The sequence below is a fragment of the Abramis brama genome (genome assembly GCF_963993115.1).
Source record: "Abramis brama genome assembly, chromosome: 7".
Lineage (NCBI taxonomy): Eukaryota > Metazoa > Chordata > Actinopteri > Cypriniformes > Leuciscidae > Abramis > Abramis brama.
The window spans coordinates 45,948,632-46,009,579 of NC_139969.1; the positions used below are offsets into that span (position 1 = coordinate 45,948,632).

The 60,948-nt window shown below is 39.3% G+C and overlaps 2 protein-coding genes across 4 annotated transcripts in view; both read left to right on the forward strand.

The window, feature by feature from the left end:
• LOC311087180 (H-2 class II histocompatibility antigen, E-S beta chain-like) overlaps positions 1-3,888 on the forward strand; it is a 5,889-nt gene extending 2,001 nt beyond the window's left edge. The window contains exons 2-6 of one of the 3 annotated variants that reach the window (XM_084120452.1): positions 335-610; positions 692-973; positions 1,651-1,783; positions 1,887-1,914; positions 2,786-3,888. In XM_084120452.1, coding sequence (XP_083976578.1) covers positions 335-610; positions 692-973; positions 1,651-1,781 — 689 coding nt within the window. In that variant the 3' untranslated portion in view covers positions 1,782-1,783; positions 1,887-1,914; positions 2,786-3,888. The remainder of the gene's footprint in view (positions 1-334; positions 611-691; positions 974-1,650; positions 1,784-1,886; positions 1,915-2,785) is intronic. The other 2 variants (XM_084120453.1, XM_084120454.1) reach the window with 2 other exon arrangements.
• A 37,160-nt stretch (positions 3,889-41,048) lies between these two features.
• On the forward strand, positions 41,049-59,518 carry LOC311086262 (HEPACAM family member 2-like). The gene is made up of 5 exons (XM_084119055.1): positions 41,049-41,123; positions 53,088-53,417; positions 54,884-55,156; positions 57,313-57,408; positions 59,241-59,518. The coding sequence occupies exons 1-5, from the start codon at positions 41,066-41,068 to the stop codon at positions 59,306-59,308; spliced, it is 825 nt and encodes a 274-aa protein (XP_083975181.1). The 5' UTR covers positions 41,049-41,065; the 3' UTR covers positions 59,309-59,518.
• The last annotated feature ends 1,430 nt before the right edge of the window (positions 59,519-60,948 follow it).

The window sequence follows — 60,948 nt, forward strand, 5'->3', positions numbered from 1 at the left end:
GATGGCATCACCTCCTCTTTTTCCTTTCCTGTAAGCAAACTGGAGTGGATCTAAGAGACTATTAACATTTTCTCTTAACACCGATACTACACACTTCTCAATGCACTTCATCACCAGTGATGTCAGACTTTGGATTTTACACGCAGCTCCTCAACTTTGTTCTGTAGAGATCTTACGTTGCTATAAAAGGGAATATAGGTATAGATGTTTTAATAATATGGATAGGACATGATGTTTCAGAAAGGACATTCCAGTAATAACAGCCTCAGGCTGATGTGTTCAAGTGCTTGTGTTTTTATTGTTAAAATAATCTCATGAAGACATTATTTTTCAGCAGATGGCTATTATAATTACCGGTGGACACAATGCATCTACAGCTCCCCTGATCTCAGTGACATGGTGTTCATTGAAGGCTTCTACTTCAATAAATATCCATTAGTAAAGTTCAACAGCACTGTGGGGAAGTTTGTGGGGTTTACTGAGTTTGGAGTGAGAAATGCAGAGATGTGGAACAAAGATCAGAGCTTTTTACAGCAAATGAAGGCTCAAGTGGACGTGTTCTGCAGACCTAACGCTGAAATTACAGAAGCAGCCGTCTACAACAAAACAGGTACGGGACGCAAGGCTCACACAGAACTCTTCTTTTACACATTTTTAGGTGTAATTCAGTATGTGTATCTTCTGGGTTCAGTGCAGCCGAAGGTGAAGCTCAGTTCAGTGACGCCGGGCGATAAAACACACCCAGCTCTGGTCATGTGCAGTGTGTACGACTTCTACCCTGAGTCGATTAAAGTGTCCTGGTTGCAGGACGGTGTAGTGGTGACGTCTGATGTGACCAACACTGAGAAGCTGCAGAATGGAGACTGGCTCTACCAGATCCACTCTGAGCTGGAATACACTCCTAAAGCTGGGCAGAAGATCTCCTGTGTGGTGGAGCACGCCAGCTTCAGCAAACCCATGATCTACGACTGGGGTAAGAGAGAAGCCCTGCTGGCTCAGACCTCAGGACACACCAATGTAGCGGCAATTACACAATAATAATTTGAGTCCGTAGCAAAAGAAATCAAGAAGTCAGGGAGGTCAGTGATGTTTGCAATGTTCAAAAATGTTCCCATTTAAACTTTGACTATTCTATAGTTACATCGTGTACTAAGATCGACTGAAAATGAAAAGTTGCTATTTTCTAGGCCAATATGGCTAGGAGATAAACTCCAATTCCTGCGTAATAATCAAGGACCTTTGCTGCCGTACCATGGGTGCAGCAGGCACAGGCAAAATTAGCGCCGGTCACGTTGGAAGTTAACTGGCTGGGGACTATTTTCAGGCGCTGCGTAATATCATTGCTGGACTCATGGTACGGCAGCAAAGGTCCTTGATTATTACGCAGGAATGAGAGGAGATCGGCTGAATGGATTCGAAAACGGTAAAACTCAACTGTTTAACTCTAGGGGAGTTGGAAAATGAGCCTATTTCCAAAAAAAGTGGAGTGAACCTTTAATTTAACTCATAGTATCATTGTAGACGCTGAACAGACGCAGGTACGAACTTTCACGCCATGCTTTAAAACTGTTTAATGCACAGCTAGCCATGGATTAACCCTTACTGTATTTAAAGCTATTGTGATAATAGAGCGATGTCTGTCTCTCACAGACCCCCCTGTCCCGGAGTTTGAGTTTAATATCCAACTATTGTTCACCATTGAAACTGCTGGACTGGTGCTGGGAATCCTCATAGCAGCTGCTGGATTCCTTTACTACAAGATGAAATCAGCTGGGCTGTAGAGGTGAGCGCGCACCAGTGCTAGAACTCAGGCCAGCTATGCAACAACTCACTATAAACATCATGGCATTTTATTTTTCAACTAATTACTCTTTTTATTTTGATAGAGAAGATCATAGTACCACGTTAATGATGGTAAGTTTGACATTTCACTCAGTTAATTGCATAACAACATTTCTGGCTACGTCTACATTAATCCGGATACATTTGAAAACGGCGTTTTCGTTTATAAACGCTCTCCGTTTTCAAGCGTTTTCGGACGTTTCAGTGTGGATGAGAAACTTTTGAAAAACGCCTGAAAACGCTAAATTCACCTTTACTGCGCATGTGTAAAACCCCACAAAAGATCACTGATATGATTCAGATGGAAAAATAAATAATGAAGTTATCACGCAATTCTTCTGACAGGATAATTTTATTTAGTAAAACATCTCACCATTCACTGATGTGTCCAGGTCGCACGCAGACACCATATGTTCGGTCTAAAACACGACTGCTCTCATGTATTACCGCAGGACAGCAAATGTGAGTAAATTCTGTCATCTTTGCAGGACTGTGATATGAAGAGTGCAATGTAGAATATTTTTAGCAACAGTGTGAAAGTGAATAGCACATAAAAGGCACAATACTGGTATAAACATGAATATCTATTGGTACAATATGCATCACATGACTAAATTTACGTCATCGTTTTTAAATCCCTCTGGTTTCACAGTCCACACTACAGTCCACACTACAGTCCACACTACAGTCCACACTACAACGCGAAAACGGCGTTTTCAAATGTATACGCTTTGGAGTGCGTTTTCAAAAAGCTTCGTTTTCATTAATAAAAACGCCGTCTCAGTGTTGACGGAAGGCCAAAACGGAGAGAAAAAGATGCGTTTTCAAATGAAAACGTATTAGTGTGGACATGGCCTCTGTGTGATCAAACATTATCTTTACCAATAATGAAATACTGAATAATCAAGCTCAGTAACATGAATATTAATCCCACAAACCGCAGGTCCTCATGACTGAAAGGAGCCTCATCATCTTCAACTATCCCACAGTCTAACTCTTGTTTCATAATAAACATGATGATGAAAACAGAATTAGAGCGTCGCACCTGATTCATGTTTCTGGTTAATATTTCAGCACTATTGACAGTAATGATGTCACTCATGTCATGTCTTCTTGTGGTTTCTCCTGCTGCTTCCTCCACTCGACCCATCTCTCCTCTTTCTACATCTCTCACTCCTTCTCTTTCACCACCTCTTGTTCTTTCTCCACTTCCCACTAAAGTTAGTTTGCTCTGGGAATTCACATCTCCTTTTATAGCTCATTTTTATAGCCGTGTAAAATGCAGTTTAGTACATTGCATGTTCTGTGCATTACTGATCTAGCTGGAGCCAGTTTGCTGGTAATTAAGATTTCATGTCCGACTGAGAAAATGAACAATGATAGAGTATTGTTTGCTGTGTTTGGGGAAATGGTGCATATAGTTTTGTGTAAAACCAATAAAAAGCTGCAATTGTTTTTAGGAAGTGGGGTCACACTTTATATTAGGTGTAATTAACTACTATTTACTTGCATTAATAAATGAGTGCAATGCAGTTATTGTGTCCCTGTAGTGTTGCGAAGCGTTTGTGCTGCTATTGTGGAGGGGTACGGGTACGGTTAGGACAGGTTTGGGTTTAAGAGAGGCTTAAGAGCTCGACATGGAATTCATTTCTGTAATTACATCTTAATTACACAATCCAATTACAGTCTATGCAAGTATTTTATAAATATAAGTATAATGTAAAAACATGTATGTACACAATAAGTGCATTGTAACTTTTTACTAATAAATATTTAAATTATTAGTTTAAATATTAGTATGTAGGAGTTATAGACACAGCAGCAGGAAGAGCTCATGAAGGCCAGTTTATAGTTGTGGTCAAAACCAGATGACAGTACAACACCAGTGTTCTGTGTACTGGGAGAAAACCACTGTGACATTTTCAAATAATAGGTTATATATTCTGTTTTAAATCATTGGATTTATAAAAAGCATGTCATCAGCAACATGAAAGTGATTTTATCAGTAAATAAACTGAGAAATTAAATTTTCTCAATAAAGACTCATTGTAATGGTGTTTGTTATTATTTATGATGCCTGTCTATAATGGCTCCTTATTAAACCGGTTTGCCTGTGTGTAAGTTTTAGCACTTTTCTAAACTGGTTTAACTTGATTGTTGCTTTGACAGGCTGATCATAAAACTGTTGTTTATACATTCCTGTAACACTCCTTAAATCTTCCTGTATTCAGTTTGTTTCCTGTTTTCTTCTTCCCTTTTGAAGTTCTTTATAGTTGTCAGTCTAGTTTGCTCAGTTCTGAAGAGGAGATAGTACATAAAGAATGAATTCATAAAACACATCAACGCCACACAGAATATATGCGTTTCCACCCGTGGATTTGCACAACGCCACTGTCTACTACACATTGTGACACTAACTTGCAGACAGAGATTGTCTTGTTATTGTGAGATAAGGCTTTGTAAGAGACTTACAGAATGGCAACTACCGGGACCCTGCCTGTAGGTGGCAGCATGTCACTGGTGAAAAAAATAATTAAATTTAAAATATATTCCTTTTTCAATAGTACATTGCAAATATACTTACAAAAAATTGTACCATCTTTAAAGCCACACCGTGTAACTTTTCAACCTTCATAATATATTTCCAAGACCCTTGTGATGGTACATCGACTTACAATAGGTTGAATGACACGTCTGCCATAGCCTGACGGGGTCTGTATCGCTTTTACTGGCACTATGTAACTTCGGGGTTCGGGTAGTAACCAGAGCACAAAAAGAACTACAAAATTCGACTGCTTTACGGCATACGTCACTTCCCCCACCACTTCCTCAAATTCGGACGTGAGCGTTTATATACTGTCTATGGACGTGAGATGCCAACCAGCGTTTGTTTTCGGCTTTCGTGCGTATGTTTTTGTCATGGGGGCTGTTGTGTTTAGACCTGGCCACTTCATGCGTTTTCTCAGATGGGATAGCTATCTGATCGTGAAAAGACCAGGTGTAAATGCCCTCCGAAACGCATTCGAGACGGATTTAAATCCGATCGCTCAAACCACTTCAGGAGGTGGTCTGAGACACATTCCAGACGAAACTGGACAAGTGTGCATCTGGTTGTTGAAACCACATATGTAAATTGTACTCCTCACAAAAATGCTAAAAAATAAATAATACAAAAACCGTGTGAGAGCGTGTTATAGGCTATATGTTATATCCAGATATGACGACGCTACTGGATCACCGCAGATGAGCATCTATTCATCAAGCCAACGTGCAAACTATCGCAAATCAAAGTGAAAGTAAGTCGCAGATGCTTAACACACAATCATCATCATCATTAAAAGTAAAGAAACGAAATGATCTTCCAGGGCTGTTACTGCTCTCTCTTATTGCGGTCTTTGATTTTGAAATTTTAGCTGATGATCAATAAAATGCAGCTCATATCTGTTGCTTTCGTGACGTGCACTCCATTAAATCTGCATATAGCGCGGGAATTTGAGATCGGATTTAAATCCGTTTTGCAAAAACACATTTATGTGACCAGGTGTAAATGGAATTGTTGTGATAAAACAGACAGCTATCCGATCTGAGAAAACGCATTAAGTGGCCAGGTGTAGATGGAATAGTTTTGATAAATCAGAGCTATCCGATCTGAGAAAACGCATGAAGTGGCCAGTAAATAAATCTCTTATTTGTAAACTTGTTTGCGTTCTATGTTGTATGTTGTTGCGCTTGCTTGTAGTATGTCATTTTTTTACATGCTGTTCATTCATCCATTGCTGATAATTAGACCAGTCCAATAATTTCCACATATGTCTAGCTAGCTTTCGATTATCAGAGCTGTTGACAGACTTGCTAACAAACACTCGTTCTCTTACGTGTTTTTTGCGTTATGTTTTATTGCCTGGCTTGCCTCACGAACTAGTTTGCCAGCTGGAGGGGTATTTACGACAGTGCAAGTATTCCACAGCGACTCTAGGGGTCGCTGTTTGACAAAAACACAAATTCTCCGCAGTGTCCCTTTAAATATATTAAAAGTATATTGGCCTCATGCTTTTACCTATTTTCACAATTCTACTTTAGCACACTTTAAAATATAAGTATAATAAGTAAATATAAGTATATTTGGTCCCACTTTATATTATATATTAAGTGGCTTTAAGTACTATGTACTTACATCAAAAAATAAGTGCAATGTACTTATTGTGTTCATGTTGTACTGTAAAACACTTTTGCTGCTATTGAGGTGTGATACGGGTAAGGTTAGGGACAGGTGTGGTGGATTGGGTAGGTTTAAGGGTGAGTTAAGGTGTAAGGAAAGGGTCAACTGTGTAATTACAAATATAATTACATAAATTAATTACAGCTGTAATTGCATGCAGGAATTTTTAAAATATGTTCGATGTACAATCACATCACATGCTAACACAGAGGTAGAGTTACACTCACGGGACACTGCAATTCACATGTGCTTTTGCCGGTTAAACATTACATTTGCGCGCTGATGCGCTGTTCTAACATGCGCTTTTCTGAGCAGATACACCCGAAGGTCACACACACTAAACTCCTGTCAAACAGCGCATGGATACTGGTTCTTCTGATTTCCATTGTATAGCTATACATTTCTTTGCTGCAATAAGAGCAATCTTAACAAAACATAAATTCATCCTTTGATCAAGTTGGAGGACCGATTCATCCCCCAGTAACATAAATCTCAGATCATATGAAAGCTTAACCTTAATAATCTTGTCAATAGTTTGCATTATATTTCTCCAAGAGTTTTCAAGTTCGAACAAGTCCAAAACATATGCAATAATGTACCAACCTCTGTTTTACATCTAGGACAACATTCTGAATATGACTCTCTCTTATCTTGTGTAATCTTTCCGGTGTATAATATACCCTGTGTATAATATTAAACTGTATTAATCTATGTCTACTGTTATATGAAAATGTTAAAGCATTTTTACAGATGAATTCTCAGGTATCTTGTTCAAAAGTACATTCTACATCTTTTTCCCATTTAAGTCTAGAAGAGGATGAAATGGAGTATTGTTGTAAACTGGTAATAGCCATTTACATTTTTTTTATCTCAAACCCCAATTTACAAGTGTGTCTAATAAACGGGTTATTAACCACCTCCTTGACACAAGTCAGGGGAATGAATATAGCCTTGTCTAGAGGTATTTCTCCTGCATGATATTCTCCAATGTGCATCCATGCAGGCAGAGATGTGCTGTTCATCTGCCAAGACCATACCGCTCTCATTTGGGCTGCCAGAAATAAAGCAAAAAAATCTGGGAGTTGTAATCCACCTTTTTTAAATGCCATATGTAATTTAAAAATTGCTTCTTTTTTTAAAAAAAATGCTTTTTAAATGCTTATCAAGCTTTTAAGAGTATTAAAAAACTTTATTGGGATAGAAACTGGAAGAGTTTGAAATAAATCTGTAAGACTGAAAATACTGGTTGAGGCCTGGTCTATGAGACTAAAGGGCCCTGCTGGCTAATATATATAGATATTTGAATTGATTGTGGAATTGATCTCTGATATCTGAAATATTAAATTGTTACATGTGATTATTCTAACTCACTTTTAGTGAGGCACAGATATTATTAAAACCTTTCATTTATGGAGTCAGATGAAATAACGAGAGAATACATATTCAAATGTATTGCATTTAATCAAAAAATACTTTGCCTCGAGAAAAGGACAGTAACACGTAAAGACCTTCCGCGCTGGTCGGATGCCTCTATTGGGCCGATTTAGCGCGAGTTTAAAAATAAATAAAATTTAGGAAGAACATTCATTTTTATGCAATTTATTCTGCCAATTAACAATAATGGTAGTGAGTTCCATCTTTCCAGGTCTCTCGTTACCTTTTTAAGTAATGGGGAGTAATTCAAAGAATATGCTTCATCCAACTTCAAAGGAATTCATTCATAAGATAGTTTACTTAGGACTAGGTATTCAGTAAACTATCTTATATGAATTCCATGAAAAAGGGATGTTATTTAAGGGCTTTTTTTTTTCTGCAGCCAAATTCAGTGGCATCATAACACTGTTAGTTAGTTAGTTAGTTAGTTAGTTAGTTAGTTAGTTAGTAAGTATACTATATTGTCCTTTTTCAGGAAATTTGTCTTGGACTCAAAGCTGCAGTAGTACACAACATACATACATACACACACACACACACACACACACACACATACACACACAACCAAAAAGAACACAACATACTGTACATACTCTATAACTGTCCCCGCTATTTCAAGCCAGGCCTGCTACAGAAGAATGAGGGGGGAATCACTCTTGCCCTCTACCCTACCGGATACTGTGTCCAGGGTATGCATGAATCAACAAAAGACAACAAAGAAAATCTTTTCTCAGCAAATACTGAATTTTTACATAAAACAATTTACCATAAACACCAAACAAACAAACTCAAACATTAAATAAATCACACAAAAAGTAATGCTGTGAGTGGATGAGTGAGAAACATCCCATAAAGATGTTGACGAATAATGGGGTTGATAAAGTGAGCAGTCTTTAGAATGAACAGTCTTATCTGCAAATGGTAGGAATTGATGAAAGGAAGTATTTGTCCTTCTGGTTGCAGCCCGGGAGTCTTTGAATACAATCCTTGGGCAGTTGCACTCATGCACCCAAGCAAACTCCCAATCCAGCACTCAATATATATATATATAAACACACACACTTACCAAGTTAATGGTCTCTCACCAATTGCAAAGTGGTTGTATCTTGTGAACCTTGCAGCAGAACATGAACAAAAGCTGATCGGAGCCCTGCAGACGCGGGCCACTGTGCAGAAAGGGATGGCCTAGCATTCCCCCTGCTACTAGGAAGAGATCGCTTTCAATGAGGAATTGTGACGATGAGGGAACCAAGTGGTCTGGCTCTCCCTCAAAGAGGCAAGTAACTCCTGTGTTTCCTGTTGATTTAATTACATATCAGCATTAGGTAAATCCCATCAAAATAATTCTTAAAAATGTACATTTTGCAGTGCAACCAATAAACTGCATACCCAAGGTCAAACTGAAGCCATACTTCAGTTTATCAAGAACTGTTGAAAAAAAGTGCCTGGTGACTCCATCGCCAACTGCAGCATCTCCTAAAAAAGATGAACATACAGTATTTAAAGCTGACAACATGAATACACTATATCAGCTGCATAATTAATTGCATAAATAGTTTCATCTTCTACAGCTGTACATTTTACAGGACATGCCCACTCCACATTTCTTTGCTTGTAGAAGTTGATCAGTTGCCTCTCCTGTTCTTCATTACATGATCTCAAGTCCATACACATAAAAAGAGCTTTCCCTGTCTCGTGCAGTTGGAGAATTTCCTTTTTGTACAAGGTTGCAGCCATTTTTGGATCCGGATGGGTCTTCCAATATATATATATAATAATAATAATAATAATAATACTATTATATTTATATGAAGAGTTCAGATGCAAAAGCCTCTAAATGCCATCTGAAATTTTCTTATAGAATGATCATTTTTATCAAGCTCGTATATTTAAATTCAATAATTTCACTTAAATGGCAATGAAAATTACCTATTAATTGTCATTTAAGTGAAATTACTGAACTTAAATATACAAGCTTGATAAAAATGATCATTCTATAAGAAAATTTCAGATGGCATTTAGAGGCTTTTGCATCTGAACTCTTCATATATATATTGCACATCAACAGAAGTGTAATATTTTTTTCATCTTTACTTGTTTGCCACAAATTCAAGATGGACTACAAAATAAAGACTTCGTTAGAATGTCAGCAATAGAATGATTTAAGCAAACATTCATGTTATTCTGTTTAGCACTGCAAAAAAAGCCAAAGGAGAAACAATTTAATGACCATTATCCATGTATGAAAACTCAGCAGTGTCATTCACTTCGTTATCCATACATGACAACTCCGCTGTGTTTATTTCATCATCCATTGGTCTACAATATAGGAAAGGGGAGAAAACAATTAAAATCCTGTTTCTAGTGTGAGGTAAAGTGTACTTTTATAAATCATATTATGTTTATCACAAAACTAATGTTTTCCAACTTGCACACCTTTCGCCACATTCACTGGCATGAAATTCCAAGATGTCAAGAGGCATAGGACAGCAACCCTATAATATAGATGACCAACCACAAAAAAAATCATAACTATAAAAAAATGCACTTTTTTCCCTTCAGTTTTTTGATCGCATTGGGACCAAATATATTTAGCAAGACATGCATTGTACAGAGAGAAATTACCTGTTCATTGTTCTTTTTCACACTTTCCACATCCTGCCCACATCCAGCCTCATCCTGACTTTCGTTTTCATCTTCGACCAAAGCAACATCAGAACAAGTCCTGATGTGATTTGTAAGGACCTGAAGGGGGAACAATATGTTGCACTTTTTACATAATGCCTTAGGCATATTGCGAAATGCGTCTGATGGAGGTGGCAAGGGAGCAGTGTCCAGTTCCTCTTGAAGTGGAGCAATGTACAGAATAGAATTCTCCCCTATTTCTGTCGTTTTAATAAGCCTGTCTGTGTACCCACTAGGGTGAGCTTCCGACTTCCCCAACCCCCTGAAAGTATAAACAACAAAATTGTGTTTATTATATGTAAACAATAAGATGTAAATTTGAGTAATATATTACTAATACTAATACTAATATATATATATATATATATATTAGGACTGGGGGAATTAACGCGTTAATCTTTGTGATTAATTTGAGATGTTTAACGCGGTATAAAAAAAAAAAACGCAATTAGAGCAGCACTTTTTTTTTGCCTCATTTTAGGAGGAATATTTGCATTTAAAAAGTTGCCTGATGGTGCGTTTGACTAAACAAAGATGCTGTGTACAATTAGCAGAGCTGAATTCAAATACCAACTAGTTGGTTTGAAGCTGGATGCACCGAATTTTCGGCCGCCGAATGGCATTTTCGGTTTTTGGCCGAAAGAGAAAAAAGGCCGAAAATATAAGCCGCATATATGCTGCCCATCCGTGCTCTGCGATCAGGTTTCAGGAGCCGGTCTTTTCCGCCCCACACTCTCCGTTCTGTGTGTGTGTGTGTGTCGGCGCTGCTCAATGTTCTGCTCCGTGTTTGCGCTGCGCGTTCTGCTCTGTCGTTAACGGCCCAAACGCTCCAATCATGAACTGATCACGCACTGGAAAAGCAAAGTCCCTAAAATAACATGAAATTTCTCAGTAGTAGACTTCTGTTTGCTGAGCTGGTATAGTCATGCTGGGCAACAATGCTAAAATGACCTGCTCTGATCACATGCTCTGGTAATAATAGCTTTGTTGGACTATATTTTATTTTGATAATTAGTAAAAATAAAAAAAAATAAAACAATCTGTTAAATTGATTATGTTGATTGATTATTGAAAAATAATAATATATTGATATATTGATGTTTAATATTATTTTAATATAGGGCTATTTTCTGTTCCTTTTTTTTTTTCCTGTGCTGTTTAATTTAATTAGGTGATTCTAAGTTTAAATTTGGATGATTACAAGCTTGGGGGAAATGCAATTAATTGCAATTAATTACAGCAAATTGTGCAATTAATTAGTTCATTTTAATCGATTCCCAGCCCTAATATATATATATATATATATATATGCAGTGCTCAACAAATTTATTACACCACCATCCAATGTAAGGTTTGTGCCACGGCTGCCCTAAACTAACAGTACTGGTGATTATTTTTATGTTTCTCTAATGGTTAATTCACCAGTATGTGTAAGCTCTTTATTCACAGTTGGCTAAGTCAAAGTCCAGACTTGAATCCTATTTAACAAATTTGGGATTTAGAAGATTCAAAGACAGATTACACACAAGTTTCAACAAAGGCAAGTCTTTGGGAACAACCAAAAGGTATTTGGAAGTCAATAATAACAGAGACTGTGGATGTACTGTAGATAAAAACTTTTTTTGTTGTTATTATGCATGTGAATAAAGATTATTTAGTTGTTTCAGTTTGTTGCTTATTATTCTAAAAATGACTTAATATATATTTTTTTAAATTTTAAACAAGTTTCTGGCAGACTCCTTAAATCTGTCACACTATAATCCACACTACAATCCAGAAGGGGGTGCGAGGTAATGCACACTGTTTACTGACTAGAATTAGAACAGACGATCTATGCATAGAATAAATATGTTTACTTTGTAACCTCTCAAGTGTTTTAAATGCAGAAAGGCATCATTAAAACAGCTTGAGAAAAAAAATCTCACGAATCATTACGTTTACCTCAGGCAAGTACCCGAGTGACTCGTCATAGACGTAAACAGAGAGATGTAGCTCCGGCTACAATGTTCTTCTGCAAGACACATGTAGTTTTGTTTATTAACTGCTAGAACACCAAAAGTTACAGACTGCAGCTTAAAAAAGTTCAATTTATTTAAAGAAAGAGACACAATTTGTTCATAAAAAAACACTGTTTAATAAAAAATAAGAAAAAAAAATAAGCAATTTTGTGTTTTACTATAATATTGTTGATTTAAAAACCTTGCTTTCCCCTGTTGTTTGATTTCATGGAAAACAGACACCAGTGATTTTGCATATTTCGTATATTTGCACTAAGTGCCTGTCTTTTTGGCAAAAAGACACCCACCACTAAATATCTACAGTGGCATAGGTCGTAAGACGTGAGATGCTTGAAAGTAGCTTTTGATGCGTTCGACTCGAGTTCGAATCCGCCTTTTGCCGAACTCGCTCTTCTCCCTTTTCCCAACACATGAGATGTAAAATTTATAGCCTAACATAAAGGTCTCTAGCGTTATATTTTGTCAACGAATTAAAATCGAACTCGTTATATGGCTTTGTGCCAAATAGCACAAGACTTTAATTAAGTAGCCTATATAGGCATTCTGTTTGTGCTGCATGATTTAAAAAGAAGTGCGCACTTTGCTCATGCGATCAGCATGGTGATCTGGTGTTTTCTCCAAAATAAAAGCTCAAGGGTTTATTTCTTGCAAGTGAAGAAATTAGGACAAAAGTATTGTAATTTTCCTATACTATAGTGTAATGTAAAATATACTTTTGAAATATTCATTTTAATTTATACAGTACATATTACTGGCTATATGGATTTTACGTCATAGGAATACTTATATAAATCATAAACACCAGTGATAATGTAATGTAGACTGAGACTCTATATCGTAACTAATAAGATGTTTGAGCCCTCTTTAGTGTCCAGGTACAAGTACAGGTACAATGGTTTTTCTTTGTTCAGTGTGCACAGTTCATGGGTTGAAGCTCTTAATTTTTAGCTCTCAAAGTGCACCAGATTGATGCATTAATTTAACCTTAAAATGTACAAAATTTTCTTGCAGGGGAGCATGCCCCCGAAACCCTAGAGGGACTGAGGTCCACCCAACATAGTTTCACAAAATCCTATGGGAGAGAACGATCATTTATTAACTTTACTCCAGCATAGTGCTACAAAGTCCTTTTAAGTGAGTAAAACTGTTAATGCCAAATTACAATGGGGGGGGGGGGGGGGGGGGGGGGGGGGGGCTCAATAGGAATCTTGCCTAGGGTGCCAAAAAGGCTAGAAACGGCCCTGGGTGGGATGCATACACCTCCAGGTGTCAACCAAGTCAGTGGATTCCAAAATTGCAGCCAACTCTCTCGTGGAGGGAGGGTGGGGTTCTGCACTTTTACGATCTTTGTTAAAATCCACAGTACAATTAAAATCACCGCCCATTATTAACATATTTTCATCATTTACAGTTAAAAGAGTGCTTTAAAATCTCTAAAACTAAAATCCTTTCACTCCCAATATTTGGAGCATATTTAAAATATTTTTAAAAATATAGCTAAAATCCTCTATTTTTGCTGTTACTTTTAAAATCCGCCCTTTTATTATCTCTTCTGTCTTTAAAATGTCAACTTCCAAAAGCACAGCTACCCCTGCACTATTATTGGAACCATGGCTCAGAACACACTTCCCCTTCCAATCAGCTCTCCAGTCTGGGTCATTACTGACATCAGAGTGCGTCTCCTGCAAAAGAGCCACCCCACCCTCTTCTGATCTAAACATTCTAAAACTTGCGCTCTTTTAAAACTCTGTCTACAACCATTTAGATTAAAAGAGATCAAATGTATTCTCTTCATGGCGGTAAAATAGTTTCTTCATAACTGACTACATGAATTGTAGCGTGTACTCTCAACAGTGCAAGCTCATGAAGTTTGAGTGTGTGGTGCAAACACCAGCCATTACTCAGACGATGATGAGGGCACACAGTGACAGCACATCCTGAGACCGTCCACCAGTCTATCCTGGAGGCTTCAGTGCCTCTGGATGTGAGATGGTTCCACCATGATGAGGTTTGGGAGCTGATCAGTACCACCTTAACTTCTCCTTGTGACGCCTGTTTCCTCTGCCATGATGATCATTCTTCTGACTATTACCACAATTTTTTTCGTCTGTACCTCCTTGGCTGGTCAATTTCATGCAATGTGGCTTTGTGACTTCTCCACCGCAGCGCCGCCGGCCCAAATCTCGGACCCAGGTCCTCCAGCAGGCTCGATCACCGTACCGCCTGCTCCTTCAGGGCGGGCGGGCGGGCGGGCATAACTAGCCTGTGATCTTTAGGTACCGCCTCTGAGCTCCGCTCCAGCTGCTTTTTCTTGCCATCTTTTTTTTCATTTTTCTTTATTTTCCTTTTATTTTTAGCTTCAGTGAAATCAATATCGTCACCGTTTTCTTCACTGGAGTTTTCTTCTGATTGAGCACTAGGCTTGTTTTTTTCCCGCATCCTGCAGCGGCTCTTCCTCCTGTGCTCCCTGAACCCCGACAGCCTCCTCCTGTTCTGCCTGCCCTGCCTCAGCCTCTCTGATCGGGAAGTTTCTCATTTGATGTCCCTGGACCCTGCACTTGAAACAGCGCATGGTGTCAGTGCTTGCAAACAGCACGCAACTGCTTCCTTCTACTGTAAAGGTCCGGGCGACATTTATTTCACTGTTAGGATCATTAATTAAGTAAAATAAAAGTTTGTCTCCTAATAGACATGACATGTTTTAGCTGAAGGTCTTTACACCCCAGCGGAATGGACTTTATCGGGGGGGGGTGAGTTTCCCCTACTGTACCTACTCAGCTCTCTCTCCAGCAATTCATTTTTTTAAAACGGGGGTACATTTGATAAAATCACCTTTGTAAAAGGTGTAGCAAGGGGAGCTACTTGTACTAAATTCCCCTGCACTACGAAACCCTCCTTCACCAGTTTATCTGCATACTGCGTCTCTTTAAAAAAAATCACCAGCCCTTTATTCATTCGAGACCCTGAACTAATCCTGTCATCCCCAACTACCGTAAGAACATAAGAACATAAGAAAGTTTACAAACGAGAGGAGGCCATTCAGCCCATCTTGCTCGTTTGGTTGTTAGTAGCTTATTGATCCCAGAATCTCATCAAGCAGCTTCTTGAAGGATCCCAGGGTGGCAGCTTCCACAACATTACTGGGGAGCTGGTTCCAGACCCTCACGATTCTCTGCACACCGCAAGCAAACAATCCTTCACTGACACCGCACTGTCCGGGACACAGCGACAGCACTGCGGCGGGTCAGACCCCTCACTCCACCGGAATGAGAACTCATCACTAGGATTCTACTGACCAGCCGTCAGCACAAACCCCCGCACACAAAACACACACGCACAAACAAAACACCAAAACAGAATCAACAATTAAATTAAATAACCAAACTATTTATTTTAAAATAAAAAATAAGCACAAAAGCAAAACAAATATTCCAAACAACCGCTCCTACCCTACGTCTTCCTCAAGCTTCCCACAGGCTCCTCCCACACAGAGAGAGGGAGAAACAGAGAGAAACAAAGAAAGACGGCATTTCCCGGATTAACGTTTCACTTTGATTTGAAATGAAGAAAATTAATTCAAACAAAACTGCATCATATTGAGACCGTTTATGCTTTCAAGCGAACCAACTAAAACATGTCAAAATACGTTCCACTGTTCCATTCAGTTGCTACATCCAACTTCATTGCATACAAAACAGAGTTTTATCTTCAAATTAGTAAAACGCAGAAAGGGTCACTGTAGTCTGCGTAGCAGCATTTACATTTCGAATACAGTGGTAGCCTACTATAACCTCTACTGAAACCATTATACACATTAAACAGCAATACAGCAATTAGAAAAAAAGGTTGATTTTTACTTACATAATCATAGAGGAAGTCCCTTCACTATTTTTATTTTTGCTGCAAAGTTGAAACTGGAAAGATGCTGTATGTGATTTGCTTTTCAGAAACTTCTTGTCACTATTTTAATAATAAAGATGAAGTTTATGTGGGACTTGTACTTGATATTCAAAGGGGTTGCTATCTTCATGTTGGTGGTTTTTCTGCTTGATTAGTTTCTGTTTACTGTATTTGGATTCCTGAACGAAGCACCAGTCTTTTTTTTGTTTGAGCACTTTTGTAGCGCCTGCACAATACTTTAAATTCGTAGATTTGTAGTTGAATTGAAAAACAATTTGGGTAAGAGCAGTAAAACAAAGTATTAAACAAGGCAAACACAAGGCACAAGCCATGGCACACTGTGTAATTTTAACACTATGTCACATGACAGCCATAGATTCCATGATGTAAGTTTATCGAGTACTGTGTTCTCTGTGCACGTAAACGAAGGTTACATATGTAACCGTACAATTTGCTCCACAGCATTTATTTGCATGAAAATTGCCCAATCTGCATTCTCCATCACAGATTTCTGATTACTGCAGAAAGAGGAAGCAGGAAATGTGGGATTGTGCCAGCAGGAGGAGGAGGAGGCCGTGACTCAGACTCCAGGAAAGGAGAGTGAACCTGGACCTGCTCCAGCACAGCACACTGTATGTAAGAGCAGTGGATCACCTGAGCCTGACCCACAGCCAGCCTGACGCCGAGACGACAACCGACACACATCCAACAGAGAACCAGGTGAGCTGTGTTCATTTACGAATATCCAATCCAATCCAATCCACCTTTATTTATAAAGCACCTTAAAAACAACACTGTTGACCAAAGTGCTGAACACAGTCAATAAATAAACAATAACATACAACAAAGACACAATAACAATAAAGATAAAACAATAAATAACAATAAAAATAAATGCAACAGTAATACAAAACTGAAAGTCAACAATCAAACTGAGTTAAAAGCCAAAGAAAATAAATGAGTTTTAAGACGGGATTTAAAAACAGGAAGAGACTCAGTCAGTCTGATGTGCAAAGGCAGCTCATTCCAGAGTCTCGGAGCTGCCACGGCAAACGCTCGGTCACCTCTTAATTTTCGTTTGGTCTTGGGGACAACCAGCAGTGCCTGGTCAGCTGACCGGAGCGAACGAAAGGGGGTGTAGGGCACGAGCAGATCAGACAGGTACTGGGGGGCCAGGCCATGTAGACATTTAAAGGGACTGTAGCAACAATGGGTTGTACATTAATATTAATATTAGCTCAAATGATCTATAGGGAATTTTAATAATTAATCATGAATATGATTAATATTTTGTATGTTACAGTTAAATTAATTTATCGCGGCTGAACTAGATTGATATATGAATGATTACCATAACGGGTTATGGTTCGTCATTAATACATCAAATAGTCTTATTTCAGCTCGAAGTAATGGGATAACTTTAATGGAATTAATTTAGTTATCAAACAATCTGTTTTGAACGTAAGATTAACTTAATTCTCAAGGAAAATTATCCTTCTTACAAACACGAGAAAGAGTATCTTTTCCAGGCCTTGAAAAGACAACTTTCTATGTTTGTAAAATTAGCTTACTTAAATCGTACCAAGATAAAGCATATAGCTAAGATCGAACATTTCAGGGACTAAGTAACATGGGCAATTAAAACAGAGTCAGTCAAGGACATATGGAATTTAATAATTAGACTAATACTACATTGATTCTACGAGTATACACAGAGTAAATACATATTTACAACAGAAACATACGGATGAAAACATTACAAGACCAAACGGATAACAGATGAGAGAGGGAGAGGATGAAAGGGAGAAAGTGAAACTAAAGTTCAGGATGAGAGAGATCACCGAGATGATCTCTGCATGGCAAAATCACAGGCAACCTTTTGAGAGACAGCAAGGAATCAAATCACATTAAAAGTTCAATAAACTTATCTTGCAAAATGGTTCTCTTTGTTGCTGAAGAACGCAGAGTTCATGCGTGTGTCCTAAGACCAGCGTGCGTGTGTTTCTTTAAGAAAGCAGGGCTCGCGCTCTCGTGTCTTCTGGTGAGCGCGGTAGCGGGGTTTTCGAAAGAGTCTTTCTCTTTGAGTTGAAGTTGTCTGCTGCGTTTGCTTCGTGGAGTCCGAAGACGAAAATAAAGAAAAGACTTAAAGAAAATTGAAAACGCTCCCAAAGGGAGCCATAAGGTCTTCTCGCTGACGAGGCGGGTTCGTGAAAATGCAGGAACAAAACAAGACGAAAGGAAATACAGAACAGAACTCAGCGGAACGCGGAGTGTAACCGCTTTTCTAGGGCACAGGAATTTCACTCCTCCCTGGGCTTGAGCCAATTGGAACGCGAAATTCCAGGCGGGAGAAAAGTTCTTTGTCTCACTATGAGTTTGATTTGCATGTTTTATGGCAGTCTTAGGATCATGCCATTTCTACATTAAACAATTATAACTGCAGTAAAATGCATTTTATCATAATTTGGTATCCATATCTTTCCTACGGGTATATGGAGGTTTAATTCAAGACCAAATTTGGTATGTTTAAAAGCTACGGCCTAGAAGTACCTTCTTACTCTGTAAGATAAGTATTAAAAGTTCGATTAACAAACTGGGAATAAGACTAACCTAAAATGTGATGTGCATTTACAAGTGGGAATGAAAATTGGACTTTAAAAAGACCACATGACATATACCTATGAATTCGCAACAGTGTGCACCTCTGAAACATTATTCCTTTAAGGTTTACAAGAATACAAAAACATATCACAGAGAAGAACAATCGTGGAAAAGAGAAATTACATTCAGGTTTGCATATTTCTTCAATGGTTATACATATAAAATAATGTAGGATTTAAGTAGGGTTAAAGATTAACACTAACTCTGCTCTTCTCCTAAAATCTCTGTTGCTGGACATTCCATTAGGCAATAAAACACAGTTCAACACAGGGGGGAAGGGATTGCCAGAGAATGTTAGTGAACCTTCTCTAACTAAAACACTATTGATTAAAGAATACATTTCAAAACCACACCTCTAGAAAATCATAATTATATGATCAAACAAATTAATAAAACATGCATACAGGAAGGTCAAACCCAAATCTGAGTTACATACATTAAAACTATATTTCTATAGGAGGATGTTTGTGTGTGTGTGTGTGTGTGTAGAAAGTTTTAAGTTTCGTTATCTCTCTGTGGTCCAGAGAGGGGAAAGGGGGTTTGGAATTCAGAACTATTCAAAGGTAAGGGAATGTGTTGACTTTTTATCCTCCAAGGTGCAATTTATGTCGTAAAAGTCCATTTGTTGCAGACTAACTGGAGCCAACACAACTGATTTACCTTCGGGGGTTCAGAGTGGGACAGCAAGAAGGAATGTGCGTTTGTGTTCTGATTCAATGAGCCATGATTCATAGCCAATGTGGCTACAGGACTATGTGTAGCTTTTTAGGTATTTTATTATCTAAAATCAATATTTTTATTCATAAATATGCCCTCAATGGAGTACAAATATCTATGCCAATGATAAGACTAATCCTCGTAAACAAAGAATTTATTATCTTTATATACATGGGACGGGTAAGTCCACGGAGGCTTCCATGTAGTTCCGCCATCTTGAAAAACTATAATAGCAGAGAGGGACAAAAAGTACTAGGCCAACGCGTTTCCACAACGCGTTTTCGTTCAGAGCCAGCGTCACGTGACTGAAGCCAGCAGAAGTGGAGGAGCAGAGCAGTGAGAGAGAGAGAGAGAGAGAGAGAGAGAGAGGTTTATATAAATGTATTCATACATTTGTTTACTGATTGATTTATTGAATGTATTGATTATTTGTGTATGTAATGTCCATTTATGTAATGGCCAATGCTTTGGCAATACTGTACAAGTCATGCCAATAAAGCTCATTTGAATTTGAATTTGAGAGGTGCGCGCGCGAGACGCAGAGAGAGAGAGAGAGAGAGAGAGAGAGAGAGAGAGAGAGAGAGAGAGAGAGGTGCGCGCGAGACGCAGAGCAAGAGAGAGAGAGAGACACAGAGAGGTGCGTGCGCGAGATGCAGAGCAAGAGAGAGAGAGAGACACAGAGAGGTGCGTGCGCGAGATGCAGAGCAAGAGAGAGAGAGAGACACAGAGAGGTGCGTGCGCGAGATGCAGAGCAAGAGAGAGAGAGAGAGAAAGGCGCGCACGCGCTGGAAGACAGAGAATGAATTATCACTGCAATTTTCAAATAAAATGATTTTCTGTTAAAACCAGATTTTAAAATCAGATTTAATAGTTAATGTTTTTCACAGTCAGTAATTTTTTTCGTTGTTTCAGTTTGTTTTAAATAACAAACCTGTTCACCCAAAGAAAAACTCGAAGTGCTATTATAAGACATCCTGTCATAGCTTTTTGGTACATAAGGGCTACCGTAGATGCAACGCGCATTTGAAAAAGTGAGGCGCTAGAGAGCATTATATGTTTGAATGCAAAATACAATTTCACCACTAGATGGGAGAAATTCCTACACAGAGTCCCTTTAAAGACAAATAAAAGAATTTTAAAATCAGTGCGAAAGTGCACAGGGAGCCAGTGGAGGGATTGGAGAATGGGTGAGATATGGTCAAATTTTCGAGTTCCAGTTAAAAGACGAGCAGCTGCATTTTGGACTAATTGTAATCGTGCCATAAGTGATTTGCTAAGACCAGTATAAAGTGCATTACAATAATCTAAACGAGTGGTGATAAAAGCATGGATTAAAATTTCAAAATCATGTCGAGATAAAAGCGGTTTTACTTTGACTAGTTGCCTCAGCTGGAAGAAGCTGGTCTTCACCACTGCACTAATCTGGGCATCCAGTTTTAAACGACCGTCCAACTTGACTCCCAGGTTTGTAACCACAGGGCTAATGTCTCGGGTTAGACAACCCAGGTCAACAGGAACCGCAGCAGCTGAGTCACTAGGAGCAAATAACACAATCTCAGTTTTGTTCTCATTTAAATACAAAAAATTCATAGCCATCCATGCTTTCACCTCATTCAGACACTCTAAAAGGGTTTTTGACTGACTTAGCGGCACATATATTTGGCAATCGTCAGCATAAAGATGAAACGAAACATTGTGACTTCTGAGGATTGACCCAAGAGGCAGCAGGTACATTGAAAAAAGTAGCGGCCCAAGGACAGACCCTTGAGGAACTCCACACGACAGAGAAGCCAAAGAGGACACAGCATCACTGACCTGAACTGAAAAACTTCTGCCTTCCAAATAGGACATAATCCAGGCTAAGGCCAACCCCTTAATGCCCACACAGTTCTCCAGTCGAGACAATAAAATTTGGTGGTCAACTGTATCAAACGCAGCCGTAAGGTCTAATAGCAGCAGAGCAACAGTATCACCAGAGTCCGAAGCCAGAAGAATGTCATTGAAAACCCTCAGCAGAGCTGTCTCAGTGCTGTGGGCTGACTTAAACCCAGACTGAAAAATTTCAGTTATACAATTGTCATTCAAAAATGTGCTCAGCTGCAGATAAACAACTTTCTCCATAATTTTGGAAAGCAAAGGGAGCTTAGAAATCGGCCGATAATTAGAGAGCTCAAGACGGTCCAGACCAGGTTTCTTTAACAAGGGTTGAACAACTGCATGCTTAAAACTCATAGGTACGACTCCAGTAATTAAACTGACATTAACAATTTCAAGTATGCAGGGCGCCACTGTAGGAAAAACCTCTTTAAAAAGACGAGGGGGAATCACATCATTGGGGGAGCCATTGATCTTCATTTGACCAATAATCTTTTCTAAAAAAGGCAAGCTAACAGGCTCAAACTGGTTCAAAACAGCAGAACAGGTTACAAAAATGCCAGGGTCATACAAAGGTGGACCAATAAGGGCCCTAATGCTCTCCACCTTGTGAATAAAAAAATGAAGAAACTCCTCACACACTTTTGAAGGGTTCTCAAAGCACTGAAGTTGTGGGACATTAAAAACAGTTTTGAGAGTATTAAAAAGAACTCAAGGATTGTGACCATGAGAAGAAATAATGTTAGAAACATGCTTGGTCTTTTCAGATTTTACAATTTTCTGATAAGAACACCAACTCTCTCTAAGTATCTGAAATGACACTTGGAGTTTATCCCTCTTCCACTTTCTTTCCGCCCTTCTGCACTCGCGTCTGGCAGCGCGGGTGACATCGTTCAGCCAAGGATCAGATCTCGGTTTGGACAGCCTGGTTTTTACGGGGGCTACCGTATCTAATGCTGCTTGACAAGCAGCATTAAAACCAGCGCACAGATCTTCAACAGTTGTGTTAGGACAGAGAGAGACATAATTTAGATTAAAAACAGAGGAAAACTGAACAGCAGTGGAAGGGTTAACTATCCGACCACGGCGCACAGGAGCGCACGGTTTAACTACGACACAAGAGAGGGAAATTTCAAATACAACAGGCATATGATCAGAGAAAAAAGCATCACAGACTTCAAGATTAGAAACAGTTAAGCCATGAGTTAAAACCAGGTCAAGAGTGTGCCCACGTTCCTGCGTGGGGCCAGATACACACTGTACAAGATTAAAACACTCAATGACATTTAAAAAAGCGCTTGCCATTGGCTTTTCAGGACAGCACACGTGAATGTTAAAGTCCCCTACAATAAGGAGGCAGTCATACATTGGCACAAACTCAGCCAAAAAATGAGAAAAGTCAGTGATGAAATCCTTGTTGTATTTGGGTGGCCTATATACGAGTGCGCACAGCACTGGAGATGCACCGCTCAGTTCAAACAAATTCACCTCAAAGGTGGCAAAGGATACAGCGAGTGCGAGCTGTTTACATTTAAAATTTGTTTTATAGACTGTTGCCAGTCCTCCTCCACGACCTGACGTCCTCGGGGAGTTAAAGTACAAACAGTCAGACGGTAAAAGTTCACAAAAAGCACTCGACTCACCCACCGGAATCCACGTTTCCGTTACGCAGAGAAAATCCAGATCACGCGACTCAAAGAAGTCCTTCAAGATGAAAGTTTTGTTTGCTAGCGATCTAGCATTCACCAGGGCAAACCTAACTGGATCCGGGGCTTTTGCAGCCAGTGTAGTCCGAGCAAGCGGCCGGAGATTCTGCTGATTCACCCCGTGCCAACGGAGGTGAGGAGCCTGAACACGGCAAGCAGGGAGCCCCACGTCCAAGCCAGCCACTGGAACCAAACAGGAGTCGATCGGGTCCGCAGAACGCCACGGCGCGAGGCGACGAAATTCCGGACGGATTCCAGGCAAAGTCATAGTAGAAGACGCCAGCCTGGTCCTCAATTTCACCAGCCAACCACCGCGTTTCCCCCGGCGTCTCCGGCGCGCTCTGCGCAAAAGTGGAGCTGACACACGGCGAAGGTGAGCTGGTATTCCCGTAAGAAACGGAGGACAGAAAGTTTTTTGGCCATCATGCTCAAATGGCAGCACGTTTTTAATCAAGGGTCGAAGGTCTAGGAGTATTTGGCGGTCATAGACCAGTAGAGAGTTGACATTTGCAATAATAATTGACAAAAATAACGAAAATACAAACAAAGTGCGCAGAGACAGACGGCAAGCCATAGACACCGGCGCCATCTTTTTCATCTTTTTCATTTGTAAAGCGGTTCACGCTGACAGGCAATCTCCGTGTTCCAGCTGCGTCCACACCTCACATCCACTATAAATTTAATTTCACTTGCACTTTCTTTGCTTGTGTGGTGATGTAATCAGCCATCATAGGGTTAATTCCCAAATATAGTGTTCTGCGGGTATAAAAAGGGATGCGGCAGGCATCTAGACTAGTGTGCTATCCTGAGTCCGGGAGGTGACGTCATTCTGGGGCGCCGGTTTAGGTTTAGGAGGTGAGTGCTTTTGTGGCAAGTGCATGAATGTTTGGGTCAGAAAGGGTAATTTGGGACTCGCTTAACTTGCAGTGTGGTGGAGGAGAACGTGGAGTGAACTCTTATCATGGCGAGCCTTTTATTAGCACGCCTTGAGTGCACTGCGTGGCATGAGTTAATTACCGCAGGTATGTGATGCATTCTTCTTATGCCTAAGCTAACGAGATGATCATCTCCTAAACCTAACGTTATGTTGAATATGGGTGGAGGTGTACTTATATATGCTTTTTGTTAACAACATGCTTTATTTTTTTAATTTAAAGTACAGTGGGCTTGAAGTACAAAACTCAACTAGAAAAGGGAAAAGAAAATACAAATCAAATACACAAATGAAAGCTAAAAAAGTACTTGTAAAACTCAGAAAAAGCAATTCAAATATAATGAAAATTAAAGATATACAAGTAGAAAAACAAATACAAACCGCAAATACAAATTCAAGCAGGGCTTGAAATTAAATAAAAAACCTGAGAGAATCTCCAGGTTCTTCACTGAAGTTACATTCATATTTACACCCTTCCCACTTGTAAACAAGTGTTTTGTGTTTCTGTTAAACAATGCATTTCTTGTCTGTTTTATGCTGTGGTGTATTATGTTTGTGTAGCATGTGTGTTTTCGGACCTCAGATTAGCAATCTCCGTGTTCCAGCTGCGTCCACACCTCACATCCACTATAAATTTAATTTCACTTGCACTTTCTTTGCTTGTGTGGTGATGTAATCAGCCATCATAGGGTTAATTCCCAAATATAGTGTTCTGCGGGTATAAAAAGGGATGCGGCAGGCATCTAGACTAGTGTGCTATCCTGAGTCCGGGAGGTGACGTCATTCTGGGGCGCCGGTTTAGGTTTAGGAGGTAAGTGCTTTTGTGGCAAGTGCATGAATGTTTGGGTCAGAAAGGGTAATTTGGGACTCGCTTAACTTGCAGTGTGGTGGAGAACGTGGGGTGAACTCTTATCATGGCGAGCCTTTTATTAGCACGCCTTGAGTGCACTGCGTGGCATGAGTTAATTACTGCAGGTATGTGATGCATTCTTCTTATGCCTAAGCTAACGAGATGATCATCTCCTAAACCTAACGTTATGTTTTAATAGTGGTATGAGGCGTGGAGGTGTTGCAGCAGGCTTAGCGGGCTTTGCAGATTCTGGGAGCATTGAAGACGCTGCCGGTTCGTACTACTCTCTGTAACTCTTATTTATGTGTGACGCTGAACAACTTCGGACGGATTGTTTCACTCCCAAGTCGCTGTGTTCGCCCGCCCTTCCGTCTCTTATTTGAACTACAGTTTCTGTGAACTTGTATGCGAATTCTAATTCAACAGTGTGACGGTCTCCATCCGGTCAAGGAGGACGCCAGAGCTGATCAAAATACGCGCCGAGCGTACAGCCTGCCAGGATACATCTAAATTGGGGCTGTCACAGTGTTTCTCGACGGCGGACTGAGAACGGGTAACCTTACCGCGACGACGGTCTATGTGTGTCACTCTTATATTTGTACATCATCAGGAATGTTTAGTTTTCTTTTGTATTTTTGTTTTGTTTGTGTTGAATTGATTTTCCGTTTGTGTTGCATTGATTTACTGTTGTGATTTTATTTTGGGTTTGTTTACATATATGGGAATGACCCATTAACGCCCGTTATCGTGCGTCCACGAGCTTCAGCTGGTTGGCTGGTATTGTTACTGAGAAAGATAGGCCTTTACGGCCGGGTGTGACTATATGCTTCATTGACAGAGTTTTATGTGGAAAGAGTATGTGTTTATTGTTATATTTATTGTTCTTGTCTTTTCCCTTCAGAATCTGGGGTACCCGTGGTTCCTGAAGTCTTCTGGGTGTGGTGGTGGTTTGACTGACAGTCTGCAGTGTTCACAGCGAGTGGAGTGTTGTGAGAGAGCACGAGTGGTTGCTGTGTTGATCTAATAGTCAGGACAAATCCCCCAGGTTCTGAAGTGGTGTGTGTGTGTGTGCGTGTGTGCGTGTGTATGTGATTGTTGTTTTATCTGATTCTACGATTTATTATTGAAGATCGTGTTATATTTATTAAATGGTGTCTTTTTGAATAAAAACTGTTTTGTACGATCATCGTTGTCTGCTATCTAACTCAGCCACTACGGATCTGCGTGCTTTGTGTACCTGAACAATCTGTGGGTTCCCGGACTATTTCCGGGTGGCGTAGTCGGACTTAAACATAAAATTGCAAACTGCCACACTTGGATGTAAGTTTTGTTGAGAAGCTGCTGTAAGATTTAAAAAAAAACTGCAGTGTTTGGCATTTCCGTTGTCCTAGCGCCCTTGCTTCTGGCAAACGTGTGAGAAATGTGCTAAATGTTTGCCAAAAATGTACTGAACATTTTCTGCCAACTTTGCTGCACGGTCACTTTTTTCACATGCAAAGAGGTGCTGTGTCGAAGACTTGTGGCAAACAGCTATGGCAACTTTCTCTTGGAAATTTATGACAGTGTTGTTGCAAATAGTTTTTGCAAATGTCCGATGAACGTGGCAGCAAACTTGTGTCAAATAAGTCATTTTCTTGTTTTATGATGCCTATCCTGCTATACCAACTAGTTTAAAAACAGGTGAGTTAAGGAAATTATTCTGGAAAATATTATAGTAAATAGTAATCAGCACTGGCATTTTTGAGGAAAATAGCTAAACAATATTATACATTGGTTTAAAAGTATATATATATATATATGTGTGTATGTATTCTTTATAATCTTTGTTCATTGAAAAAAATAAACATATTAAAACCATTACATGTTTGCACATTTCGCTAGTTCAGTATCGTGTACATAACTGTGTAACACCACTGAAAACTCACAGAAAAACTCAATCATTCATACTTTCTGTCTACGGTACCCGCGTTTGCTCTTATATAGTGTATTATACAGTACATTACTTTTAATGGACATAAATCTTTCATTTAGTGTCTGCTAAATGTCTATAATAATAATAATAATTAATACATGTTAACAGTATGAATGCTTTGCCTTTGCCTTTGTATGCGTTTCACCTAAAACCGGACATTCGGGTTTGTTAATTGGCACCTGGACACAGATGCCGAGAACCGGACTGTCCGGGTGGCAACCCTACCCTAGTGATACGCACTGGTGCTGAAATCAGTATCTGATTGGTCCGATCAACTGCAGGAATTGTTAACAGCTAATTAGTATTCTGGGTTTACATGGCATGGTAATTTAACAACTTTACTTATTTACGCAGAGGTGTAATGGTTCATTCATACGTTCTCCAGACCTTATCCGCAGCATCCCGGGCATTATGGAGTCATCTGGGGTCTCATTTATAAAACTGTGCGTAGGAACCATACTAAAAGTGTACGTGCGCCCAAAAGCCAAAAATGGCGTACGCAAAAAAAAAATCAGATTTATAAAACCGTGCGTACGCCAGAACCTGCGCAGAATTCACTTTATAAATCCCAGTCAGCGGAAGATTGTGCGCACATGCGTCTCCTCCCCGAAATAACCATATATGAGCTTACAACGCCTAGTTTTACTATGCATATCCTCATCTACATATCATTTGCATATGATTATTCATCCACATGATAAAGTTTAACGGTACAAGACACATTAAATGAATAAAAATCAAGTAGTTGTCTATCCTTGCCTTGTTTTTGAATACATAAATCAAATAGTGTAAAATACATTTAAGAGAAAGTTTTTCTCAGTCTTTTCCACTGGCCGAATTGTATTTTTAATTGATTTATATTTTTAATGGAAACAGATCGGCCTTGGGCATTATTTGCACGAAACTATTTTCTCAGACAATCTGGTATTATCATGATAAGCAATTATCTCTGTAGTTAAAACATTAAAACACGCCACAGGAAAAGTGTTCAAACGCATGGCATCCACAACAAATATTTCTATTGACTGAATTTGAATATAAAAAATGTTGTAACTTCTCAGTAATGATTTCATGTTTAAGTGCTGAACTCCATTAATTTGAATGGCATATTTAATCTAAATGTTTATATCAGAAGTAAAACATAGTTTAAATCATTATTTTATTTATTTAAACTGTTGCGTCAGTTTCACTAAACGGCCCAACGGACATTTAAAGGGTTACTTCACCTCTGGGAAGATGAATGTGTATTTAAAATAGGTAATTTAAGTAGAAGAAATGTGAAGAAATTTTTGAATTTGGAGCTTTCTAGACTGAGAAAAGCCAGAAAATGTATTTTTGGCTTATGTGGATGAAAGACAACAACTCCCAGAATGCACTTGCTTCGCTGCCTTAGGAGGCCACGCCTACCGGTAAGAGTGTGCAGTTGAAAACAACAAGGCTAACTTCGCCTACGTGATGAGTTTGCCAGGGATCTCTAGAGATCGCCCAAAATGTCCGGGATTCGGCTTTTGCGTTCTACAGTCGCCATTCATCATGTTTACTGTGGCGAGCAGGACGAGGCTGACGGGAGAACGGTGCGAGGCCGGTGACGTCATTACTGAGACGGGTCTCACATCTCTCACGGAGGAGCGGGAATTTTCTTAGCGAGGGTAAAACGCACATCAACCGATCACTTGTTTAGAGTTCATGTAAACACTACATTCAGATTCACCTATCGGAATGAATTCAGTTAGATTGAAACTAAAGGTGTGCATGTAAACAATGAATGGCGACCGCAGAACGCAAAAGCCGAATCCCGGACATTTTGAACGATCTCGCCCGCCGGACAAGTCCGGGAAAAGGAAGATCATTTTTCTAACGTAACCCCTACTTACTCAGCTTTCTCCTATTATTCAGCAGCAGCTTTCTCCACAGACCACAGAACAAGAGCCTGCTAGCTTAGCTTCCAAAGAAAGACGGCTGACACCATAGATATCATATAAAGGCTAGATGTCTTAAGGCGGAGTCACTTCCGGCATCACCGGCGGCCTTCTTAGGACAGGGCTCTGTGAATTAAGGTGAGTGAGCAGCACGCACACAAATCCTCTTATCTCGCTGAAATCTGGACGGATTTACAAACGGTTTGGTTTCTTACAAACGTTATTAACCTGGCTATAATTCTGAATGCTTAAACATTTTGAACATAATTATTCATATGTATGCAGTATAATAGCTACATCTCTGACGTTTATAACAAACCAAACCGTTTGAAAATCGGTAGAAAATTTAGCAAGTTATGGTTATTTAAAGAGCAACTTGCAGGTAAAAAAAAAATCTAAATGAATATATAACCGTGTATGAAAATACCATATGAAAAGATAATGCAGGATTTAAAATGTTTTAAAACGACATAATGACACCAATTTAGTAGATAAAGTGAGCGTTTCTTTGACTGCTCGTACAAACCGCTTTTTTTTCAACATCGCGTCATTTTACGTCACACGAGGGAGACGTGTGCTGTGCTCTGCCGCAGCTCAGTGCAGAGTGGGTTGGTATTCAGTAAGAGCGGTCGTGAGACAGTGTGTTTTCAGTAGTTTTTGTATTTCAATTTATCATCGTCATGGTAAATTTATGTGTTTGTGGAGCTTGCAAAAACTCCAGCCTGTCAGGACATCGAGTCCACCGGTTTCCTAACAGGAAAAAGAACGGTGCTATCTTTCGTGCCTGGGTGCGGGTTGTGCAGGTGAAGAGACGGGATTTCTCTTCCGCGTCGGCTTCGGAAAACGCGGTCGTGTGTAGCGTTCACTTCAGATCGGAGGATTATCGTCCCGGCGATATGAAGGAGTTCAACATGGGATACCGAAGTAAGAACCGGGTGAGACTCAGAGCTAGTGCGGTTCCTTCAGTGCACGCATCTTCGGGTTCTCCCGCTGGATGTAGGCGCGAGCACAACATCAACTGGCAAACGCAATGTAAGCGGAACGAAACTGAGCTAACAGTTACTCGTTATTGTGTTTGTGTGGACCGTTTATCAGTTTGGACCAGTGCAGCGCGAGCCTGATCAAGCAACACTGTAACTGCGAGATCCAGTAAATAAAGAATTCGCCACTGAAGTAATAACATCGCTGCGAGATCTAGTGAGAAATATTCACATTTCTCCGTTATTAACGGATCAAACAGCGCTGACGTGAAAACCAGGAATAAACATTGTGCAATGAATGAACGAACTATCCAGTGTCCATAGATCAGCAACATTCACCATGTCTTTACTGTAGTAACACTAACTGCAACCATGGAAGTTTGGCATTTTCCACTGAGGCCCAGTATGCATCCACCTCCCTGCAACACTGACTTTCCTCAGCTGTAAACATTGCCTCGCATTTCCCACACAAGCACCTATGGAACAAAAAATGTATCAGGAATAAATATCTCTCTGTCTCTCCATGAGAAACTGCTAAGTTATATCACGTAACGTTAGTCTGGGCGGATATTAATGAGCATGACAAACGCCTGATCAAAGCTTAGTTTCTGTTATTGTAAGTTCCAATATGTTCTGTCTAACATTAATCCTGGCCTGTCCCTGCTCTCTTGGCAGCCTAGCAGGCTCATAATTGTATGGCTGTGGTCCGTAAACAATTTCCTCAGCGTCCGAAATGTCATTGCGATCCATATTTCCCTGTTGTTTGAATCGACCGCTCTCCCTCGTGCTACGTCACGACTCTCGCCCGTCACGCCCATTTTCAGATGCGGAAGTAAAATTTTCTCACAAAAACGACTCCAGAAGCCACTGTAGCATATTTATAATTTTTTTTTAAAGAAAATCTAGTTCCTACATTATTTTTCTATACATTGACTTGTTGGGTCTTCTAACCTGCAAGTTGCTCTTTAAATGTACATGCACCATGTTATGAGTGAGCGAGCACCCTGTCGTAAGATGGCCGCCGTGTGCGGATGTCGAGCTCCATTGGCCAGCAGCGCGGACGAGACATCTAGCCTTTATATGATATCTATGGCTGACACTGTGTGCATTCTGTGGGTGAGATCCCTCCTCTATGGGCGGGCTGAACACATGCGGGACAGCGCCATCTACTGGCTGGAGTCTTTAGCCTCTGGCCAGAAAATCCTCCGATGACGCAAAATGATGATTTTTGCGTCATCGGAGGATTTTTTCCAGACAAAAAAATACATAAATCTCTTGTCTCAGGGGGATATGAGGGTGGAAAGCATGGTAATTCGAAAATATTACAGGTTTTCTACTAATACAAAGCTTAATGCTAAATCCTGAAGTAACCCTTTAAGAAGGGATGGATATTTGCTTCAAGTGTGTGACATTCAGCGCCTAGAGTGCCCGTGTGAGCCACTGGAGGGCGCCCCTTCCTAGTTTATGGTTTCATTTTATATCGTTACCCTGGACTCATTATGCTTTATGTCATGCACCTGTTTATGTCATGCACCTGTTTATGTCATGCACCTGTTTGATGATTATGCTTGTTAGTATCCTTATTTAAACCTGTATGTTTCCTTTGTTCAGTGCTCAGGATTGTACGTGTCACACTGCATGATCTAGCTTTGTTTCTAGTTTCTAGGTTTTCTAGTATTTTAGTCTCCGTGTTTCTGACCTCTTGCCTGCCTGCTTTGATTACCCGACTGCCTGTTCCCTGTTTGTTCTGCTGCTGATTTGGACTGCTTATCTGGACTCTGATTACTGCCTGTTTCCCCGTTTGTGCTCTTTGAATAATGACACAATATGTCCCCCCAACATCTTAAGCCATTCCTTTAACAATATCTACAAAGTATTAAACTGTTTATCTAAGCTTTCAGATAATATTATTTAGAATATTCCAATACTTTAATATGGTCCCAAATTGTGCAGGTGTTAGGTTTTCTATCAAAAATGAGACAAGGCATACTTAGAAATACTTATAACAAGAGAAAATGTTTTTGAAGCGTTAAAAAAAATTATTAGAAGAAACAAGGGATATTGTAGATTTTGTCAGGCATTTGTTCACACCCAATGGGAAAATGCGATTAGACCGGAAGTGACCGGAAGAGACCTGGGGATGTACACTAGTGTTAGGGCGTGGTCAACCAAAATAATAATAATAATAAGCTATGAATAAGAAGCCACACTCGTCACTAAAAGGTATTGTTTCATTCATTATTTATTTATTTATTTTAAGTGATCATCTCAAGATAAAAATTAAAAGACTGATGTTTTGGTCCTAAACGGGACCTTCATCAGATAGATTTGTATTTTATTTTTATTTTCTGCAGTTTTATAATAACTTGATAGCGTATTATTGTACAACCACGGAGGGCCTGCAGCCACACACTCTTCCCTCTATGGGTGGTCACATTTCTGCGCTTCTATGCGAGATTATACGGCAGGACACCGGGATCATCCTAGGTAGGACAGGCTTGTCTTTCGAACAGCTGATTGGTTAAATATTTATAAATACAAAGCTGAAGGCTCCTATGTTCGTTCAAGGAGGAAATGGCTAGAACAAGGTGAACAGAGCTCTGCTTATTTCTTTAGAATGGAAAAACACAACTCTAGGAATCTTTCTATTAGTTCGCCGCAAATTAATGGCGTTTTGACAGATAATTCGAAGGAAATTGCCTCTTTTTGCAGTGATTTTTATTCAAAGCTATATAAATCTAATTACTGTAAGGACTCAGCCTCCCTTTTCTTTCAGTCATTAAATGAGGTTAAATCGATATCTAAAGATGAGCAGCTTGACTGTGATAAAACTATAACTATCTCTGAAGTAATTGGAGGGCCTTAAAAATAATAAATCTCCAGGAACGGCCGAGTTTTATAAAAGCTTTGCTGAAGAATTAGCACCGTTCCTGCTAGAGATGTTTTTGGAGAGTATTCAGTCAGAAACTTTGCCTTCTAGTTTAACACAAGGGCTTTTAACTCTGATACCTAAACCTAAGAAAGATACAACATTGATAGATAATTGGCGGCCTATTTGTCTTCTTAATAACGATTATAAAATATTAGCCTGGGCTTTGGCTAAAAGACTTAAGTGTGTTTTGAGTTCAGTTATTGATGAGACACAATCAGGATTTATGCCAAAAAGACATATAGCAAACAATATCCGACTTGTTCTAGATTTATTAGACTATAGCGAATTAGTTGATGATGACAGTCTTATTCTTTTTGTAGATTTCTACAAAGCTTTTGACACGAGTTAATTTTTCTAGCTCTCCAAAAGCTTGGGTTTGGTGATCCATTCTGCAAGTTTATAAGAACTCTTTATAATAATGCCAACTGTCCTTAAATCGGGTACCTCGCCTAGATTTCACTTGTCAAGAGGAGTTCGTCAGGGCTGCCCTGTATCCCCTTATTTATTTCTCATAGCTGCACAACTTCTCTCCTCCTTTCTTCTGAGTAGTCATCTGCAAGGTATTACTATTGCCAACAAACATATTCTTATTAGTCAGCTAGCTGACGACACTACCCTGTTCTTAAAAGATGAATTACAGATTCCGATTGCAATCCAACACATACAATTTTTCTCTAAAGCTTCCGGTTTAAACTTAAATATTAATAAATGTGAGTTGTTAGCTGTTAAAACCTGTCCTTCTCTCTCTCTTTACGGTGTTCCAGTTAAGTCACAGGTGACCTATCTGGGTATATCCACATATGTAAGGATGATAAAGTTAGATGCAGACTGAACTTTGACCCAGTTGTTGAGAAAACTAAAAGGAAATTCAATTCATGGTTACAGAGAGATTTATCTCTGAGAGGACGAACTCGTATTGCTAAAGCTGAGGGTATCTCAAGAATGCCTTACCCTGCCCTCTCCTTATATGTGGATAAAGTGGCATTAGTGCAGATATTGACAGAATGCTGTTTGATTTTCTGTGGAAGCATAAGAGGCATTATATTAAAAAGTCTGTGGTTATTAATAATTATGAGTATGGTGGTCTAAACTTTCTAGATTTTACTTCTTTAAATAATACTTTCAAGATAAATTGGTTAAAACAGTACTTAACAAACAGTACTGATTCATTCTGGAATACTTTTCCCAATCTAAGGTGGGAGGTCTCCCTTTCCTGTTATTGTGTAACTACAACATCACCAAATCGCCCCTTAAATTATCAAATTTTCATAAACAAGCGCTTTTGGAAATATTGGAAATATTTGTTTTTTCTAGTCGGAACAGAAGAATTAGACAGCTATTTCAAAATGAGATTGTTTCTCTCCCATACATTGTGTCGTACTGGAATGGCCAGTTTGTCAATATTCCATGGAAGAAAGTGTGGACTTTGTCTTCTAAATATTTCATAACCAATAAGGTCAAGGATGTGTCTTACAAATTACTTCATCTTTTTTATCCTGTGAAGCTTTACTTAAAAAAAAAAAGATGTTTCCTGATATTGACACTTTTATGTATATCTTTTTGTGGTGCTGAACAAGAATCCATTTCTCATCTCTTCTGGGAATGCACATATACAAGTCTGTTCTGGAAGGGTTTCTGCATCTTTGTTCATCACAGAGCTTCTCTTTGTTATACAAAGATGTTCTTTTTGGTCAGCACAACTTTGATAAGATGAAAAGGACCAATATTTTTTGATAAACCTATTTATTTTTCTAGCGATTTTTTTTTTTTTTACACAAATGTAAATTTCAGGGTGCTAAGCCCTATTTCTTTATTTTTTGTAAGGAACTTAAATCCTATCTGGACACCCTCAAGAAGTGCAAGAAGCCAGGAAAAAGGGGAAAAGAGCGTTCCTAAAAGAAGGCTATGCACTCATTGATGGACTGAGAGTTGATCCATAGCTGTTGATCACGAAAGGTAACGTCTGGACAAAGTTTTCAAGGTTATCACACTATATCAGATGGAAACGATCTGATAACGCTATCGAAGAAAAGCTAGTTAATTACCAGTCAAATACTAAGGTATCAGGCCTAGTATGGTTTTGTTTATAAAGTTATTAAGGACAACATGTTCACTCCTGCATATTAGAATGTTAAAGTTCGTACTGTACAATTAATATATGTCTATTTATTTTCTATCTTTGAATGTCAGGGGGTTAAAAAATAGTATTAAGCGTAAAGTATTTTGCAAGGAACAAAAAGCAAATTGCGTATTCTTACAAGAGACTCATTCTGTTTTGAATGATAAAAAATTTTGGAAGACACAATAGCCGCGTTTCCACTGTCGGGCCAGTGCGAGCCAGGGCTTTAAACGGGCCGTGCCGGGCTAATAGCCTCAGGCCAATAGCACCGGGCCTGCGTTTCCACTGTCGGGCCAGAAGCTCCACAGCGCTTCACTAAAACACGCCCGTAACACGCCTCTCTGGAACAACGTCACACTAACCCATCATTTCACCAACAAATGGACGTTTTATCAGAAAACTAATCAGAAATCACTGGAAACAGCGTTGAAAACAAACATGATAAAAGCGGCCGTTTGCTGGATTTTTTTTTGTTTTGTTTACTTGAATATTTAAAACCCAAGCATCGATGTTTTACCACAGGTTTACAATAAAAAGTGATACATTGATCATAATGAATTAATTTATGTCAGAATTGCACATTAGTCACTCAGAAATAAATTACCGTTAGGTCTATTTCACAAAAGAAAGAGGACACACTTCTTCAGGCGCATCTGTTTCTTTATCTGGTAGTTACAGGACACATAGATACATCACATTTAGAAAGAATGATAATTTCTACAAATATATGCCATACGACCTGAGGAGCTTTAGCACTCTCTCGACTCCCATACAGATATTTTCAGTCAGAGAAACAGAGGAAGCTCCCGAAAAAAAAGTTGCTTTATTTTATGATAGTCCGGTATAAAGAGACGAGACGTAGGCTACTGACAGATAAAAACATGACTGTGATAGCCTTTAAGATTGGTCTGATTTCTTCAAGCGTTCACTATGTTTTTTTTTTACTACGCGTTTCTTCAAGCGTTTACTATGTTTACTATGGTAATGGTTAGCGCGCATAGTCTTTTGCATCACAAACAGAAGGCATTCAAACATGAACGCGAGTTAAATTATTTTAAAAGTCTTTAATGCTGACAGAATCATTCGGCGCTGCCGTCTCCCGACTCAGGTGAACTCCGCCTCTGTTCGTAACCACTCCTCTAGCCCGAGCTGGCCCGCTTTGGCCCAAGGTATTCGACGGGCCAGAAATCCTGGCCGTTGGCCCCGAGTAAGCCCCGATCAAGCCCCGGAAGTGACAGTGGAAACGCGACTGGCCCTGGCACGCACTAGCACGGCCCGACCCTGGCCCGACAGTGGAAACGCAGCTAATGGGGTGATTTAGCCCTGTTTGCACATGGATCTTGTCATTCAGCTGGAGTGATGTTATTATTTAATAGATTTGAAGGCTCAGTAATTGTTCACAAAGAGGATACAGAAGGTCACTGGATAATGGTAGCTGTGGAAATAAATGACTTATGTTATATTATTATGAGTTTATGGTTATAATAACAAAGTGGCTAATAGAGAATTGTTTGAGACACTTGCTAATATGGTTAATGAATGGAAAATAACTTATAAATCAGTAAATGTGATAATGGGTGGAGACTTTAATATAGCACCTGATTCATGGTTAGATCGAAACCCCCAAAGAAGTACACAGTCTGTGTATAATGATACGATATTGAATCTGTGTACAACAACAAATGTGGTTGACTACTGGAGAATAACTAACCCGAACAGCATTCAATATACATGGTTTAACCCCTCAGGTAATGGACAATGCTCGAGACTAGATTATTGGCTTATTACTAGTGAATTATGTAAGGATGTTTCAGACTGCTTCATTTCAGCTTCCCCACTTACGGATCATTGTATGGTCACTATGGCTTTATCCATTTCTAAGAAACCTCAGTTCTCTCCTAATATTTGGAAATTCAATAATGATTTGTTAAATAATGATAGTTTTTGTCAACAGGTGATGACTCTTATTGAGGAGATTGAAAAGCTTGACATGTCTTACATGAATAAATGGGAATGGCTTAAATTTAAGGTCAAAATATTAGCCGTTGATACAGGAAAATGCTTGTCAATGAGGAGAAAACAAAAACAAAAGGAATTGATTGGGGAAATAAATTTATTGGCAGTTCATTCACAAGTATCACCTGAAAACACAGCAAAACGTCAAGAGTTACAATCTCAGTTAGATGAGTTGTATTCAGAAAAAGCAAATGCAGCTTATATCCGCTCAAGAGCCCGGTGGATTGAAAAAGGAGAAAAAAGTTCAGCGTATTTTTTCAGCCTTGAAAAACAAAGACAAACAAAGAAAAAAATTAATAAGCTTGAGGTTAATGATATTATAATTTAAGATCATAAAGAAATCCAGAAAGAAATTTGGCTTTTCTATCGTAACCTGTATACATCTAAATTTAATAAGGCAGATTGTGATTCTTTATTTAAAAATATTACAGATAATATTCAAAAACTAAATGAGGATGATAAAAACTTAATTGATGATGAGTTGACTACAGTAGAAATAGATGTGGCATTAAAACAAATGAAGAATGGCAAATCTCCAGGTATCGACGGGTTAACAACACAATTTTTAAAGCATTTCTGGAAGGATATAAGGAAATTATTATATAATGCATTTTTGGAATGCATTCAGAAAAGGAGCTTATCCCCTACAATGAAGACAGGATTAATAACCTTGCTGCCTAAACCCAAGAAGCAATTGTTGTCATTAGATAACTGGAGACCAATAACTCTTCTATGCACCGATTATAAGTTATTTGCCTTGGTTTATGCTAACCGTCTAAAACTTGTACTGGGGAAACTTGTTGGGGAGTTTCAATCAGCATTTATTAAGGGAAGATATATCCAAAATCACATTAGATTAATTCTAGATATGATCGATTATAATTCAATGATACAATCAGATAGCCTTATTTTATTTATAGATTTTTTTAAAGCATTTGATACCGTGGAGCATGAATTTATATTTACAACTCTTAAAAAGTTTGGTTTTGGTGAAGGGTTTTGCAAGGTTTTTAAAATGTTATATGATATTTATAGTTATATATCCCTCAATCCTGGAATGACTCCTAGAATTGAAATTTTGTGTGGTATCAGACAGGGTTGTCCAATTTCTCCAAAATTGTTTATACTATGCACTCAAATGCTAGCTTATTTAATTGTCAACCATCACAATTAAAAGGAATAACCATTTGCGGCTATGAATATCGAATCAGTCAATTTGCTGTTGATACAGTAATATTTTTAAAAGATAAATCTATAATTGAGAAAGCCCTGAATATTATTTAATTTTTTTCAAGAGCATCGGGTCTGTGCTTAAACCTTAAAAAATGTGAATTGCTACCTTTGTATTCGTGTGAAGAGGAAAGTATAGATTCCATTCCAGTTAAAACTGAAGTAAATTACCTTGGTTTAACAATATCTAAAGATTCAAAAAGCAGAGAACTAGTAAATATAGAAGAGAGAATAAATAGTATGAAAAAATATCTTAATCACTGGCTTATGAGAGAGCTATCTATTATGGGCAGAATCCTTTTGACTAAAGCAGAAGGCATATCTAAACTGTCACGAACTGCACCGGGAAACAGACAGGTGATCCAAATGCAGGCTTTTATTGAAGGATAATCCAAAGAGCACAAACGGGGAAACAGGCAGTAATCAGAGTCCAGATAAGCAGTCCAAATCAGCAGCAGAACAAACAGGGAACAGGCAGTCGGGTAATCAAAGCAGGCAGGCAAGAGGTCAGAAACACGGAGACTAAGGCCCCGTTTACACGATGGGAAAACGCAGATATTTCCCTGCGTTTTGGCCTGTCATTTACACGAAAACGCCGTTTTTATCCCAGAAAACGATTATTTCTAAAAACTCCGGCCAAAGTGGAGATTTCTGAAAACGCCGGTTATGTGTTGCCGTGTCAACTGGGAGAAACGGGGTTTTAGGTTCTCAAACGTCACATTATGCGCCAGAAAATGCTTATGTCATGTGAGCGCCCTATGTTTATAGTTTGTTTAGCTACTGTTTGATCATGGATGCTGTTAAGGTGGTACTCATTTTTACTTTTGTGCAAACGCTTTTGGCCTGTTTGCATTTGCTTCGCTGTCTGTCCACACGAACGAACCTCACGCCATGTCTGTTGTTTTGAAAGGAACTGGAAGTCGCTCGTGCTATTCGTTGTTGTCGATTTTGAGGATTCTGATTGGCTTGCATGGCTTTATCCTTTACCCTACACTGCCGCCCATTGTATTTATGCGGGTTGATGTAAACGACAACTTTTTTTGAAAACGATGTTGTGTGCACGATGTTATTTTTGAAAACGGAGGGGGAGAAATATTCGTTTCTCTAAATACCCGGCTATGTGTAAATGTGGCCTAAAATACTAGAAAACTTAGAAACTAGAAACAAAGCTAGATCATGCAGTGTGACACGTACAATCCTGAGCACTGAACAAAGGAAACATACAGGTTTAAATAAGGATACTAACAAGCATAATCATCAAACAGGTGCATGACATAAACAGGTGCATGACATAAAGCATAAAGAGTCCAGGATAACAATATAAAATGAAACCATAAACTAGGAAGGGGCGCCCTCCAGTGGCTCACACGGGCACTCTAGGCGCTGAATGTCACATAAACTAATTTACCCATCTTATTCTCTTTTTGTTTCTCCTCAATTGATAAAAAAAGGTTAACTCTGTCATTTTTAATTTTATTTGGAAAAATAAAACTCATTATATAAAAAAATCTCAGATGATTAAAGACTATAAAAATGGAGGGCTGAAAGTCACTGAATTTGAATCAATGATTGGAGTACTCAAGATGAATTGGATAAAATCATATTTAGCACAGCCTAATTCAATGTGGTTTCATATACCAAAGTCTGTATTCAAGAAAGTTGGAGGACTGGAGTTTTTGCTGAAATGTGATTTTGAGATTTCTAAATTGCCAATTAAGCTTTCAAAGTTTCACAAGCAGACTTTGCAATACTGGAAAATGATATTTTCTCACAACTTCACACCTCATGGATCCACCCTGTGGAATAATAGGACCATTATGTTAAATAGGAAATCAGTATTCAAACAAGAGTGGTTGGAGAAAAAAGTTTCATTCGTTGCTGATTTGATAGATGAAGCTGGTCAATTTATTCAATATAATTCTTTCATAGAGAAATTTGCGGTAAAATGTTCTTTTAGAGAATGTAATAGTGTTTGTAGAGCAATCCCCCTTCCACTAAAACAAATAATACAAAACACACTTACATATTCAAATGTATCTGTTAAATTGCCTGAGTTGAAGATTGGAGAAGTGTACATTTGGGATAAAAAGTGCAATTGGAAATTTATGTAAAAGTAAATTATTTTACGATTTAAATACTCCAATAAAAGTTAAAATTAATGAAAATGAATCATTCAGTAACAAATATTGTTATTATCTTAAATGGCCAATTGTACCTAAAATAAAGGAGATGCAGTTTCGAAACATCAATAATGTTCATCCTGCTGCTGAAATCTTAAGGAAAATATTCCGTTTTGAAGTAGAATTATGCGGATTCTGCTCAAAAGAGCCTGAAACCATTGAACATTTATTTTTTTCTTGTCCGCTCACATTGAAATTCTGGCAGGATCTTTACAGCTGGCTAAGTACTGGTACTGATATTCCTTCATTAAATGTATCTCAGGTTTTGATATATGTAGATGGTCTCTCTAAAAATATGTCATTGATGTTAAACGTTATTATTTCCTTGGGTAAATATCATATTCATAAAAGCAAGTGGAACAACAGTAAACCCTCTTTAATTTGTTTTAAAAATGAATGTAAGAATTATCTAGCATCCATCAAATACTTAACCAAAGATAATCAGTCCCTTTGTAAACTGTATAAAAACATGTTTGAGTCTCTTTCTTTCTAAGATCTTGTCTTTCTTGTCTAAGATTTGTTTATTTTATTTTATTCTTCCTTGCAATTTGTAACCCCCTTGAATGTTTGATTTATGCTTTTGTTTATTGTACTAATTATGCAGTTGTTTTTTTATTTTTTTTTTATTTTTTTTTGTTTGCATATTATTGTTCCCTATTTAAGTTTGTAAATTGATACAGTTCAATAAAAAAAAAAAAAGCTTCTCAAGAGCGGCTGCACTGGGCTGCACGTGGGCTGATGACGACACAGCTGTTCCACGATTGGCCGGATTCACCGCACATGACAACGATCACGTGTGTTTCGTGTTTATTCCATGGTTTATTCGAACACACCTGTAGGTTGTCAGCTTCAGCTGCTCCAGCACACATCCGCATCATGGCTGAGGAGTGCTGCAAGCGTGGGATCCGGTTATCCGTGCTCGCAGCACTCACAGGTACCTGCTCAATAACAGCAGCAGCAGCAGCATTGCATGTGATGATAATAATTTGTGTTTATCTTACACGTTTCTTTTGGACTGTTTTAAACGGTTGTCGAGTCACTCTTTTCCCCTTACTTTCGCAATGTTGCTGGAAACGTTCTTGCGGGGTATTATAATTCAAGCGAAAAGCCCAAAACATGAGCACAAGTCAACTTTATAACGGGGCAAGTGACGTACTTCAACAGATATACTAATTAAACAAGGTACACCTTACACTTGTCTGGGGATACAAACACAATGTACTGTACAAACCGTTTACATTGCAATGCTGCACAGCTGAGTCATGAAACATGGGTTGTGTCCTGATAGGGGTGTAGCAGCCATTATAAAAGTGGGGGGGACAAAAGCTGTGACCCAAAGGTGATGTTCATAACAGTGTTTTTCGTGGCTCAAAAAGAGGGCGAGGTGGTAAAATCCTAATAATGTATTTTAATAATAATAATTAAATGTGTATTTTTTGTAGATCATCATATACACTAATGTGTTTCCCACCTTATTTTTGTGGGTAGAGCTTGGTACCTCTAGGGGGGTCCGGGGCATGCCCCCCTGGAAAAAAATTTTGTACATTTTAAAGATAAATTCATTAATCTGGTGCACTTTGAGTCACCCGAGTCCATAATCCACCCGCAAACCGCCCGATGATATCCTCTGATTTAGATATCTGCATCTGATCATCACATTACAATTATTCAAATTCTCAGTGTTAAGCATGATAATATGGTTATACTGTATATCACACTGAAGTAGGCTGATTTAAAATGAACATTTATGTAAAATAAAAGTTATTTTGGCAAAATTACATTTCCTTAATAGCCTAAACAGAGACTTCACTCCCTTCGAACTTAGATTGTCAATGTTTCATTACATCACTGTTTGAAAACACTAATTTTTTATACCTTTATAAAGGGCATTTCCCCCTAATTGTTTTAGCCTAAATGTTTGCTCCATCTTTCATTTCAAATTCTTAAATTTGATCAATATATTCAATTAGAATAATAAGACACTAGGCTGTTACCAATCAAATTAAATAATTTACATTGAAAAATTATAACTGTATTAAATATTTTTGAATAAACAAATAAGGAATGTTGAAAATAATGATACTTTATGAAACTAAACCGCCAGTAGGAGGCGGCAGGCGACCGTCTTAATGAGCGAGTCATCGAGTCATTCATTCAAACGATTCGTTCAATCAGTTTATGAATGGGTAATTGAATCTTTGACTCAACCGATTCGTTCTCGTTCAATCAGTTTATGAATGGGTAATTGAATCTATGACTCAACCGATTCGTTCTCGTTCAATCAGTTTATGAATGGGTAATTGAATCTATGACTCAACCGATTCGTTCTCGTTCAATCAGTTTATGAATGGGTAATTGAATCTTTGACTCAACCGATTCGTTCTCGTTCAATCAGTTTATGAATGGGTAATTGAATCTTTGACTCAACCGATTCGTTCTCGTTCAATCAGTTTATGAATGGGTAATTGAATCTTTGACTCAACCGATTCGTTCTCGTTCAATCAGTTTATGAATGGGTAATTGAATCTTTGACTCAACCGATTCGATGGGTAATTGAATCTTTGACTCAACCGATTCGTTCTCGTTCAATCAGTTTATGAATGGGTAATTGAATCTTTGACTCAACCGATTCGTTCTCGTTCAATCAGTTTATGAATGGGTAATTGAATCTTTGACTCAACCGATTCGTTCTCGTTCAATCAGTTTATGAATGGGTAATTGAATCTATGACTCAACCGATTCGTTCTCGTTCAATCAGTTTATGAATGGGTAATTGAATCTTTGACTCAACCGATTCGTTCTCGTTCAATCAGTTTATGAATGGGTAATTGAATCTATGACTCAACCGATTCGTTCTCGTTCAATCAGTTTATGAATGGGTAATTGAATCTATGACTCAACCGATTCGTTCTCGTTCAATCAGTTTATGAATGGGTAATTGAATCTTTGACTCAACTGATTCGTTCTCGTTCAATCAGTTTATGAATGGGTAATTGAATCTATGACTCAACCGATTCGTTCTCGTTCAATCAGTTTATGAATGGGTAATTGAATCTTTGACTCAACCGATTCGTTGAAAGCGCTGAATCATTCAGTAATGCAACAAGTGTTGCTGTGAGATGCGTGTTGTCGCAGTATATAATTTAAAGTGCTTTAAAAAATTATTACTTTTGTTATTTGAAAGCGAAATCGAATGTCTTTAATCACTGCATGCCGAACATGGACATTGTGACTAACCTCTTAGGTACGTTTAATTGTTTTAGACGCCCTCTTGAAAGATTACACAAGTTCAGATGTAAATAGCCTGTCTGAATAACATTAGCTGCTCATTTAGTTCTAGAGTAATCAGGTGAATTGAATGTTGGCTTATTCAATAATATAGAGAGAGTTCGAGATCTACCATTGTTTGAAAAGGTGATGGTTATACCATAACTTTTATCATATCACTGAAACTTCCAAAACGTTGGTATGAGAGTCATTCCACGAAACCGGTATGATTTGAGTCCCTCTGACGTTTTTAAGTGTATTTTACCTATTGGGTCACCAAAATCTACTCTTAAAAGCTTTTTGTATCAATTGAAATGTCTCCTTTAATAAAATTTAAAAATAATGACATACATATTATCTTTATATTAGAAATTATCTTGTTTTTCAGTTGACACCACCTATTTTGTTATGTCCCTCATGGCCTTCTTTGAAAGTGTACTTGAAATATGAATAATATAATTAGAAAAAAGTCCATAGATTTTGCCATTCCCATGAATATCTATCTGTGCTTTTTTGCTGGTAATGTTTTTTTTCTAAGTAAATTCATGATTATTCATCAAAATCACATTATTTAGTTCCGTCCCTCAGTAATCCCTCAACCCCGTTACACAAACCATTCTCCCCCATAAAACTAATGAACAGATCCTTATATGTGACATCAATAACAGGAATTAACAATAACATCATAGAAGTCTTCTGAACAACACTGTGTGTAGACACAGGCAAGTTACCACCCTCTTTTATAACTATAACTTATTTAGAGTTGTGATAATGTGGTCGTCAAGCTCAACGACTCAACCCCGTTACATCAAATAAAGATAGAATTCTATTACTTGTGAAAATTATCTTTGTCATTTCAAAAATATACATGATTTCTTAATACCATGTGCTCTCTTGTTGTTCACTACATGTAGAGCAGTGGCCATTTTCAAGCAAAAAATCACAACCCCGTCACACTCAACCCCGTTGCTTTTTTGCCACGAAGCGCGCGCACATGCAAAAAAACACACAAAAACATGTTCGCACAGACACACAGACACATCAAAAAAAGCACACAAGTAATATGTTTTATTTTGATGACCTATTTAGTCAGTTAATGTTCTTCTAATGTATTTAAAGTTATTGTTGTTTTTCCTGCAATCGGGTTAATAAAACTGAGTTGCAATTGCAATTTATATATGTTGTTTTTCTTGGTTACATAATGAAATACAGTGTTGAACTTAGTCTGAAATGTTCAGAGCAATCATACTGATTTTAGTTCAAATTCTGAAGTTAAGCCACATCTTTGATCAAAAATGATGAGGTTGCTGTCATAAAAAGTGCCCATTTCAGGCTTTAGTAAATCATAAGTGTAAAATTATATGTAAATTGTACATTCACAATTACTGAATTAGTGTGAGGGACATATGATTAATAGGAAAATGTTGATTTCATTACAAATATATTTTATAATCATATTCAGAGAGCTCCCATAGTGTCCATAACGGGGTTGAAGAATAATAGTGCCCATATCTTAAAATAATTGCCAATAATAATAGGGATTTGATGCCTGAGGTGGGAAAATATGATTTTCATATGATTACAGTTAAACATGTAATATATGTTGTGGGTTGTTCAGAATAGTAATACATATAAATAAAAAATCCAAAAATGTGTTTGTCCAAATCGTACTGGTTTCGTGGAATGACTCCTGAATGGAAACCGTACACTGGTACTGACTTTGTTAAATAGGACTTGTCCGCGGTAGCTCTTGGTTTCAATCTGTCTCGGACATTACAAGGCATATATCCCGGTCCAAGCGTAGTTATGAACAGATTAGCCGTGCACTTGTTCTTCGATGCCAGTGAGGATCTATTAGGGAGCAGCATTTAACGCCAGACCCGAGGGCTAGTCGTCACGCACACAGCAGTGTTGCCAGATCACACAAAAAAAACCTCATCTGTCTAAGGTAGAAAAAACCTCTAGATTTGGACTGGATTTTTTATAAACAACTAGTAGTCAGCATTCCCTACTGTATTTAACAAATTTCAATAATATGCAAATAAGCATACCTGTGATTGGCTGTAACCATGTTCATTGTCCAAAGACATGCTGTTCAGGTTGATTGGTTACTCTAAATTCCCCTTTGTGTGTGTGTGTGTGTGTGTGTGGTGTCCCGTCCAGGGTGTAGTCTCGCCTTGCGCCCTGTGTGTGTGTGTGTGTGTGTGTGTGTGTGTCCCGTCCAGGGTGTAGTCTCGCCTTGCGCCCTGTGTGAGTGTGTGTGTGTGTGTGTGTGTCCCGTCCAGGGTGTAGTCTCGCCTTGCGCCCTGTGTGTGTGTGTGTGTGTGTGTCCCGTCCAGGGTGTAGTCTCGCCTTGCGCCCTGTGTGTGTGTGTGTCCCGTCCAGGGTGTAGTCTCGCCTTGCGCCCTGTGTGTGTGTGTGTCCCGTCCAGGGTGTAGTCTCGCCCTGTGTCTGCCGGGTTAGGCTCCGGCTCACCGCAACCTTGTAAAGGATTAAGCGCTTCATGCTAATGGATGGATTTCTTCATAACCCGCAATTTATTTATTTATTTTTTTTAATCAACATAATAAGGGATAATGATGGTAAATTTGGCAGAATGTTGAGTCTTTGAGTATGTGAGCTAAGTACCGTACCCCATTGTTCTGTAACCCCCCCCCCCCCCCCCTTCTTCCGCTGGGATTGAAGCGTTTCTTCCCATATTGGCACGTCATACTTCTACCACTACGTCTGCCATATATTTGTAAAGGGAGTGTTTGGGAGGGGTTTAAGTCATCTTAAATTTGAGGGGCAAACCCTGTAAATCTGTAGGGAGAACGAGCATCACCGCTTCATCCGGCACGGGGTCACGGTGGGGTCACGGTGGGGTCACGGTGGGTCACGGTGGGTCACGGTGGGCCGGAGCTCATCCCGACAGGCACTGGGTGCAGGCGGGCACACGGGAACCAGGCCATCACAGCCAAGAGCCTCAGCAAACACCAGCTTACACTGTGTTATTTAGGATTGACACTACTCATTTTAAGATCATTCAAAAAATAAAACTTTTACCTTAAAGGGGACATATCATGCTAAATGCACTTTTTTAGCCCTTAAATGCATTTTGTTGTATATTTGGAGTGTTTAGAAGTACAGAAAATATGAAATTATTCTCTTCAGGTGCTTCGTTGATATCTTTATATTCTGTTTTGGTCATATTTTTCAACCTGTTCCGATTTTTCTGTTCTCTATGATGTTTTTTGAACTATTACGTCACAGTATTTGCAGCAGAACTGCCAAATAAGGACATTGACTTCCGGCCCAACACTTCGAGCAATCCGCCATTTTTATTTCTCGCTGCAATTTTGTAGTCCAAACTAAAGGATGCAGAAGTTACGAGAGGGTAAGTTAAAATGTTCGGTTGTTGGATGTAGTAACCCACACGCTTCATTACACCGTCTAATGTAGATGAACTGCCGCGCTTGTGACAGAGAGAGAGAGACCCGGTCGCGCGCGCGCAGGCGAAAGTGTAAACACGACTTCAGTCTCCAAACTAGACGCTGTCTTGCTCTCTCTCCCTCGCACATATTAATCAAAATAAATCGACACGGTGGTAAAAGGTCGGAAGACCAAAGTTTCATGTGTAAATACAGTAACACACCATTGCGATACATCCATATGAAGACGTTGTTCTGCAGGTTCGTCGTCTTCATTTTCATCTTACGTTTATACGTTGAGAAACTGCAAGCTTCCAGGTTGTGCTATGTGACAGGATATGGAGCATTTCTGCTGATTTTATTCTGGCACAGTAATCTAGAATAGAGCTTGAATAAAGTCAGTGTTTTTTCTCCATTCTGTGCATGTGGCTGTAGATCAGGGGTTTATAATTCTTGCCAGGAGGCCCACGCCCGTTGTGTTTACGCTTCCAAAATCCTTTACAGTCCATCTCGGAGCATCCAAACAAAAAAAGACTTGTCTCATAAGGCTCGGTGTGTCCACACACATCATTAGCTCACATAAGTTCATGTTGCACTGTTTTTTGGGGTTTTTTTGCAACCTCGCGCAGATTGAGCCGATCAGATCTAGAAAATAGTCTCTCTAATATCCCTCGTTTTCTTACGTGTTATTATGGCTCGTTTCTCCACACATTTTTAAAAGAATGTTAAAGTTTTTGTAACACGCCTTGAACATGGTAAAAAAACTAAACAAAAAAAAGAATATTAACTATAATAAGTATAATAGGTTTCTGGATTTAATTCCTTATTGCTCTCTCACCAGGAGTTTTTCCTTCCAGTGCCAAGTGAAAGGGAGTTTTTCTGGCTAACAGGTTTGATGCCGGATAAACCTCTTTAACAGATGTCCATCAGAATAGGGTGATTGCAAGAGATCCAGGAATTAGCACATATAATGGCATAATCCATTCTCAGCAAGAGAGGAAAATTAGAATGGGAATTAGAATTAACAAGGAACTAGGGGTGCACAATATATCGAATCAATATCGTTATCGCGATATCACGTTGCCCGATATAATATCGAAAGTCTCGCGATATTTATACGTTATTTTGTTTATGATGCGTCCCGTCCGACATGCACCGTTGCATTTCCCCGACTGATTTCCTGGTTCTACTTCTCCATAAACAACATGAAATCGAGGAGAGGGTTAACTTTTCATTCTACAGATTTCCAACAGTGGTCAGAAAGAACAGGGGAGACACTTTATTTCTCTCAATATGACTGTAGAGTCGCTCCAAAGCTAATCGCCGTCACTCTCTCACTTACTCACACACACACACACACACACACGACACTTGCCGGCTCGACGCACACACCAGCGTGCAAGTATAAACATCAGGCCACCTGGCCACTTCATGCGTTATCACAGATCGGATAGCTATCTGATTTATCAAAACGATTCCTTTTACACCTGTTCACATGTGTTTTTGCGAAACGGATATAAATCCGATCTTCAATTCCCGCGCTATATGCAGAGTTCACGTCACCGAACACAGAGCTGCATTTTATTGATCATCAGCTAAAATGCAGGGTTCGAAATGAGGGGGGTCTGGGGGGGTCCCGGACCCTCCATAAGTCATTAGGGACCCCCCATAAGAATTTATTTTTGGATTTTGGGGGGTCCCCGACAAATGTATTTTAACATTAAAAATTATTGTGAAAATTCTAGGTCTTTAGTGACGTTTTATATTTATAACAGTAATTAATTTATTTCCTAGCGCGAGGCAGCAATCAGGGCAGCTATTAGCCGAGTGAGTTCCTATACAGCGTCACAGATTGTTGTTGTGGTGCTCCCGCAGACACGCACTGTAGCTGAACGCGGCAAAACGAAACAAAGAGTGAAATCCTGAATGAAAATCCTGTAAGTGCTTCGATTATATTTATATCTCCATAATTGCTTATAGTAAAATATTAGGAGTTCGAGTTCCTATATCAAAAGTTGCATTAACTAGATACCCAGTGTAATGATTAGAAGAGTAGGCTAGGGGCTACGTTTGTCAACGTTTCTTGCTATCTGTAACGTTATGTGTATGAAGCCAAATGATCTGCCAGCTAACAGCAGACTATGGAAGCTTGTTTCCGCCACAGAGTGAAAAATAAAAAAGGTAATTGCGACTTTTTAATCTCACAATTCTGACTTTTTATCTCAGAATTACGTGATATAAAGTCGCAATTGCAGGTTATAAAGTAAGAATTGCGTGATATAAAGTTGCAATTGCGAGAAATATACTTGAAATTCTGACTTTTTTTCAGTTTATATCTCACAATTCTGACTTTATAATACGCAATTGGGAGATATAAAGTCAGAATTGCATGATATAAATTCGCAATTGCGTGTTATAAAGTCAGAATTGTGAGATATAAACTATTCTGTGGTAAAAAAAATAAAATAAAAAAAAGTCTGTCTTTTTTTCCTTAGAATTGGACTTTATATATCACAATTGTTAGTTTATATCTCACAATTCTGAGAAAAGATGTCAGAATTAAACTCTCAATTATGTGTAATAAAGTCAGAATTGCGTGATATAGCCTAAAGTCGCAATTGCGAGAAAAAAAGTCAGAATTCTTACTTTATAAGACGCAATTGCGACTTTATTTCACGCAATTCTGACTTTATATCTCACAATTCTGACATTATAACACGCAATTGCGACTTTATTTCACGCAATTCTGAATATATCTCGCAATTCTGAGAAATAAAGTCAGAATTGCGTGATGTAAACTCGCAATTGTGAGATAAAAAGTCGCAATTTTCTTTTAAAATGTTTTATTCTGTGGCGGAAACAAGCTTCCATAGCAGACCAGCAGCTAGACTAGTTATTCAAAGCTAGCATAACCACCTACTTTTCCAGTCAGTGATTACGAAAGATAACCAGGTCTGTGAGTTGATTAAAGTGAATGTGATTTGAGCATGAATGAGTATACATGAGAGCTTGGTAAGCTATCTAGGAAGCTAATATTATTTTTCTTAATTTAGAATCCTGCATCATGGAGAGAAAAAGAACTTGTAACTTTGTTGCTCCAGAGTTAGAGGTTTACCTGTTAGATTATAGCCACTTATCCAGACACCACTACAATACTGGGCCTAGCCCAAACCATGAAAAACATCCCAAGACAATTATCCCACCTTCATCATTGGTCCATATAATTTTGCCTACAGTATATAGTGTAGCAAGGTAGTCTTCAGAATTTTTAATAATTTAATAATTAAATTTTAGGGGACCCCCCCAAGAGTCCTAAGTCATTTCGAACCCTGCTAAAATGTCAAAATCAAATACCGCAATAATAGAGAACGGCAACAGCCCTGGTAAGATAATTTCGCTTCTTTACTTTTAATGAAGATACTTGTGTGTAAAGCGTCTGCGACTTACTTTCACTTTGATTTGCGATAGTTTGCGCGTTGGCTTGATACCGGTAGATGCTCAGCTGCTCATGCGGTGATGCGTGTTGCAGTAGCATCGTCATATCTGGCCTTAACATGACATGTAGCCTATAACACGTTCTCACACGTTTATTTATTAGTGTTTTTGGGAGGAGTACATTTGCATATGTGGATTCAACAACCAAATGCATTTACACTTGTCCAGTTTTGATGCGGCCCAGATCTCCTCATGTGGTTTCAGCGACCAGATTCAAATCCGTCTCGAATGCGCTCAAAAAACCTTATGTTGAAAGAAAACTTGTTTTATTTGTTATGAATCTATTTTGATGCGTTTTCCCATAACTTTTGTAGTTTTACATATGTTTAAAAATATCGAAATTAATATCGATATCGCAATATCACTTTTTGTCAATATCGTGAACCCCTACAAGGAACACACTAAGAACTCATCTCTTATTAATAATTTCAGTCCATAACTGAAGTAATATGGTAGTATCGACTTATAGCTGCACACCTATTGAACATGATAACAAAAAAATAACGTGATGGAATGTAAATGTGTGTCTTCAGCTATAATAAGGGGTTTCATCTTCCGGCTTTAACTCTTAGTGTTCTGTCTGCCCTTTAAGCTTGATCTAGATTTTGAAACCACCTCATTTTTATTAATTAAAGTAGTAAATAAATGAATTAGAGTTTGAATTTGGACAGACTTTAGTGTGAGACTTTGCTCCTCTGTTCTGGTCTCATGACTCAGGTGTTTTGTAACAACAAAGGCTAAAACGGAGAATCTGCAGGCCTCCTGTACACATCATCATAGATACTACGAAACTGATTACCTGTTTCATATCAATCCTCTGCCTGCCACAGTTTGAGAGTCTTCAACCGTTTGCATGAAAAGGGTGATCAGAAAAAGACGCTATAGCTTTAATTAATAACTCATTTGAACTGGAGCATCACCTCCTCGGTGGTTATTGTTAATAGATTGTTACTTTTCCGAATTCAAATTTCTCCTTTCAGTAATTAAGTACAAAACATTAATTAATTAGCCTACAATCTTGTTCTTCTATTCTCCCCTTGCACTAATCCCAGAGTGCACACAGCAGCGCACAGCGAAACTACCGGCTGAAAGACCAAAGCAAAGGGAATGAACCTCGTCAAACCATGGAATCATAACTGACCACGTTGTTAAAAAGGAGTCCGATTTTCTTCTTTATTTATTTCAGTGCTTTATCCAGTCTAAAAAGCTACATAAGGGAATCCAGGGGGATATTTTAATGTCGTCTGATAACTACACTGCAAAAAATGCTTTCTTAGGCCCCGTTTACACGATGGGAAAACGCAGATATTTCCCTGCGTTTTGGCCTGTCATTTACACGAAAACGCCGTTTTTATCCCAGAAAACGATTATTTCTAAAAACTCCGGCCAAAGTGGAGATTTCTGAAAACGCCGGTCATGTGTTGCCGTGTCAACTGGGAGAAATGGGGTTTTAGGTTCTCAAACGTCACATTATGCGCCAGAAAATGCTTATGTCATGTGAGCGCCCTATGTATGTTTAGAGTTTGTTTGGCTACTGTTTGATCATGGATGCTGTTAAGGTGGTACTCATTTTTACTTTTGTGAAAAAAAAAAGAAAAAAAAATAATTTTGTGCAAACGCTTTTGGCCTGTTTGCATTTGCAAAACACAACTGCTGAACTATATCGAGGAGCAGAGGCGAAGGAGTACACGAAAATCAGCATTTTTACAGCAGCTTTCCCTTCCAAGACGCCGGTACATTGCCTCCCAATGTCTGTTGTTTTGAAAGGAACTGGAAGTCGCTCGTGCTATTTGTTGTTGTCGATTTTGAGGATTCTGATTGGCTTGCATGGCTTTATCCTTCTCCCTACGCTCCCTCCCTCCGCTGCCCATAGGTTATGATGGCGCTCGAAGGCGAATTTATGCGGGTTGATGTAAACGACAACTTTTTTGAAAACGATGTTGTGTGCACGATGTTATTTTTGAAAAAGGAGGGGGGAAAATATTCGTTTCTCTAAATACCCGGCTATGTGTAAATGTGGCCTTAGTTAGTATTTTTTTTTTGTTTCCAGTCCAAATATCTAAAAATTCTTAAATCAAGAAGCATTTACTAGAGAAGTAAAATGACATAAGAAATTCTATTTTGTTTTAAGGTAAAAAGAAAGTAATTAAAGTAATTTTTGCTTAAAACAAGCAAAATAATCTGCCAATGGGGTAAGCAAAAAAATCTTTTTTTCCACTCGAATTCAGATTTTTTTTCTTGTTTTCCATTCTTATTCAGATTTTTTTGCTTACCCCATTGGCAGATAATTTTGCTTGTTTTAAGCAAAAATTACTTTAATTACTTTCTTTTTACCTTAAAACAAAATAGAATTTCTTATGTCATTTTACTTCTCTAGTAAATGCTTCTTGATTTAAGAATTTTTAGATATTTGGACTGGAAACAAAAAAAAAATACTAAGTAAGAAAAGCATTTTGCTGACAGCTGTTTGGAAGCAGATTCTTAAAGTGACAGGAAAAGAAACCGTCAATCGCAAGTTCATTTTACAGATTACTAAAATAAACCCTTCTAACATCAGCTCGAGTCTCATGTTTCCAAAATGAGTCCGCTAACCATTTTGAAATGTGGGCAGAAAGACAAACCTGTAAAATGCCTAAATAAAGTTGGTGCCTGTTTGCCTTGCCAGTTCCTTGTTCCTCTCGTTGTCTTTGTTGATCATGCACCATGCACTCAGACTTTTTCTTTAGTTTTATTCACAGCGCTGTGCAAAGCAGATGAATCTCTGGTGTACGGAGAGAGGCAGTCTTCTGTAATTGTTCCCGGGTTCAGTGGTTTGGGAACGAGTGGACGTTTAAGCTGGCAGTTCTCCAGCCGTAAGACCAGCGCGGCTATTCTGGATTATGTCATTGGAAGTGCGGAAGCCGACATCAGTCCCATGTACAAGAACCGGATTCAGTTTTTCCCCCCCAACGCATCAGTGCTCATTAAGGCCTTGCAGTACAGTGACGAAGGCAACTACACCTTGACCGTGCAGGGCGCTGTAGCCAAGACAAGAACCATCCTCCTGCAAGTCCTGGGTAAGTAGCACCGATGCCCGTTTTTGGTTACGCTTGCACGGGAGTTTTCAAATTTTGAACCCTTTGGAAACGGAATTTTGCATATTCGATTAGTATTTTTTTGTGAGAACAACACTGAGGGGATTGACTCTTGCGATTGAGGACTTGGTGTGTTGATTAGTCAGCAGAAAGGGAAGAAATAAGGGCTACTGAATGAGCGGATCGGGTTTTCAGGGTTTAGTCTCTCTTTTGCCAGGAGCTCCTGCAGGTGCTCTTCAATTCCAACCACCAGTCGCCTCAGTCGCCTGTGTTGCTCTGCACCCAGGGCCGGCGATTGCTATAGGCGAACTAGGCGTGTTGGGGGCGCGGACGCACTCTAGTAGACCTACTTCCCATTAATCATAGAATTAGAACGAAACGCAAAATAAAACATGTTTATTAAACATGATCAAAGGGCAAAGGGCGCCCCTTCAGCCACACGTTTAATTACTTGTCAACCTGATTATTAGATTGAATTTATGATTTTTGTCGACCATTTCTGGATGGGGGGGAGGGTTGCGTTACGTTAGGGAAGTGCTCAGCTGCTGTCGCATTGATCGAAAATGAAGCGGTCTAAAACCTCTGGTGCACAGGGACGAAAACGGAGAAAGGAAGAAGATAAAAAATAAAGCTCAGTATAGAGTAAGTCTTCCCATCTCAGCCATTAAGGTGTCAAATGGAATAAATTTACTTAGTATTGTAGCCTACATCACCTACCTAATATTGGACGTTTCATTGCTGTCACTAAGCTATCACTAGCTAGCTATTTATTTTGAAGGTGAATAGAAATGGCAGAAACAACTGTTCATCTTTTATTATTTGAGATAGTGATAGAACTAAAATAACTTAAATCTTTTAATTTTGTAGTGGTACGTACATTATCCATAATAGCACATTTGTTCGTAGAGTAGCTTATAGTTAAACCAATTTAATGGTTATAATTTGCTTAAATTAATTTTTTATTTGGTATTTTATTTGGTAAATATCCTTGAACATTCTTTGTAGAATTTGTGTATGAACAATTTATTACAGTTGATTATTCAAGTCATAATTTGCTTGTTGAAGTGTTGGAGTGACTATTAGTGCATTTTTGTTTGTTCATCAATGAACATTCTTTGTAGCATTTTTGTATGTGCAACTTATTAGTGTTTATCATTTAAGTCATATTTTGCTTGTTGGAGTGACTACAGGTGAAACTCGAAAAATTAGAATATCGTTCATTTATTTCAGTATTTCAACTTATAAGGTGAAACTATATAGACTCATTACAAGGTGAAACTATATAGACTCATTACATGCAAAGTGAGATATTTCAAGCCTTTGTTTGTTATTATTATGGCTTACAGCTTATGACATATCAATTCATATTAGTTCTAATTTTCTGTGATTTTGATTTTGGGGTTTTCATAAGCCTTTTAACTTTTCCTTTTGCTCTTTCTTTGGACCAGGACCACTGTCCGACCCACTGATTTTCAGTTATGAGCGCGACTCCTCTGTGGAGCTCAGGTGCTCTGTGGTGTCGGGGTCATTGCTGACGTTCAGCTGGGATAGGGGGGGCTCCACTCTGCAGAACGACACCAAGCACCAGCTGATGGAGGACTACAGCACCCTCACTTTCACCCTCACAATACGCAACCTACAGAAGTCCGACTGTGGGAGCTACAGATGCAGAGTGGCAAACCCGCTGTCTGTGAAGGACAGTTCTTATGACTTGTCCAGTGGTAAGTGTCTGGTGTTTACTAGCGGGATGCGTTTAACCGAATTAGAAAAAAGAAAAAAAACCACACCGAACTGGAGCCTCAACTATAACAGTTTTTTTTTTTTTTTTATTCCTGACAAGTCATTCGCAAAAATTGGCCAGCGCACCTAAAGCCGAGGGGACACTAGTCTACATGTTGCTAGAAATATGTAGAAAGGGAGATTTTTTTTGTAGAAAGTGACGTGGAAGCTACACTTTATCAAAGGACTTTTGCTTTTGTAGAAGCAAGAGGAGGCGTTGTGCCTCCCTCAACTAGGGCTAAGACCGCCGTTTTGTAGGATTTGACCCGCGCTGACAAATGTTTCTGCATTTGTAAACTGTGCTTCAATAAACTGAGTGCCAATCATGGCAATACCAGCAATTTAAGGAGACACTGACAGGCAAAACACAAGACTCAGTCAGTCACATGTAATAGTCACCATTAACCTTCTGGTTGTAACTTCTCCTCTTCTGATCACTGTCAGGAAATGGGAAACCGCTGATAGGCGTCAACATTCGATTTTAAAAAGGTTATGCAATAGTTTATGCGTTCATTTCTTTCAGGAGCAATTTACCCATCTTATATTAAAATTTCCCAGATTAAAAACGAATGTGTTGAAATTCTGCACAAAATGGGTCAATAATAGGCTACTGAAACATTTTGTGTAGCTTTTTGCATTGTCTGTGTGGTGTACTGTGCACCGCATCTTTGAAATATTTCTTTTGTATTTTATTCCTCTTTGAAAGTGTCGGTAATGCCGAATTTGTGTTAAATCCTTTGAGTATAGAGCCCACTGTTGATTAATTTGACAGCCTGCGTGGAGGTCTATAGCCTTCAAAATAAATAAATAATGCAAAACCAAATTTGTGGGAAAAGCTTTGAGTATAGAGCCCACTGTGTGTCTCAAACATTCCAATACAGAGTCTGTGCTATAATGAATTATATAATAATATAGCTGTGCAAAGTTAGGTGGTTTGAAGTTGAATACTGTGTATAACCCTATTTTTTACAGTCTATGGTATAACCCCTAGTTGTTTTTGTTAACCTGCAACCATGTCTTGCATGCTGCTACCTTCAGGGAAAAAATAAATCAAATACCAATAATATAATAAAACATGTCTCAAAATAATAATACATTTTACATTACAGATCTACTGATAGTATCCAGTGTTTTCTCACTAAATGTTGCTATATACATGTAATAACAAATATTTTCCTACCAGATTGAAACTGAAAACTGAACCGACAACCGAGTTTTTAAAAGTAAAACCGAACCGAACTGAAATTTCCAAAACTGCACACCCCTAGTTTTTAGCCAGGACACCGGGGTTAGTCCCTCCTACTCTTTCCAAAATGTGGCATGGGATCTTTAATGACCACAGAGAGTCAGGACCTCTGTTAAACATTTGATCCAGAAGACGGCGCCTCCCTCAGGACAGTGTCCCTCTGTCACTGCACTGCACTGGGGCATTGGTTTGCTGTTTTCGGTCCAGTGGGAAGACTGCACCCTACTGGTCCACGAGTATATCGCAGTAACTATGGTCAAGTTCACATTTCTAAAGAGCCAACACACCAAGATTCTTGAAAAAGTAAATGGGACTTTCAATTGAAATGTGAAAATGTGAATTTCTTTTTCAGGAATTATGCAAAACTAAAACTATTGCATAACACAGAAGTTTTTTTCTTTTTGTTTCTTATACAGTCAAATGAAAAAGAAAGAAGGTATTAATCGATATACATATGGCAGATAAGAGGAACGGTCATAAATCAAAGCAATTCCAAGAACAATAATACTGGTATATCGGTTTTGTTTTTATGCTTGTGCGAATTTTATTTTAATCTTAAATACGCTTCATTCTCAGGATAAGGAATTAGTTATTGATGTGGGATTAGCGCTCGGTCTCCTAGACAACTAATTTATTGAGCATTTGAAGCCTGTATAATAAGCCATTATGTAGAGGGGGAAAAAAAGGTATGTCATGCTTAAATTGAAGAAATATCCTATTTTCTCAAGCGTTAATGCAGATTCTATAGTGAAGGATAGGATTCTGAGAGAATGGTAGGTGGAATTATGGCGTCTGTAAGAGAAATGATATTGACGGGCTTTTGTCTAGGCTGTTGTGTGTGTTTTTTCCCAGGTGAAGTGTGTAGGCAGGAAGTGTACCTGCAGTGGTTGGTGCCAGTCTGTGCCCTTGTGCCTTGCGGGCTGTTCCTCATCGGCTCAGGGGTTTTTTGTGAGTGCTGAATCTTCACAACCTTGTAATCAGTATACTAAAATCAATCATCCTCAGTCCTGGCCCTCGAGCCCCAGTCTTGCAGGTTTCTTGCCGTTTCTTCAACATTCCAACTGAGCTCTCAAATGCACAAACCCGTAATTGAAGTAATAACGTGATTAACTAGAGAGTTTTTTTTAGTTGTTTTCAGTAACCAAAACATTTGTTGAGAGTTTGGTTAAGGTTCAGTTAAGCACCTAAGGCAGGGGTGGGCAAACCTTTTGGCTCAAGGGCCACACTGGGTTTTAAAATTTGACAGAGGGCCGGCCCAGTAGCAGATTACGAAACAAATCTCATGAAAGTGTGTATCTATACCACAAATTTTATTTTTCTCGTGCCATTTATACGCCAAAAATAAGCACTACAAATACAATTCGTGGTATTCGCTTACTTTCATGAGATCGGGCTGAGCAAACACATTTACGTTGTGGCAACGTCTGCGCGAAATTCAACAATTGAGAGAGACATTATGACAATACATTTTTATGCTAGATATCCCCCATTTAGCATGTTATGTTTTGAGGTTAATTTTTAATTAGTCATACTTTTCTAAGTGTACACTTGCAGGTGTTTTGTTTCTAATTTACTGTTAGGCCCATTAAATAATAATAAGGATTACAATATTTTAAAAGTATAGGCAATAATTATCTAACACCAGATGTTAGATAATTATTGCCTATACTTTTAAAATATTGTTTATCCTTATTATTATTTAATGGGCCTAACAGTAAATTAAAAAAACAACTGCAAGTATAACGTTAACGTTACACTTAGAAAAGTAAATAGACAGAAGGTTACGTTAATACAACTTTATTAAAACTGCATATGGAAATCAATTTGCACTTCCAAAAGTCATACATTTGTGGGGAAAAAACGAAGTAAATGAATATAAAAATTTATTTTAAGAATAATAAAATAAAACATAAAAAGCAAAGGCAGATCAGAACATTTAATGAACAAAACCGGGTTCTGTACATGATGGCAGACATGTGAGCGTAATAAACGGTCGGTAAACGGAATCAGTCAGGATAACGTTACATCCACAAATCCAGAGGAGCAAAGAAACTAATTAGCAGACAAAGGAAAAACAGGTGTGCAAGCGGTTACCAAACATTTTATTCTCTGTCAGTTTCCAAAAAAGGAAAAACATTAACGTGCACCAAGTCTATGCGCTTAAGTCGCGTCTGTTTGGTTTCCATGGTGACGCGTCATTGCTTGTTACGTGACGCACCGCAGCCAAAACAGCGCTGAATGAATTATGATCTGCTATTATGTCATTTTTCCTTTTTTACATTTGTTAGCTATGGCATGAAATATCTGATATTACGATTGTAAAATATATGCAACGCAATATATATATATATATATATATATAACGAAATGTATTGCAAGAAAAAGGCAAAATGAATGCGATCTTAAGACATTTTTTTAAATACTCGACGGGCCGGATTAAACAGCCTAACGGGCCGCATGTGGCCCGCGGGCCGTAGTTTGCCCACCTCTGACCTAAGCACTCCGTTGGTCAAAAACCAGCAGACGCAGTGGGGCGCCAGGAACAGGGCTGATAAACGCTGGAGTATTCTCTCTTCGGAGGCAATTAAATCCAACCGCTAATCACAAATTATAAATCTGTACTATTATAAAGCAGTTTGATAGTTTGTAAGAAGTCACCTTTCTACTATTCATCAAACCAACCGCTATTAAAGTCTGAGTTGCTATTAGCGGGTGGGTCAAAATTTTGATTTAATCTGGCCCTTTGTTTAGAATTTGAGTTTTTTTTTTTTTTTTTTCAGATTTCATTAAGAAGAAGAAGAAGATGAGAGAGAGTCATGAAATGAGCGAGGTAAACACCGTTGTGTGAAATGTGTTCCTGCACAAAAAGGTATTTGGGTGGCATCGATCGTGACACAGTAGCGGTCTCTTCTGGCCTTCTTTGTCGTTTTGCCGGTTGTGATGCACATAAGGGGGGTCGACATCTTGGAGTAGAGTGACCTCGCTGTCATGTCTCACAAATATTACTGACATTGGCCAGTCCACCCACTGGCCCCGCGGACCCTCCACCCGCGGACCCTCCGCCCACTGGCCCCGCGGACCCTCCGCCCACTGGCCCCGCGGACCCTCCGCCCACTGGCCCCGCGGACCCTCCGCCCACTGGCCCCACGGACCCTCCGCCCACTGGCCCCGCGGACCCTCTCCCCGCGGACCCTCCACCCGCGGACCCTCCGCCCACTGGCCCCGCGGACCCTCCACCCACTGGCCCCGCGGACCCTCCGCCCACTGCCCCCCGCGGACCCTCCGCCCACTGGCCCCGCGGACCCTCCACCCACTGGCCCCCGCGGACCCTCCTCCCACTGGCCCCCGCGGACCCTCCGCCCACTGGCCCCCGCGGACCCTCCGCCCACTGCCCCCGCGGACCCTCCGCCCACTGGCCCCGCGGACCCTCCACCCACTGGCCCCGCGGACCCTCCGCCCACTGGCCCCGCGGACCCTCCCCGCGGACCCTCCGCCCACTGGCCCCTGCGGACCCTCCGCCCACTGCCCCCGCGGACCCTCCGCCCACTGGCCCCGCGGACCCTCCGCCCACTGGCCCCGCGGACCCTCCCCGCGGACCCTCCGCCCACTGGCCCCGCGGACCCTCCAGCCACTGGCCCCGCGGACCCTCCGCCCACTGGCCCCGCGGACCCTCCGCCCACTGGCCCCGCGGACCCTCCACCCACTGGCCCCGCGGACACTCCGCCCACTGGCCCCGCGGACCCTCCACCCACTGGCCCCGCGGACCCTCCACCCACTGGCACCGCGGACCCTCCACCCATTTTCGGATCGGAACTAGTGTTACAAAGCATTGTTTCCACACGGCATATATAGGGTGAGACACACACGACTTAAAGACTGGACGTGGGATAGACCAGCCTTTTTAGGCACCTTCATGTAGGTGATTTTGAAATACATATTTTGATATTTTGCAGAGGATTTGAAATAAATTAATAGCATGAGATGGACACACTTTGTTCAGAAATCATGCTGAGGTACAAGGTGTTTTATTTTGACTAATCTCTCAACTGTGGTCTTTAAGTCAGCAGAGAGCATAAGATGAAGATTGGGTTAAGAAACAGTTTTGAGGACTGATTTACATGTTTGCATTAAAGAAAGTGCTAGTGAAATTATAACTCTAATCTGTTGATTCCGATGATGAAGGCTGAGTTTGCGGCCAAAACATCGGTTCCCTTTCGTCCTGGGAACGGAGACGTGACGTCGGGGAGTTCCCTGACGAATTGGGATCACGCTAAGGAGCCAATTGCCTTCGAGAAGTTAACAACGAGCCAATGGACATTGGCATGCAAGTTTTGCATTCCGAGACCCGCCTACCAGCGCAGGAATAAAGGCGGAAGTAAACACTGCGTCATCATTGCCTTTCGCTTCGGAGCCGAACAGTCACATTGAAACTGTTGACAAGCCTGAAGCCTTTTGAGAAGAAAAGCAGCACGGAGAGCAGTACACAGA

Excerpts from the sequence above, each read along its gene's own strand:
- LOC311086262 (XM_084119055.1), top strand. The coding sequence starts at position 41,066 with ATGGCTGAGGAGTGCTGCAAGCGTGGGATCCGGTTATCCGTGCTCGCA. Across the intron at positions 53,418-54,883 it reads CATCCTCCTGCAAGTCCTGG|GACCACTGTCCGACCCACTG; the intron begins GTAAGTAGCACC and ends TCTTTGGACCAG. Across the intron at positions 57,409-59,240 it reads CATCGGCTCAGGGGTTTTTT|ATTTCATTAAGAAGAAGAAG; the intron begins GTGAGTGCTGAA and ends TTTTTTTTTCAG.